This window comes from Metopolophium dirhodum, chromosome 1, assembly GCF_019925205.1.
Source record: "Metopolophium dirhodum isolate CAU chromosome 1, ASM1992520v1, whole genome shotgun sequence".
Classification (NCBI taxonomy): Eukaryota; Metazoa; Arthropoda; class Insecta; order Hemiptera; family Aphididae; genus Metopolophium; species Metopolophium dirhodum.
In genome coordinates, this window is record NC_083560.1 from 104,569,051 (window position 1) to 104,641,139 (window position 72,089).

At 31.8% G+C, this 72,089-nt stretch overlaps 1 protein-coding gene across 2 annotated transcripts; it reads left to right on the plus strand.

The window, feature by feature from the left end:
• The first annotated feature begins 20,078 nt into the window (after positions 1-20,078).
• Positions 20,079-55,332, plus strand: LOC132933472 (uncharacterized). Of its 2 annotated transcripts, XM_060999744.1 has the most exons (8): positions 20,079-20,502; positions 21,712-22,979; positions 27,414-27,644; positions 36,181-36,269; positions 39,803-39,888; positions 41,838-42,112; positions 52,590-52,747; positions 54,451-55,332. In XM_060999744.1, exons 1-8 carry the CDS (start codon positions 20,468-20,470, stop codon positions 54,616-54,618), a joined length of 2,310 nt encoding a protein of 769 aa, XP_060855727.1. In that variant the 5' UTR covers positions 20,079-20,467; the 3' UTR covers positions 54,619-55,332. The 2 variants fall into 2 exon arrangements, with proteins under 2 accessions (XP_060855727.1, XP_060855728.1); XM_060999745.1 differs by lacking the exon at positions 27,414-27,644 and having other exon boundaries at positions 20,082-20,502.
• Positions 55,333-72,089: the final 16,757 nt, after the last annotated feature.

A 72,089-nucleotide genomic window follows, 5' to 3' on the forward strand; every position in this document is an offset into this window, starting at 1 on the left:
ATCAAGCATCATTGTTATGCGTGTGCGTGTGGAAAGGAAAAAAAAATAAAAACAATATGAATTCACGGCCGCAGAGTGAGCGTCTCGAGAGTTGGGCGGGGAAAGGAGAAATTATTACGGAAGACGCAACGTGTCGCGTTTTCGTTTCGGCATAAATTACACACGAGCTGAGCGTATAAATAAATATAAAAGTATGTAACACAACAACGTAACAGTTTCTCGAAATCGTCAAGTATTACCCATAGGCAATATTATGATCGATACTGCGGCGTGTGCCGTCGCCCATCGACTTGCGTCGGGTGATATTATTGGGTTTGTGCGTGGTAATTTCTATACGTTTATAACTGAGAAATGGAGTACAACACGATCGGATAATCGCATCAGTAAACGCGATATAGTTTTGCCGGCAATTAATATACCTAAAAATATTATCAGTGGTAAATTAAACTGTGCCATAACCTGTATATATATATATATATATGGCTATATCTATTATAGATAAGGCGTGCTTGACTATAGGGTATAGTCGGATAGCCCCTCCCCCTCCACGATGTTTAACTATTTCTTGGGCTAGATGAAAAGGTTTTGTATACTATTTTACCGTTTATAGTATCGCTTGCATTAATTTTATTGAGACCATTGCCCCCCACCCCTTCATAGATTTTCGACGTTGATTTACGCTTAACATAATATCTCAGGTAAGTAACACAGAAAAAGTAACCTATTTCAGTCAGGTTAATTTTATTTCTGATATTTTTATACTCAGTTTAAGCGATATTATTATTATATTATAATTTATAAAATGATTTATACTTAATTGAATTTAACGTGCCCGTACTGGGAATTTTTTTCGTAGTGTGGGTTTTTTTTTCCAAGGCTATTTTTTCCCAACTATTAATAACCTAAGTTGGGAAGTTAAATCATCGGGAGTTTGTAATTTCCTTTTTTACCCTTCCAAAAAAGGGTACACGTCAATTCCACCAGAAATCGCAGGTAAAAAAAAATTATGGAATTCAGAAAGGTAATACATCAAATTGCGACGGACGATAATGAAGTACCAAAAATGTTATACCTCATTTAATTAAGTGTTAAAGTTGGCAAATGAACGATATTTTTGAAGTTACAAAACGTATCCAAGTGCAAACATTTATTAAAATTAATAGTATTCAAAATTTAAAATATCAAAGAAAATAGTAAATATTAAAAACAAAAATAAACATTGAAGATAATATTTCAAGCTATATAAACAGCAAGTACTATCAATATTATGTTTCAATTTGTGAAGTCAGTAGGATACCATTACAAAAAATAAAACTATTTAATAAACGTATTGAACTTACAATTTGAACATATTCATCTCAAGACATATGTTAGATTTTAGATTAATTATTTTCGATACTAATTCTCAATAATGTATTTAAACTAAGGTAATTTAGTATTTTTATTTTTTACACTTTAACAAGACATATTATATTGAACACATTTAAGAATTTATTTTATTTGTAATTTTTACAATTATTTAGTTGGACTAACTTTTAACATCAACACATTTTGCTTACCTATTTAATTAAAATATCTAAAAATATTAAAGTGAATTATAGTGAATATTTTCGTTTTAATATTTTCTTGGCACAATCGATGTGTACCTTTTTGATTTGTGATAAATCCATTGGCACAAAACATGTATATATATTATATATATTTCAGACAATCTAGAAAAATCACCAATCCAAAATAGTGTTTGTAAATTACACCAAAATGAGTATCTATGTATTCGATTATTTCGTCGGTACCGACCCTGACTGCCGTCGACGGACTCGAATGACAATAATATTTTTTTTCAGGATTTTTAACTATCTGCCGCGTCTCCATCTATTGGTAATAATTACTAAGTTTGACGTTCGATCGTCGCGATAATCGCGTTGTTAGTTGTTACACAGTATAATAGAAGTACTTATAAAGTCTATTAATTTTAAACATACAAAATGCATAAATGCATTTATTATTTATATTATTAATTATTATAATATTATATATTATGTTTTTCGTAGTAAAATATATTAATATTGTTATTAGTTATTACCTAGGTAGCTTTAAAGTCAATATTGACGTATCGTAGAACGGTATTTGTGTGAATAGGTTAGTGAAAAAGAAATCAAAATAGAATCGTCTGTGGGATTACTTATTAGTAAGAGTATAAATGTCAATAAGTAGATGTCAATAGTAATAAGTTATTACTATTGACATATATTTTATACTCTACAACTATCAAGACGTGTACATACAACCAAAAGAATACTCTATTTGAATTTTGGTGCAAATTAGAATTCATATTGTTTATTACACGTGATAGTGCTTATTATACATATTATCTTTAATATGGTGCAAACTACAAACGCGTTTAAAAAATTATAGTGCATATTGCACATGTAACATGTTGTATATATTTTATGTCAGTGTTTGGGTATGTGAAGTATTTATTCCACAAGTACCTACACATTATAATGTTATTAATTCAAAATCGTCTGTTATTTTTGGAAAACAAGAGTGTTTATGTCTACGTAAATTACGTTTTACAGAATACACGAGGGAAAAATGTCCACGGCCGGGGTGTAGTTTATCGTCTTCCATCTCAAAGTATTATTATGTACCTACATGAACGTTAAAACTCAAATGTTGTGTGATTCACTCGAACAGTTTTATGGTTTATGAATAATTATGATCAAAAATATATTTTAGTGTACGCACTCATCTATAACCTGCTATAACTGATGCAGCAATATTTGGTCTTACTCGCGTTATCTTAAATAAACGAATTGACGACGTCATTTTCAACGCCTCACACAAACATTTTCTTGCAATAGTATCGATCGTGATTCGTGTTTGTGGCCGGTAAAACATTTTACGTACCTAGGTACACATTACGTGAACGCTACACTTAATATTGTACCTAAATATATTATACAGTAATACTGCTGTCTTTACATGAACAAGAATAGTATACCGAGAGACGGTTTCAACCACAGTGACGTAGTTAACCAATAATGTATAAAATATACATCAATCACGTCACACGAATTTATCGGTATTTACAGTTATTACGGAGTATGTTGTAATAAACAAATTACCCTATGGGTTTCAATAGGTAACCTGCATATTATAGTCAGAATGACTATTATATTATAGTTGTGTCGGTGCGTCATCGGTGCGTAATCGGACATAATATCACTGACACAGTGACACTAAAACAGCTTAAATCGTCCAAAAACCTGATCCACTGTAAACGAAACACCAAGGTTCGAATTGATTAACCAGGAATTCGACCACAAATGACAGGTATATATTGCTAGTTGCCATCTTAGGGCATTAAAAAGCTTTTTAATTCGATAGCTATTTTTTACTAACCACTAACCAGGGATTTATTGGCTCACGAAAAAAGAATATTTTTTTTATTTTATATAGAATTGTCAATTGCCATTAGTTAGATATAAATATATATTTATATAAAAAAATCCATACAGGATCACCTACAGTTGAAAATATAATATCAACTAGTTATATAAAATAATAGGCCTAAAGCGGATGACCTTCATACAAATCTACGGTTTTTGAAAGGTTTTCATAAAATGTTCGTCAGTAAATTTAGCTAGACCTGTATAAGTGTCATGGGCTACAATTTACTTTTCAGCACATTAATGTTGAATATAGTTGACTCCAAAAAACTATTGTTTTTTTTTTATTTATACATTTTTGCCATTGGTTACAGAAAATTAAATTAATATTATCTTATTGTTATTATGATTGGATATAATTTTAGATCTGTATTTTATATTTGGTCAAAACAATCCAAATAACTGTGTTATAAAATTCGTAGAGTTTCAGAAGTGGTAAATCTACGGACATTTAATTTGTCACGTGCCATGTCGTATAATATCAGTTAGTATATTATATAGGTACTAGGTACCTACTATCAGTGGCATATCCAGAGGAGGGTGGGTAGAAATTTTCATCATAAAATTATTTTCAAATAAAATTTGTCAACAATTAATTTTCAACCCCCCTCCCCAAAAAAAAAAATTCTGGACACTACAGCTTACTATAGTTGGAATCAAAATTAAATTGTGTGTTATAACACTTGTTGTTATAAACTGTTCCAACACTTCAACCGTCATCAAAAGCTTAAGTTTCGGTGCAGCCGTGACAACAATTATATTGCTTAGGTATTTTAATACTTGTACCATTGATTTTTTCATTTTGTTTTTTTTCCTTAGTATTTTTTTTTATTATTTACCGATAATGCTTAGTGAGTTATTATTCTGTATAGAAATATGATGACTGATGAGTGTCGTGTACTATTGTTGTATCATTGAGTGTAAATGAAGTGTCTTATATGTACTCTAGTGCCTTTGTGTTTGTCTTATGACCAAAAATTATCTGTATTTTGTTTATGTGTAGGTACCGTTACCTTATAAGTTATGTAATTAACGTACACGACGACTACAACTGTATACGTCATAATATCCAAAAAGAAATTATTTTTATAACAAATTCGTGGTTCTAAAAATAATAAAGATAGCACGAGAAGATGATTTTTACATTTATATTAATGTTAAAACGAATTATCCCCCACCACCATTTAAAACATAATATGCTATACTTTTTATACCTAGATATCTAATTAGTAGTTAAAATAACATACATTTTTTGTGAGCATAATATTTTTATGAAATAATTTTGGACATGCACCATTACGTCATACCTACTTAATTTTTCCCGTGCCTTACCCAAACTTCTCAGTTCTCTTACATGACTTGTATTTATTTATTGACAATAATAGTCAAAACCGTTTTACTTTTGTTTTCTCCCTTCGACTATTAAAACAGGCAATAGCATACAGCAATGTCTGTAATTTGATAAGGTAGAGTAGTTTTTACTGTTACGGCCCAGTGGTGGACCGGTTTTATTTTCAAAATTTCATTATAGTTAAGTACGCTTTTTTCCTCTCTGTTATTCAACACAAAAAACAAATGTTATACTCAAGTAACACACGCAAGTGTTTTGTATTTTTATAAATGTCTCCTTGATTTATTTTTTAAAAAAAATGAGACATCAAAAACCTATTTATATGATATAAATTATTGTATTATAATACGGGTTTTTTCATATTAGGTAATAGGTACCGAATAAATACATTTTTTATCATATACCGTCCACACATTATGCTGAATACTACGACCCGATAACATTTACAAATATTGTTCAATATTAATTACGTTTTGCGATTTCTAATATTGCTTTAGAACCGCATACAAATACAGAAAATATTCAAATAAACATTAATTTGGTTTTATAAGTAAGTATAGATTGTAAGGCAAAAAATATATTTAAATATATTCATCGAACTTTTATGAAATAAAATTTTACTATTGAGAACTTAATTACGCTCATTATAAAAAAAACCACACAATATTATACTAAGTTTAACTATTTGTTGAAAACCTTTGTCAGTTTGGACAATATAATTTAGTACATAAAAGTTTTCACTGCGTGTCCATCGATATTTTGTGCTGTGTGTAAATATTTATTCAGACGAGCATTGTAAATTTATTTGCGACCACCAATTTACCACATTTCCATTAGGTAGGTACTAGAAAGTATTATAATATTTTCATTGTAAGTACCAGAAATTGTTGTATAGAACTTCGTGTTATACGTCTGAATAGATAAGTGTTTTGTTTGGATTTCTCATTTTTCCGTAATTCTTTTCTGCTTAGTAGGCCACTGGACGAGAATTTAAATGTAACTGCTAACTGCTGTAATGAGAGTTAAGATTATTTTGAACAATAAATATAACTAGAAATTTATGTAAATAAATCGTTATAATTTTTATTATACTTGTGCATCATAAATTGCATGTTATACGATTAATTATATTTAAACATCGTATAACATTTAATTTAAAAAATAAAAAGATTGGCAAGTGGGTACCGTTATTGGCTGTACATTAGGTGTCGTGTGGGCCACTGTAATGGATGTGTTAAATTTAAATTTAATTATATAAAATCATTATTGTACTTATAGGAAACCTTGCTTAATATTTTTATCCTTAGCTATAAAATTTGAACATTTTATAAAATATGTTTAACCATAAAATAATGAGTGATTTTGGTTAATTTTTTCAACATTTGAAATTTAAATGCTTATGAAAAAAAATTGTGCTTAAGTATCTTTAATAATTTTTAACTGAAATTATAACAACTAATGAAGAACCTCGTCACTTTTTATTATATTCGCATAATTTTTGGTACCAATGCGAACAAGTTTTTATTATCTACAGTCATTTTAAAAAATTTAATAAAAATCAAAAATTTATCATGACTATAAATAGCTCAAGACAAGTTAAAATATTTTGTGAAGTGTTATACATTGTTATGTGTATAGAAAACGATAAATTCAATATTTGGTGTAAATTCTAAGAATCTAAGGTTATTTGATTTTTAATTACAGTAATATAAGAAAATTGTTTGATGAGAAATCGTTAATTTACGAGATAATATCCACTGTCAATATTTATTTATTTTTTTTTGTTTAAGATTGAAAAACGGTTAATGTTACTTATATTAAATTTTTAAACTATAGATGTAAAAATACAATTTTTATAAATTTCTAACTCGTCATAAGTTCTATATTTTTTTGAATTTGACGAATTTTGTCAAAATTCTAGCTTCAGATGCTTACAAAAAACAAATGTGAATTTACGCTCATTTTTTTTTATTATGCTAATAAAACTTTCGAGGAACCTTGTATTAAATTTCCAAGTGTTTTTCCCGAGCAAAAAATTATTTATCGACAATAACAGTAAAAATATTTTAAAAAAAAAATCGAAAAACTGTCGTGCCTATAAATTGCTAAAAATAAACAAATTATCGTGAGTAAAATATTCTAATATAAACGTTAATTTATGAAAATGACGGCATGTATCAACAGTGATTCGTTTTTAAGTTACAAGAACCAAATGCCTTTTATCAAAAACTGGTTCTGCGTAAAAACTTTTTCTTAATTTTTTATTTGATTTTCCAACGCTTTTGAAAACTACTGGAAATATTTTACTTTACCAACTAGATTCACTTTACTAGCATAAGTTGAAGTTAAAAATCAATGCATTTTTACTAAGGTGATGAGTGATGACAGACGGAAAAAAATTAATACACATAATTTATTGTAAAATCAATGCATTTTTCGCTGCACAATCAGAATCTAAAATAATGATAATCATAATTTATCTATTAACTTTTTTATTTAAAAAAAAAGTTATTTTGAAATTATAATTAAATTACTTTAACAAAACCATTCTAATGCATATTAAAAATATCTTACTTGAATTTGCCCAATATCAAATACGTCTACTTTACAGTTTTAACTTGTATAGTTGTTTCTTTCTATGCATACTTTGTTGGTATCTATTTAAATTTCGAAATATATATATTTTTTGAAATTATGAACGTTTCCTAACCCAACCGAAAAATACATTCTAAATAATATATATATATTTTTAGTACTTATTCGAATACGTATAATCTTCTGACTGTATACTTTTTAGTTTTTTTTTTACTTTCCAAAATGTTCTATTAAAGACACCACGAAAACACACATCCGTTAAATATAATCTGCGTGTTTATATTTTCTATGTACCCACTCTGTCAGCAAGACTTCCGGTGCCTATTGTAAATATCTAATTTAAGTAATTGAACATATTGTTGTAAATTTTTATAAGTAAAAACTAAAAAAAAAAAAAATAGGATAAAATATACATTAAAAATAAAATAAATAAAAACGACATTATTAAAGGATGAAAAAGGGGTGGGCATGCTTATTAAATCACCCAGCACAATATTTGGTGCATTATACATGTATACACTCATAAATTAAATTGTATAAACTGTATGCCTCTACCATTATACTTTTACATAATAGCTCATCAAACAAGCTGTTATCGTAATCATATGGCAAGAATATAATCGAAGTTTCAATTATTACTTTCATTTTGTTATCGGCCACATGAACAACACGTAAACTATTCGTCATACAACTGAATTTATAGTTATTATGAATTATTTATATTCACATGTTGTAAAATATAATATAGTTTAATAATATAAGTGTAATAATATTATCGTATTTTCGGACTTAACTATAAAGGGTTATAACATAACGTATATAATACGCAACAATCTAGTCCGCATCGCTAAATTTCGGATTTTTTTTTTTCATAAAATGCATAAATTATAACTTAAAATGTTCTCAGACAATTCGCACAAATACATATATACTTATGACTTTATATTTTTTAGTATAAGAGAAAACCTTGCTATTTTTGATAGTTTTTTTTTCGGAATTAAAGGGGAGAGAGAGGGGTAACTTTTTTTGTACCTAATTGCTTTTTTTGCTTTTTTTACTTATTTTAATGATATTAAGTCCCAAACCCTGACCATAACGCATAATATCAAAAGCTTCAAAATATCTCAATTTTTCAAATATGACCTATGTTCTACATCTTTAATAAAAATTACGTTATTTGCAACAACAAAGTATACAATATAGAAATAACTTATCAAATAAAACTTATGTTGAAAACTCATCCAATATGTATAATGTATATATATTATATTTGAATGTGGATGAACTATATATACCTAGGTAGATCTTTGACCTATCGATGCGTTATTAGAACGTCCAAATACCGCTCATTTTATACCGCCGCGAGGGTAAGTCAACGTTAAATAGAATGTACCTATTGCTTGCTTTTTTATTATTTTAAATTGCACATATTTCACAAATATTTAGTCCATAAAGTGTACGATTGTCAAAAAGTATTTTAGCGCATTGCATTCACTTAAGTGCTGGTCACCGTAGTCTATATCGTCATTTGAGTGTCGTTCGGGATCCATATTCCTATATAATATTATAGTCACACAAGAATTTTACTTATTTTTAATATTATTATCTACTTTACCTACGATGCGTTCATAACAATATGCAATAAGATAGGATTCTATGTCAATTATTTTTTTTTTCATGACATAATAGACAAGTACCTGTAATATGAGAAGAAGACGATTATTTTCAAATTATTACGAAAGCTGGAGAACCGATGTTGGTGCTCTGCGGAGTCAGTCAGCTGCAGTGGCCAATGACTCAGCCGGTGCCGATAACGCGTCACCGATGTGAATTTTCTCACTAGCATCACATAATAATAACATGCTGCTGAACGTATCGGTGCCGTTCATTACGTAACAAACGTCGGGTATAGCGAAGCTTTAAAGTGGAATTTTGAAAACAAATGGCAATTCCACCATAGTAATAATATGACGTATAATATGTGTGCACACCTGTAATACTTATATACTCCAACTTATGAAACCAGCCGGATGGCGCGTGTATATTATAGTTGCTGTCAAGTTGACTAGAAAGTGTGTGCGCTGGACAAACGTTAATTGTTTATAAGATATTATATAAATTATATTTTGTATAAACAATAATATATAATAATATGTGGATGTAAGCGTATACCGTTTGTCGGTAAACGTTTGCTGATATTACCCACGTCTTATACTCCGGTTTATACCTGAGTACCGGGTCCACCAGACTCAACGGTGTCATCGATATCATTTTAACATTGTGGTGTATAATATTGAAAAAAAAAACAATAATATTAAAGTGCCAAAAATATTACATACCTATTTGGGTGAAATAGTTTGAAAATAATATTGAGATTATTAAAATACCTAAAAAATACAATTTAGCCCTATTATTATTATTGGTCAAGGTGAAGTATTTTTTAAAGGAATAAATTCTTTGAACAATATGTGGCCCTTTCCAAAATCCTAGCCATGATCGCTGGTTTCTTCAGGAACAGTAAGAACACTATGTACTCCTGTAAGTTTACTATATAGTGTCAGATATATTTTGTAAATTATATCTTATAGTAGGTATTTTAATCTTATAACTTAAGAACGTCTGGAGTCCACGCCCAAGCGATATTTTTTAAATTAAGTATCTATATTAAATTTCTAACTAATCAATTGATCAAAATCACTAATACATTAACAGTGATATAATTTAGGTAATAATAATTGATATTATTTCTGAATAGCTAAAAATATTGTGTACAATATGATCAACCTCGGATTATCTGATATAGTGAAATATATTGCGTTTTATATATTGGTTATTTTTTTGATCACGTAGAGTGAGTTTTAATATAATACATTGTATAATATTATTTTTTTTGAAATAATAATTTAAAATAATTTCAACTGTAGTTCTGTCAAAAGATCTTACTCATAATATTGAAAATAATAATTGTTATTTAATTATGTGGAGAAAAAAAGCAAAACGTTATTGTAATTACAATATCTGCATAATATATAGTATTGCTATACTATAAAATAAAAGTATTCTAATAATAGTAATAATAATAATTGTTATTATGTACCTTTTTATTAATGCTACTGTAGGTAGTTATCGAAGATGTACCTAAATTACAAAATGTAATAATTACATACATGTATTTTTATTTTGTAACTAGAAGTAGGTAGTTATTATTTCATCACGGGCGAAGAAAGGAAGACAGCCATTTAACGTTAATAAGTAATAACTGTACATATTATATATTATAAGACATATATTATTATACGTTACAGTAAATTATTATGCTACACAAAAACGGATTTTTTTTTCTGATTCTTATCGAAGAGAACTGTCTAGAGCGTCCGCTGCTCACTTTTTACTTTTCTTCTAAATCATATTATTATTAATTCTAGTAGCCATATTCTAAGACTAATCATTTCACTTAATATTAGGCTTACGTAATTCGACAATAATCAGAGATATATCTATACTCTATAAAAGGTATACCTATATTGAACAAATCGTAAAAAATAATAATATTAAATGTGCTATAATATATTCTTAAAAGTTAAAGTAAAACATTATCATGATCCATATCTAACAAAATATTATATTTTTTTTTTTTTTTGGTAACCCGCGGCAACATAGGCCATTGGGTGTGGGGGAGGGCACTGTAGGTTTTTATATTGGGTAGGTTGGTACACGTGTGTGTTGTGTTTTGGCAGAATTTCTAATGGGGTACCCGTAGGTTTCTGCCGTGCCCCGGGTGGGGGGATGGCGGCACTTGTTCTCCGGACACCGTGACTTGCACGGAGAAAAATGCCACCCGGTGGTCGAGGATCGAACTCGGACCGGCTGTGCCGAATCCGTCGCGTTAGACCGCTCGTCCACCTCTCCCCCTATTATATTTTTATTTATTACTACAGCACGAAGCTACCCAATAAACACAAATCAATTGAAATAATATTTTCAATCACACAATAATATTAATAAAATATGGAAATGCAAATGTATTCATCATTTAAATTAAATGTGTTTGTTAGTTAAGATAACTGATTAGGTATGTACACATTGTAAATTTATATAATTTATTGAAAATATATATCATACCACATTGATAAAAATTAAAAACAACTATTTCGAGCTATAAGTACAGTCTACTGAGAATTTGAATGTTTAAAAAATTGTGATAGTATTATACAATTAAAATTAACCATTGACATTATATAGTGAAATTATATTATTTCCTGATCAGAGTTAGTTTTTTTTTCAATGCCGTCCTCGTTCCCATGCGTTAAACATAAATTATTTGTTTGCTATAACATCCATCACCAGTCTATAATAATGGTATGATTAAAAATTAAAGTAAATAGAAATCGAATGATAAAGTCCATTTTTATCAATCATTAGAATATTATTTGGAAAATTACCTTTTGAAATTGTCGTAAACTGCAAATAATAATTATAATGTTATCATGCGAATTATGTTTGCTCCTTATTGGAAGTACCTACAATATTATTATGTACATCGTAGTAAAATTCGAAATTCATTACAATACCAAGATTGCTTACACTTGTGGTTGATTATTATTTTTTGGTTTATATTAATGTGTAAACGACAATGGCAATTCCATCCAGATGATGATGATATCCTGAATATTTCAATATTATTATCAACACATTTTGGACAAGGTAATTTTAAATATTTTTACCACGGAACTCGGGATCGGGATCCCCAGAGATTCACGCACACACACCACAATATTGCAAGTGTGCGTGCGAATTATTACTGTTGTTGAGTAGGTATAAAAGTATATAATAATATTAAGGCAAATACCTGCACATGAGGTTATTTTTTTTTTTTTATGATTCTCTCGATTTTTCTTCTTTATTATGCGCGACGGGAATAGGACACAACGATATAATATTACGCGTGTACGTACAATTTAAACCGCTATTTTACATAGCCGTTCGGCGAATTTAACCGTTTTTGTTTTTCAATTCAGTAAGCATGCATACGATTTTGATCGAATGTTCTTCTCTGCAATCGTCGACACATTACTTAATTTTCGAGCGGTTCACGCTTTCTTATTTATTTTTTTTCTCAATCCGTCCACACATTTTTTCACACGAACAGAGTTTAGTTCACGCGCGCGCGCCGAGATTTAAAGAAAATAATAAAAAAAACGATGCTTTGTGTGTTCTCGTCGTGCCCGCTAAGTGCAATTCATTATATTATTCAATTCGTCCCTAAGACGACAAACGGCGCTCTTTATAATGATAGGTATCTATAGTAGGTACCTAACATGATAATTATTATGTATACATCATGCGGTGCAGACGGTGCAGTTTGCGATAGTATGTAATATTTAAAAACTTGAAAAAAAAACAACATTACCTTTGCAATAATAGCCAGTTTCCCACGGGTATATTATAATATGCTGCACGTGGGCAGACATAAAAAAAATTTGAGACATTTTGAAAATAAAAATATCTGAGATTTGATTTGTGCGTCGAAGGCAATAAATATAATATTATTCCGCAGATTTTGTAAGACGGTAATACTATATGATAAAATGATTGTAATTATCATTATACTTAAGACTCAACATTTATCGGATTGCAAATACAATATAATATTATACTATCGTCGCGAATATAATGCCTATATATAGACGTTTCCACGTTGTAACATAATAATATTATATAGAATGTGTTATTGTATTGCAAGTCCAACAAATTTAATGTACTATTGTCAATTTATTATTGTTGCATCATGCATAATGTTGTAGGTACCGGATAATACAAAAGTGTGCCAACGATTGACGATATAATATTATATATCAGTTGATACGTCTTATTCGTATATGAAAACAATAATAATAATTATAGTGCCTAAGTCGAATAAAATAATATTATAAGGGCCCTTCTTACAATGTCCGGTAAAGTGTCGGTTAACGCTAACAGACTGATTACAGATTTTATTACCGGCAGAATTCGGCCGGTTAATTAATGACTGTTAACTTTAACCGGACACTGTGAGAACGGCCCTAAAAATACGATGGAGTTCAACGGTTTGAAATCTATGGACCCTTGTTTTCTTACTGTTAGTCCTAGTGCTATTTTTTTTTTTTTTGAGCCACAACTGCTAGGGTTATTGGCTTGAAATATTTACAACAAATATACATTTACATTATGAGATTATTTACCGGTAAAAATACAAGACGTGTGGATCTAAGACCGTTTAAACGCCATAGTTTGATAAACAAATTCGTACGTAGGTATACCTAAATAATGTATAATATTTTATCGGAAAATTATACTATTATTACTATTATTATCATCATCATCATAGCGGTGTTACATGCAGTTTACATACGATCGGAGTTATTACCTATGTACCCGTGTGTTATGCATTATATACAAAAATAGTGTTTAGCACAACACGCGTGGGCGCCTCGTCGATTTGCCGCAACAGTCTATATTATGGTACAAACAGTGTATATTATTATGACTTTCTACCGCCGTAAAACGACGTCTGTTGCACTGCAGCACACGCTATAATAATAATATATAATATTACTATAAACTTTCATTATTCCCCGGCGACGGGAGACGGTCAACCGTGGTTCCTCGTGGCGATAAACACTTATGCACATTATTACACATACACACACACGGGCATTGTTTAGGTATACACGTGGTGTGGACGAGTGACGAATTTAACAATTTGGCAGGTAGGTGGGCATAGGTGTTAAAACCAGTGACGTGGTTCTGGCTATATGTTAACTGGTTAATTCAACGTATTGGTATTTGGTTCTTATAACTCCTTGGAAAAAATAATATATACCTACACGAACAGCTCAATTTCATTTTTTTTAAATACACTCGTCGATTTTGTTTTGAAGGTGCAAAAACTGAAGATGAGATTTTGTGCCAATTTTAGTAGGTACTCGTAATTTGTACCAACAATAACTACATTTAAGTGCACATATTATATGTAATTTCCTCTACAGTATATATAACAGCATGTAGTTAGCGCCACATCTAATCACTAATTTTGGTAATCTTCGCTACGGTAGAAAACGAAATGGCATGTTATGTAATCTGTGCCACCACTTTCAATTTTAATTAATGCAATATACCTTATAAATTTACTGAGCGAGACAGTGAGCTCACATCAGTTACAGCACATAACACGGAAATAAAATATATCATGAATTATTGATAACATTAACAATAATTAAACAATAATTTATAATAATATTCTTATAGGCGTGGGCACTGGGCGAACCCTAGGCTCGACCGGAAATTTTTTAGGGACATGGCAAGATTTGTGTATACGTTTTATTATAAATTATAATGCATATATTATTATGATAATATTATATGTTCGTGGAGATCATGGAAATTTTATTTGTCCTGATAGTGTAATGAAATTAAAAACATTTGCGCGTACCACTAAACCAATTTTATTCATCTGACAAAAGCATTGTGTACAATAACTATATACAGACATTAATAAGTTAATACATCTACGAATTATATGTTTTTTATAAGTCACTGTCAAATGAAAGATCGCGAACTGCTCTTCAATAAATGTTAACTGTTTACGCAACACATATAAATTTATGTCTTTATTTATTTTATAGAATTAAATATTTTATTTTTAACTTAAAAAATATATGTTTACAAATGACCACATTATTGCAGTGTGTACATACAACTTGACCCAATGTACCTACTGCCTACTTATAAATATTACACAGTTTTTAATTTACAAAAATGTAGGTGTAAAAAAATTTAGAAGCACTGTCCAAATATGCGGGGGCACTAATATTGTTCCAGGCATCGCCAGAAATTTAAGTCAGCGCAAGCGTATGAATATTCCTGATTTTCACATATTTTTTTATCAACTGAAATTTTATTACTAATTTATACACAATACGTATATCTTGCAATATTACAATTAGATTGTATTTTTTTTTTATTTTACTTTTGGTGAGTCTAGTCTTATGTGGCGCCAATTGCATCAATAAAAAATGGCACAAATTGCCAAAATTAATTTTTATGTGTGATATAAATTACATTTTTTATTTTTTTGGTTATTTTTGGCGCCAGTCGCAAATTTCATACGCTTGCAAAAACTGACAAAATAGGTGTAGGTTACTTATACATAGTTTGACGGCAACATTTACTCCTCCTATCGTTGAAAATCCTAATTTGCAATGTTATAACTTATAACCAATACGCCATCCTTTTCAATGTATAAATTCACTATACAACCTTTTGTATTAGGTACCTTTTGAAATAGGCTATGATATTCTTAAGGCAAATTAAATAACTATGTTTGGATTGCAGCGTCATACGTGTGATGGCGAATACAAACAAACTATCAAAGTATGATGGATATTTTAAAGAACAATACAAATAAGAAAGAAACAAAGATAAAAAAATAATTCAAAGCTACCACTATAGGTATAATGCTTGGTAATAACACTATTTTTATTATAATTTATTGTAATAATATTAGGCAATTAAGGTGAGGATGTTTATGATTATGACCTTAAAACTTCTAAAAATGCATTGCAATAGTATTGTATTATTAATTTTTTGTTCAAAATATTATATTTTTAACAATCAGTAACTATAATAATTTAATTATATTATAATATTATATATAATAAGTTGTTGATAAAATAATACTAATATAATCTTTAATAAAATTATTGGTTTTTAATTTTTTATAATAGGTAAGTAGGTAGGTAATATTAAACTTTTCATGATTTTAATTTAAATTTTTTCATAATGTTACAATACATATATTATATTATGTGACTTACAATGTTTACAATTTGTGGCGCGGTCCGTACACTCAATTACAGAAACCCTCTGAGTATTTCTAGCTCCCGGATGGGTGACCACCCGGGATTTTTTGTAACAAATCATTGCCACACATACAAACGTGTTTCAACCAACATTTCCTCCCCCCCTACAAACAACCTACAAGCGAAAAAAAAGCCAATGGCCATAGTTCCCGGGCTCAAGCTCAAAAAAAAATAAAATAATTTACATTTTACAATAAATTACCTAATACATAGTATATACATATTATAATATATAATATGTATACCTAATAAAAAAATTCGTTTATAAAAAAAAAAATCGTCAAAAACAAAAAGATGCATTTTTGTATTAACTATAATTTGTTGATGTAAGTTAAAATGAACAACTGTTGCTACATCATACCAAACGGATTTATAATTTTATCTGCAATATTACGTGTGCAGGACTAAAAGGAAACATAACGTGTGGTGAACATCATCCTAACCCAACTATTATAATGATACCTACTCACTACCAACTGCAGATATTGGGAGATTGCCTGAGGAAAACCAATAACATAACAATAACGAGTATGACTTGTGGTCTGCAGAAAAGCGACGGTCGTGTAATTTGCGATGATGATGCGGGCAGGCAGGACAATAACCGCGTGAAAAGTCAATTTTTGGTTTTTGGTTTCTTTTTTTGTACGTGTGGTTTACGTAAAAACAAAAAAAAACCATAGGTTTCAATTTTTTTTTCAACCGCCATATAATAGTATTATTGTAACAATGTTGTTTTGTAACTATCAAATATGCGATTTTTTTTTTCGTTTCATAATAATTCATACCTAATAATGATATGGCGTCTGATTACCATTATTATTATACATTATAATACGTTATTGTCTTGTTATATATCATACACATTGTAATATTATATTATAGTCGTGATGCGTCGACCCGGTTGATCGCGTTTTTCCCGGCCAGTCCCCCCGTGACATAAAATACGGCCTATATCCATATTATATTATATTTTAATTACATATCATTATTGTATCAACAAATCGGCTGCAGACGTCCTTAAACCTCCTTCCTTTTGCAACCAATGCAGGTCTCTTCCTGTTAAGTATACATACACGCACGTGATGGGTTTATTATGTGTATATCGAAGAATGGATAGGCCACGGCCCATAATATAATAACTGCAAAATAGAGGTCGATTCGCGTGCCCTAATGGGGAAGAGAGAAACTGTTTTTTATCAATGTCTCTCATTCTGACATAGGGACTCCTTATTATATACTGTTAACTATTTGTACTATTGACTCTCTATGGTATAGCCTCAAGATATTTTCATGTTCTTTCCGTATGATGAGCTGAAATGGACTATTCATTATTTCTTAATGCCTATATGTGGATGGAGACGGATCCTGGGAGGGGCAAAAGGCCAAGTCTTCACATGTACTCTATCCCACATTTTTTTTAAAGAAATATTTGATTATATATATTTAGTTATAGGTAGAGGCGGAATTATAATATCGTAAAAAACATCAAAAAAATCGCATAAAAAAACACTATAAAAATGTATTTATTGATACTAATAAAAAAAAACATGATACTTATATTAAAAAAAAGTTTTTTATTCAAGCAAGTAGTTTCTGTAGTTGATCTGGTTTAAATTACCGGTGACGTAATTCTTGTATATGAGTTTATCTCGTGAAACACGTTGTACTATATAATAAATTAATAACTGATTAGTGATTAATGATTTTATAACTCACGTTCGTTAATACCTGGACATAGGTAGTAGAAGAAAATTAATATTTTGTGAAAATACTCTAGAACTTCAAAAATGTCGTAAAAAACATAAAAAATGCCTAAAATGTGTTAAATTTGTCAAAAACTCCTAAATAAAACTAGGTATTTATAGGTTGATTATTTTAACATTAAAATAATATTAGTATCACCTAAAACTCATTATACACATACAAATGTAGGCACTGTAACCTAACCTTAAATATTATAATGAAATATTATTATTATTATTATTATTATTATTATTATTACTACAACAATACTACCAAGGTATATTTTAAGACATCAGAAATCATCAGACATCGCATCAAAATCCCAGCCCTAGTTAAAGGTTATTAAATAAATTTAAAAATGTAAGTTAAAATAATAATTATTAATAAATAAAGTATAATATATAAAAATAAGAACAATGTAAAATACGTATAGTAACTTTAATTTATTATTTTTTTTGTTTTCTTGTTTTGTTTATTGTGTATGTAGATTATAGGTAAGTATATAATATAATACAACATATCTAAATGATAGTTAAACAATAAGCGCAAGTAATAGATGCTTGATTAATGCGATTATACTCATATTATACGATGAAATATAACGTACTTAGGTCATACAAGATACATTTTTGTGTTGCGTATTATATCTAAAGGAATGACACCCCTACCAGATTTTCGCTCTGACGTCCTGTTATGAGGGTGTGTTTCACGCTATTTCTCATGGTTGCAGTATTGAAACCGATTAATAATATATAATTTGCGAGTTGTACCTATTGATTATTATTTATTATTATTGATCCACGTCGTATAATACAATACGATACACGTAATTGTTGATAATAATTATGTCGTCCCGTGTGCACATCCTATGAGCCAATAACTCGATTATTACAAGAGACCTTTGCAGCTACTACCAAGTCCTCCCGCATGTATCGTAATCCGCCGCATCACAAAGTTCGTCCCGCAGTCCATCTCATTTATAAGTCTTTTATATCTGCCGCTTGCAAATTTATGATCTGCGCATCATCCCATTCAGCCCGCCATAACTACATACTGTTTTAATAAACGCAGCACCACTGACAGCAATTCATTCTAGCCACCCGGACCGATTTGAAAACCATCGGACGTTGCTATAGGTGTACAACATTTCTATAGATACCTGCATTTTTTTTTTCGTTCATACAAAGAAAGTGACAATTCTTATACCCTTTAGGGATGGTCTATCCATAAGTCCGATCAATGTGGTCTGCACGACAATATTATACTATATGTACCTATATAATATTATATCATGCATTCGGCGTGCCGCGTGCGCATATTATCATCATTACAATATACAACGCGTATCACATTATATTATTATATTATATACTCACACAGTGAAAGTGTTTACGAAAATCGTATGTTCGTGTTGTGTGCACACACATTAAGACAGAGGTACACACACACACACACACACACACACACACATACCTAAACAACAGCCGGTCTGGTGTGTGTCGTAACAGACGGCGGCGGCGATGAGTATAATAATATTATTATTATTATAAGCCAGCAGAGTTGTAGCGTAAAGTAATAGGTAGGTATATACAATAACATACGCGTTACCGGAGTAGGGTTGTCGGTGAGTGAGGGGGCGGGGGAGGGGGGGGGTCGGATTTTCAATGCCGGTCCTCGGTTGACCTTGCAAAAGAAAGTTTATAACAAATGAAAGTGGTTTTCACTTGTGTGTGCGAGTGCGCGCGCGTTCTCTTCTTCTTCTCTTCTTATATTCCTCTTCTTTCTTCTCTCCTTCTCCTTCTCCTCCTCCTCCTCCTCCTCCTCTTTCTTCTCATTCTTCTTCCTCTCGTTCCTTCCGTTCCCGGTGCAGCAGCTGTATTTCTACTATTATAGCTGTAATATATGGGCCCGGTGATTTTTTTCCCTTTTCCCTCATTATTCATATTTTTTTTTGTCGCCACTGCCGTCGCCACCGCCGTCGGCACTGCGCTCCCGCGACGGCGGCGGTGGTGGGAGTTTGGTCCCGACGACGCGACGGTCCGCGGCCAACAGCAGCACCAAGTCCGATTCCGAACGCATCAGTCCGATCTGTCCGCTCGTGCCGACATGCCGGCCCGAGAACACATCACTAGTTCTACGTCGTCTTCCGGTCCGCAACCGTCTTCTGTAGCAGTTCGCGAATAACGATCAAATCGACGTAATCATTTTCCTATAGTAAATTAGTGTCCGAGGAATCGTGTTTCTATTTAAAAAAAAAAAATCTTTACATTTTTCTATCGATCGAGCTTTATAAAATAATTTTATTTCCAAATTAATTTTCACGTAACCAATTACATAATATCGCATAGGTATTATATTTAATTTTCACATAAATAAATGGCTGGAGCGTTCTCGCGTTGACACCGGTCATTCGTAATATTCGCGCCATGTTCGCCATGTCACCGAGATGCAACCGTCTGAGGTAACTATAGTAAATTAATATTATAATATACCTTCCTCCGATATATTATTATTGTCATGATTTCCGAGTGCACAGTGTATTATTATAGCGTATCAGGCACCTGCAGTGGACGACTTTAATTTACCTCTGATGCGGCGTTTGTATGCACTAACATTTATAAGGACCCGGATTTAACTTTGACTTGTCATAAATAAGACGGTGATATCCACACAAATAATATTATTATTACGGATAATGGAACATTTTTATAATACAAGTACCTACATAAAAAAATTCGCCTTTTCAAATTTGAACAAAAACATTATCGATTTTCGACGTACTATTTTAATGTATAAAAATGTTGGTACGGTGTGGGGAGGGGGTGGTTAGATTTTTATACAACCGTGTACGAGACTGACTATGTAGAAATAGAAAATATTATTCTAAATTATGGCGTTACAGTATATTTAAGAAAAATAAATAAAATAATACGAAAATCCACACCGTGGTCTGGGTGTAGGAAAACTCTATAGATGATACAGCGTTGATATTAAAAAACTGATGATGACAGTAATAATAACAAATAACGTTATAAATAGGCACAAAATCGATTTGTCTGCGCATCTGATGCAGGCGGGTGTGTTTTTCGTATCTTTTTCTAATATTATATTCGCAATAATAAGTAACAAATGTTTCACGAGTAAAGAATTTAGTTTTTAGGTATCTTGATGTCATTGTATGCACAATGCACATGCATATCACCTCCAGCGCTAATTTTTGTTTGTACCTTGTAGGCAAATATTGGCAATAACTAATGACCAATCGCACACCAATTTATTTCTCACGATCAAAACCCTAAAATACCTATATATTATAGTTTACGGATTACTTAATGTATGAATTTATTTAAATGAAAAATACAAATATGTTATAATGCATTGTTGTTTTGGTCGGATGTCTCTTATAACATGGTATGATATTATGTGTGACCAACAGATTTATTTTATTTAAAGTTTTATTTAAGTTGAAAAACTCAAAAACAACGGATTTTATAACGATGAAATAACTTTTTTTGCTAAAGAGCAACAGGTTCTTTTTTGCGTGAAACGGTTTTAAAAAAATATATCGTTTGCATGACTTGTGACGTAATACATTTTTACCTAATTTCTTTACATTTTGTACCTACAACATAATGTATCGGTCGTTAAATCTGTTAAATCATTTTTACAGGTGTTTGTTAGTGTTTTTACCCACCCTGGCCGCGGTTATGCTGTTGGCCGATCGATGTCTCGGGTCCGACAATAACAACAATAACAACGGCACGACAACAACGACAGTCATGTCCACTTCTGAACTGTCGTCGTCGTCGTCCCCATCATCGTGGATCGCCGCCACTGCTGATTACCCGACGCAATCGCCACTGACGAATGGCGGCAACGAGACGGCCGGGCAGTCGGCGGTCGGCAAACCCAGCAAGTTCGATGAACACGTGGAGGACTGGCAGTACGTGGACGACCCGCTGAAGAACGTGACGACGCTTACCGAACCAGTTCCCATGATTGCCGGTAACTCGACCGCGTGCAAGATGTGCTCGATCGACAAGTCCAAGATCCGGCGGAACAAGCGCAATCACGACAACCGGTTGTTTAAGATGGCCGTCAAGTCGTCGCGACACCGAGACCTGTATGCCCAGCTAATGGCCTCGGTGGCGTCCAAACAGTCGTACCGGCGGAAGCGGTTCCGTCGTACTCCAGCCCCTTCAACAGCCGAGTCATCCACGTACAAGCAGTTGTTCCGGTACAAGCGGTACCGACGCTCCGTTGCTGTCACCGCGGACACGGCTGCAGACATCGCGAACACGGCTGAAGATACCACGGACACAGCTGCAGACACCGCGGACACGGCTGTAGACTTTTCAGTGGCACGTTTGTCGGCATCCAAACAGCTGTACCGGCGTAAGCGTTTCCGGCGTTCCGCGGTGGCTGCATACCCGAACGGAATGATCCGACCGTACAACTATATCAATAATAACAACCACCGATATCAGCAGCAACAGTACGGGCCCTCGCTGGCCGCCGACCTGCAGCAACAGCAAAACCGCCGTCGGCGTTACCGGTACGCCGCGGACCCGTACCACCACAAGCGGAACGGCGCGGCGGCCACCGCATGGGACCGTTCCGCCGAGTTCCGGCGCCGGTACCTCAGGTTCCCGCCCACGCACGACGCACCGCCACCCGCATACAACAACATCATCAACAACAACAACAACCCGTGGTCGCCAGCCGCCGTGCCACCAGGCCTTCTATCACAGCAACAGCAACAGCCTTTCAGCTACTTACCCCAGTACCCGGTCCAACAACCACCACCGTCCATGGGGCCCAGGAGTCCCCGGCTCGTGTTCCGGGATCCCATTGACCAGGGAACGCTCCAGGCGCCGTTCGGCGGTGGGCCCAACGGACTCCAAGACCTGTTGGTCTCGCAGCCCGAAGACGTCAAAGGTTAGTGTCCGCGCCCTTATAGATGGGTGGGCCATGTGGGTGTGGAAGGGAGGGGGGTGGTAGTTGTGGGTGCGGGTGATGTACGTGTCCTATTATACTATTGATAATATATATTATAATGATAATAACGACGTTCAAACAAACGCCGTTATGCCACTAGGATATAATAATATATTATAAAGTGACGTAAATAATAATAATAATAATAATAATGTCATAAGTGATGACAATTTTTATTACGATACGAAAGGGGAAAAACGTGTTTTCTTGCGCAAACCGTAAGGTATTACACGGAGAGAAACGATAATAATATTCGTAAAGGTAGGCACGAAACTACAACAATAATAATATGAAAGCAGCGAGTAGTCTGGTCGAGCGGCTCCGCGTTGCTTACCGGTTTGTCCCGTTAACGGCGCGCGCGTTGTGTACCTACACTGCACCGGGCGGGTTTTTCGCAGCGCCGTATTACACACACACACACACACCCGTTCCGGTCCTGATTGCGTTACACAACTGAATAATAATAATGGTAAATAATCTCGTCCGATAACCGCAGCAGAGAGTGTCTATATGACTATATTATATACCCAACATACCGACATTTATACCGCGGTATAGTGCCGCGGGTGTGCTCCGAACGCGTTATTCACGTAATCTTCCTACCGGACGTGTTACGCACGCACCCGATATTTACGATGACGCGATGACGGCTCGTTAAAGTCAAAGTTAAGATCGTGACGGCCGTTAAAAATAAAAAAAACACTTCTAATAATAATATATAAGGTATAGATATAGAGGTATATAATACTATTGGCAAAACGATAAATAAACAGTTAACGGCGAATAAACACGCGGCGTTCGATTTCCCACCGGCGGGCCGTCATCGTACGCTTTCGCTTTTTCCCGTAAACCGACTCGACAGCGCACATTAGGTACTATCGATTTCCGGACACGACGATTCCCCTCCCCGGCCGAGATCATCGTCGCACTGGCGGCGGATTGCGAGTTGCACACGACAGACGATCGCGGTAAAGTATAATAATATTATAATACTATTTCATATGATATATATACGTTGAAAGTCTGTCACGACGAGCGACCACCATCTTCGGCGTCCCGACCGCGGATATATACTGGAAAAGTTCCCCCTTGGACCGCGGTCCGGGATGTCCGTGTATGTATAGAAATGAAAATATTATTTTACTTCATTTTAATCGTCACTTACATAATATTATACTTAAAATTTTTATTTTTTATCCGTCGATATATATAATATTAGTTAAAAACATTATTAGCATTATATAGTAATATTATGTTATTATTATACGGTTAAGTCGTCTGCAAGACGAGCACCAGTGATTGCGTATTATACATAGAGCTGATTATGAGCTGATGCTGCGACGACGGTCGGGATTTTTGACCCCAGAAACCAGCTGCGGTGCCTTGACCTCGGGCAGGATCTTGACCTCGAGATTCTCGATCCTTAATCTATTGTGGTGTCAACGATCGTCACAACAACCGCCCCTCCCCCCAACTCCGCGCAGCAAGACCCACCCCCCCCCCCCGCAACACGACAATACTGTATAATAATATATTATTCAAAACCTCTCGCGGGACCTCCCCACCCGCGCTACCTGATGACCGATGAACGCAGACGGACAAGGGTTATTATATATTACGACGATTCCACGTCGTAACGTACCCTTAGAGCCCGTTTCGTAGCTTTCATATATACAGGGTGAATCACCGAGCACGTTCAAGCCCATTCTCCTCACTCTTTAATAATGTCCATTTATTCAAATTCTTATTTTTGGGAATTTGTGTAAGTATACATAACCGAGGACCGTTAGTACTTGAGTATTTTATGCTCTATTTAATGACCCGTATCATCCCGAAGCGATACAATATATCAACTTCTTTATTTCTAATGAGCATTATCCGTAGGTAAACTCGTACATTCAAAAGCTGTGGATGCCTTTTCAGAAAATGTCCATGTACCAGGTAGGAACGACATATCTATCTAAATCGAAATTTGAACTAGTAGTTTATGAGTTACTTGCGTGTAGGTAAACTGAGAATAATAGGTAACACGTGTGTCGTGTATATGTTTGGATGCTAATATGAAGGCTATGATCAATTAAAATGATGGCAATTAATAATATTCATCAGCATTTCATAATTTTTAAAAACTGTCTGGGTATGATAAAGAGCAGACCCAATTTTACATCTATATTACATTTTTGTAAGACCATTTTCAAGGACTATTATCCTTATAGTGAATACATTCCAATACCTAACTCTCGTTTAAATTTTGATTTTGATATAGTTACCTAATTTTTTTTTTTTTTTGAATCATCGGTTTAACATTTTACGGTGAAAAGGTCCGTTATGATTTGAAAAAAAGTCGGGTTGAGCATGCTCGGCGAATCACCCTGTATATAATATTATAATCGGGTGTGTGTGATTCTGGTTACGACAATATTATTATTGTTATACCGTCTGGAGACGAGTTCGTGTTATGTTGTTGTACGGCATAATATAACAATAAGGCGTGACGACCAAAACTTTAGCCCCGGACAAACGTAATACTATTATTATTATTATTATTATTATCATTATTATTATTATCATTATCGTGGCGTGCATCCTCTACAAATATTATATATTATCCCATCATGCGTATTATAATGGGATACGGCACACATCACTCGTGTTCAAATCTCCACCGAGACAAATGTTACAGGTGTGTGTGTACAATCGGATAGCGATAACACGCCGTTCGAATACATATATTATACATTATGGATATACGTCTAACACATATAGCGCCGAGAAAGGAGAGATTAAAACAATATGTTTCCTCTTTGGGGCTTACATAATTAATAATATACGAATTTTATTGTGTAGTACCTGTGCGTCCCGTGTGGGTTAGGCATGTAATCGGTGTTCCCTATAATTTCCTATAAATATAATATATTTTAACTGTGAGTAGCGAGTACCTAGGTAATGTGTTTGGAGCATTTAAATCCGGTATTTTTGTGCATGATTAATTTAGAAATCAACTAATAAGTCGTGTCACGAAGGACAAATAATACGCTGTGGGAAAAAAGTGAATCGGGTCAGATTGATCTGCAGTTGCAGCCGATCGTTCACGAAACTCCAATATTATTCCAATATAATATATTATAAATTGTAATATTATGATTTATGAATATTGTATTAAATACGAAACAATTAATTGTGTTTGTTGTCAAGAGCACGACGAGCCCGCATATGTTGTCTCCGTCTTACAGACCTATATTATAGTATAGTAGTAAATGTGCGTTCAATGGAACTAATTTTATGTTGTGGCTTTAATATTCAAGTGAATTGACTAATTTTCAAATTTAAAGGTAAGAATATTATTTTAGATGTCTCATAAGCTTATTGATGATATTTACATTTTAAAATCGTACTATATTTTACATAATATAGTTATAACTCCCATTTAAATTTAAAATATCAATAAAAGCCTATGATATGCCATATGCACTAGATAATATTCTTGCCTTTAAGTTTGACACTAGATCGATTCCCTCCAATATTTAAGGTGAAAATACAAAAACGATTGTGTTGTACGAAAATTTTCAATGTTGTACGTTTTAAGACGGAAACAACAAATGGTCCTCTCAATTTTTAAAATTGTAAACCTATCTATAACTTTTAAATTAACACATAAAACTAATTTTATGTACGTTTGTTGACCACTCACTTTTCTATAGTTTTCTCACATAAATATATTGGTATTGAGTGAGCATCACTCATCACTAAAATATGTGGGGAGGTTCTAGGTATGCATATCAATAATATTTTGATTAATTAATTATTAATTATTGATAATAATATTTAGATTAAAATATAATATTATAGTTGCATGGTTAACACTATTATATAGCTTCCAGACATGAGTATGAGTATATTATAACACCGAGAATTCGTTGACACTAAACACACCAATAAAATTATTAACATATTATTATACCTACCTATACCGAGTGAGTGATGACATCAATAATGTTAACAACTATTGTATTCTAAACACGTATACAATAATAATATAAGACTAATTATTAATAATAATAGTTTGGTAGGACACGGACTCTGTATAAAACGACTTATTTTCACCGACAACCCCGAAAGACTGTATAAAATATTATATTAAACGAGTACGACATTAATATAATATAATAATAATAAAACAATAACAACTCGACCATAATAATATTATGATATATTATATACGATTACATCCGACCATATCGGCCACGAGCACATTTTCGGCGTATATACCTATGTGACGACGTGTAGAGCGAGAGAGCGAGCTATACCTCGGGAACGGTTGTTCCAAATGTAAAAAAAAAATGATCAGGTGAAGACGGTGGATGATGTTCGCAGATGAATGGACCGACTTGGACGTAGACAGCAAACGCAATAGTTTGTGCAATACAGGAAGCTGTGAATTTTTGTTAACTTGCTGGATGGCTTCCGGTTACATTGAGAGCACCTGTGGTGGCTTCCTGTACGTCTGTTGCGACCGAAATTCCGCCAAAACGAACGAAAATATTGCTATCAATACTAACAGAGCGTCGGTGCCGGTCGACTATGGCCCAGTGACTAACGATCCCAGTAAGTCACCGCCGGTCCGCGGTTTTATTGCCTATTACACCTTGTACATCACTTTACTTTATACTGTTTTTTTTTCTTTCATTCTTCGTTTCCTGTCTAACGATAACGCTACAAACTGTAAAATAACAATGATACATAATATATTTATACTATATATTACGACCTGCTTCTGTAAAAACTTCACAAACCGTCGCCCGAAGACGCGACACGTACTTACGACATAATAAACAGAATGATTTTGGTTTTTTCGACGTTAGACACACATCTCTGCAAAACAATTAACATTAATCATTTTTTTTTACAAAAAGTCGTTTAAAATAGGTATCATATAAAAAAATGTTTGGTTTTAATTTTTTGATGAAAATACATAATACTATGTATACATGTAGGTATACCTACATTTTTAATTTCATATTTCTAATCAGAATATTTTTCGTAGTATTTCGATACTTACATAGAAATCGAATTATGAATGAGTGCTTTATTATTAGCTATATAAGTATTTAAATCTTAGGTGAGCGGATTAGTGGACCAACATTTTGCGGGGTACTCCTGTACCACTCCATTCCGCTCATCTAAACTTAAATTACTTAAAAGTTATAACAACCTAACTATAATTATATGGTCTCATTCAATATTCAGTTTTTATACATCATTTTCAGAAAAATATTCTGCATCTGAATTTGAAATTAAAAAAGTCAAAATTATAATTGTAAATATTGATAAAATATGTAAATGTGTATGAAAAAGGGTTAATGTTTTAACCATTACAAATCATGCGAAAAAAATAATTTAAAAAATATTAATAGTTTTAAAAATAATGAATGTCTTACTCAGATTTAACGTCTCTAAAATCATTCTGTTAATAAATTATACATTAAACTAACACTAAACAAGTCATAACTCTTACAATACAGCTTTACACAAATACACAATAAACCACGCTAAAATCAAACATATAATATGAATCTTAATAACATGCTTTGTATATCAAAAGAAACGTCACATTTCTAATCATTAGGTAAATCATTTCATCCAATCTGTAGGTTATATCGTCGTCGATAAACCGGTAACGCGGTAACACGATTTAATATTATATTAAATTATTTACAGTCTATAGTCGAAGATAATCTTGGCGTATTTGCGTGTTAGGGGTCGAAGAAATTTAGAATATTTTAAGGGGCCAGCACGTGACCGTTATTTTGCTCAAAAACATGTCTTACAGGAAAAATGCTCATGCCTCGTATAGTGATCCGATTTCGATAGCTTTTTTTTTGCTTTGAAAGAGAAACACTTTGTGCAGGTCTCCTTGGACTTGGATTTTCACAATTCTATTACTGAACCATATTATACCAACATACCATATTATGGCCAATTTTCACAAGCTTTTGCTATTTTTATTATGTTTGTTTTAAGCAAAGAGATTAAAAATCGAAGCCCGATGCGCCCTGTAGAAAGTTATATTCTTTGTAACAAACAAAAACATAAATAATGAAATCAGACCACTCTACGACGCGTGAGAGTTTTTCCCGTAGAGCGTGTTTTGAGCAAAAAATCATGTTTTTTATTTTCGGTTGGCGGTGCCGCTGTTGACATTCAGTGCGTGCATAGATAGCCGCTACAATCACACTCACACTAATCGTCATTGGCGACCAACGCAAATTTCATGGGCAACGAAATTGCGTATTGCCTAAATATTGCCCCTTGGACACACGAGCAGTGAAAAAAAAAATTGTGTGACGGAATCGATGAAATCCAAAGATCGGCGTTACGAAATCATTACCTAGGTATTGTTATTATTACGGTTCGGATTTCCGTCGTCGCGTCTAGTCTGTCCGAGACTGTGACAAAAAGCAAAACCGGTGAAATCGTGTGCGGTTTTCACGACGTTTCGTCTGTAATATAATAATAATATCGGCCGCTCGTGATTTTCGCGGGGAAATCGTCACCGCGGTCACTGCGTCGGTAATCGGTTGGTATATTATTATACCTATCATAATACCTGTGCACTATAATATCGTTGTTGTACTATTATAATATTATATTAGTAGGTAAATCGCGGAGAATTTCCGGATTACGACTATGGGCACTGTCATATCGTATTATATTATGAACGCGGCCGACGTGTATATTATTATTATTATCGTATTATTATGACGCGCGGACAAGCGGTTTCTCGACTGACGACAGACAGGCAAGTCGAAACGGTTTGATCGAATTAAAAAAAAAAAAAAAAACCGATATTAACAATAATATTTTAACGACGCGATAATAACGTCATAATGTGTATATTCTTTTACATCCGACGGATGTCGTCGGAGGGTAGGTGGCGGAGGGGATGATTTTTTTCCACCGATCGATTATTTTATTATAATAATATATTATGAAAACGTTATATACGGCTTTCTATGTCATCGCCGTCGTCATTATTTTTATTATAATAATAGTAATATTATATTGTATTTTTATTATAATATTACGACAAACGCGTGCGGCCGTTTAACAACAATATCGCATTCACGCCGTGTCGTCAATGTCAACCGGCATAATATAATAATAATAAATTAATATATTAATGTGTAGGTACGCCTATGTAATATAATAATATTATATAAAAGTATAATGCATTTATATTGATATTGCGACGATTAGCCTACAAATATTAATATTAATTTATTGTTCGTTATTGTTGGCCGGTTACAGGTATAATAACTATAAATGTATTATTACATTTTATGTACGCATATTCACGCTGTATATTATAGACGGCGAGTGCATTAAATAATAAATAGTATATACCCGACAATAACAATAATAATCTACTCGACAGTGGTTAAGTATCCCTCTGTTTGTGTGATTTTATACCACGGTATATAGCATCTATTATTGCCTTCACGTAACCACCATCGACTATATTCTTATTTTTTACTTACTCGGCTAGAGTTGTGTTCTCGACGAAGACTTCAGGAGCCATTTACATAAATAAACTCTCTGCACAGTGCACACACGTCTTCATGATCGTTAGGTATGCCCGCAGGTTAGGTTATGATTTGGACTGTGCATTTGCAGGAAACTTATTTTTACCTTAACTCAAAACATAGATTTTCTCAACACAAAGATGGAACTGTATAATATAATATTCGGTAGCCACCAACAAATTCGATTTAAAACCTTTTTTTTAAGTATTTTTTTGGTACTTTTCATAATTTCCATTAATTAAAAATTTTTACTCACATTTTAGGAAATATTTTTCTATTTTTTCTTTCTTATGATTTTTGAAAACTCATTGAAATGATTAAAATATAGTTTTTTTTTCATTTCATTTTGATATATTTGTATAAATACTTTCCAAAATTTGGATTTCAGTGCATTTGACAAGGTATTTTATTGAGATTTTAGTGCAATTTTTAAGGTTTCAAAATGCATTTTTTGTTATTTTAAATTAAACTTTTAATTAACAGCTTGTTTATACAGTTAGTTTTGCTTGGTGTGATCACTGATTAGTAAGATCAACCGTTTATTGAAATAAAAAAATAATAATCGAAACCAAAATTCCTATTTTAAATGTTAAAATGAACCTTATATTGGAAACACTGTGATTGAACCACTTTATGAAAACTAGTATAGTCTTTCAATAACAGTCAAAATCGTATTAATAAGTTATTTGTGCAACATCGATAAACGTATGCACTTATTATATAGTCCTTCTGTGCATTCTTGTTCTAATTTTTTACTGATAAATGTGGGGAAAACGAAAAGATTATAAAAATAACATACATTTACTTATTTGTTTTGATAAGTTGGAAAAATGTTCGGAAAGTGAAGCTTAGGATTAATTAAAAAAATATCCCATCCTATAATATTTCATACAAAGTTTAAAAACATTCTGAGCAAATTGAGGAATATCGAGAACAAAATTTTACTTTTTCTTGAAACCTAATGGACAAAATGTCGACGTAGAACAATAACTATTACGATGTTTTCAGCTAGAAATTTACCTGTCGGTAATTCTACTTTGTAGAAGAGAAAGCTTTAAATTTAGCTTTGCAGTTATTATAGGCGTTGACAAATTTAATCCAACGATTATGGGTGGTGGATGCGCTTTATTATTAACCACAGTGTTTTGTTTTTATTTTGTATTGAACAAATATATTAATAAAGGATAATTAAAAAAAATAATCTATTATATGGAATCGATCGGTTAGTATAATCAAAATGACTTGCACCGACGACGTGATCGCATTAAGCGGAACTCTGCGCTCCATTATTATTATTATTATTATTATTGTGTAGAAAGCGAATTTTTTTTTCCGTTTGTTCCGAGCGACGACAATTTTTGTTCGAAGGACGCATGCAGTGGCCTTTCGTATAACGGCGATAATGTGATAATAATATACAATACATCGACGGCGGTTCGTAGTTTATTATTATCGTAGTTGATCTCCGACTATAATATTATCCCATCCGGCCGAACCGTTCGTGACAATGTCGTAATTTTGTTCACATTTTTGGTATTATACATTTTTGTGTGATATAATGGATACTTACGCTCCCCCCCCCCCCCACCATTTTATCCCACAATGGCCTAGATTTTTTTTTCTAATTTGAATCCAATAATCATGTCTTTAGATGAAAAACAAATTATCATATACTATAATATAAAAATATAAGTCTTATAGGTACTATTTTTACAATGGACAATATACATTATTTTAATTTTATTTTTTTTATCTAAATCAGAATTATGACTAGGTATAATAAAATGTTAGCACAAATAGAAGTTTTTATCATTTGGGTTTCAAAAATGAAATGTCCCTTTTAAAAAATAACCCCTTTTAAATGATTTTAGATTAATATACTTCAATATTTTATATCGTTTCAGTTATATATAAATAATTGTTCTCCGTGAGAAAATTACTGTAACATGAAATCCAGATTAACCTGTAGGTATTAATATTTTTTAACGGTATGGTATATTTATATTTTAATAAAAATCGAATTTAAAAGAGTTCTCACCCAGTACCTAATCAATTCATTTTATATATATTTTTGTTATTGTTGTCTCAAGTTCTAAAACCATCGGTTCACACGATTCACACGATTGGTACTCGTAGGTAGGTACAGTAAGTTTTCGACGTGATTTGTTATGATAAATATCAAATTTATATAATAACTCTACCTACCAAATTAATTTCAGAACTTTTACACTGTTCAAAATGAAAATGAAAATACGAAATGTCTTTCCACGCTCTCTTTCTATTATTACATCATATATAAATTTATCTTAAATACTAACTTAAATATTGTAGTGTTGATGTGTTACTTGTTAATCGTTATGTGCTTCACGAAGCATGCTCGCCATCCTATTATAAAATATTCCAATTTTTGAAATTTTAAAAAACAGAAACTACTATAATTTACTGAAATATAATATTAGATTTTTTACCTTTTAAAGAGTGTTCTGTGGTGGTACAAACTTCTTTTATTTAAATGAGAACCACACTTTTTTTTTGCAAATAATTACTAATCCGATGATTTTTTCAAAAATTTTGTTTCGTCTTAAACAAAAGTTGAATGAGTTGTATGGATTTATGAATATTTATGTAATAAGGATAATAGTCTTTAATAATTGTTTTACATTAAATATTTTAAATACTTTGATGTAATATAATTTAATCTAGCTAGTATACAAATTACACTTGGACTACTTTTCTAAATAATACATTTTTAATTGACTAATATATAATTTTCAAATATTTCTAGCCCTTTAATTTTCTTAACCTATTATTACGGAGTATTCTTAGTACTTATGTATTTAGAGATTAACAATTATGCAACTATGACTGTTAAGAATTTCGAAAAAAAAATGTTCGATGGATGTTTCGTCCCGTTGTTGAAATATTGATTAACACTTCACGTTTTATTTTGGCTTGTGCATTTTATGAAGTTCATAATAATGTTATAATATTAATACATCATAATATTATATTATGTAAGACTCGGACACGTTTATAGATACCTAACCTACCTATACGATATATTGTTACACGCACGTGACACTTTCAAATCGAACCGACTTCGAAAATAATGTTACTGTAAACTGTGTTTATAGATTTCCAGTCGTATATTATAGACGGGCAGATATTATACGTAACGCCTTTCTGGCTGTAATCGCTCAGTCTTATATTATTTGATTAAGAAAAAAGTAAAAATTTCTCGAAACAACTTTCGACAATGACAAATATCGTGAGCAATTTACTATTATTAGTGTTACGTTCTTACGTATGAATATTTAATTAAAAATAATATATCTTCGTATTACGCAATAGCTATTGATATGATTATCGTGCGATCAGTGATTGGAAGTACGCCAGTAAAATATATAAAATATTATTGTTATCTTCGATTATAGAGCCTATATCGATATTATATTATATTATATTATTATATTATGATATCATTAGGTACTACACCTAACCATATATTATGATTTAAACATGAGCTTAAAATGTATATTTTACCTATACGAAAATACGCACCACAGTGAAAGTAAAAATACCAAAACGCTTCCTAACGTTATGACTTATAAAATATATCACATCAACAAGTAGTAACTATTCATAACTATAATACCAAATGAACTTTTAACCGAACAAAAACTGTTATTGTTGTAGTCTAACCATATTATAGTTATCATCATCATAATCATTAAAACTAATGTCCGCTTCAACTATGGGAATAATAACATAATCATAATATACCTAACACGGCGTATTAAAGTAATACCTATGTTGTTTTCACCGCGGTAGGCCATCAAAACGCGTTCCTACCTGCCTAAATAAATTGGATTCATAATAATAATAATAATAGTTATAATAAAAATTACAATTTACAATATTTGCAACGAGTCTAATGTATAAAATAAGTATCATATATTGGGTATTGATTGGTTTACAATGATGTTTACAATGATTAATAACGCCTGTGCGTATTACACAGAATATTGGAATAATGTACTATAATACTAACGGTATTATATTTTGGTGTCCGCACACTAAACGGAGACTTCCGGCGAATGTTGACTGTGGTTGTAAAAACGAGTTGTTGTGTGATAAAATAATAATAATAATAATAACATACCAAAATAATATTATATTATATATAATAAATATAAATATACCTATTCAACATAAAAAGTATAACGATTTTTAATGCGTCAATAAAAATCATGCCCTTTTGACCGGGTCAGCTGATATTATACGTAACAAAAATGCGTTTTGGGCTATAAATTAAAAAAAACCAAAATACAAGGTCGATTTTGTAGCCCCAAACCAATAATGAGCATATACGTATAGTATACACGTGATACATAATATTTAATATACCTACATATAGTATATAATATTTTATGTTTGTATGGTAGTACAAGTATTTAGAAAGTGGTTTTGGTGCACTACACGATCGTCATAATATTATGTAGACGAATATATATCATTGTAAATACTACATCATTTTGGCTCTATCGTTATATTATACAAAAATGCATAAACACATACATATCATAATAATGTTTACCTATATATACCAGACTTATGATTCATAATATTATACACACACTTATATTCAACGCAAGGCAGGGAATTCAATAAGTTAAAGTCAAATTATAACTTTTAAACAAAATGAGTTATTCATAAAAATATTATTTTTTTTTTATCGAATTATCTTTTTGCCTCACTATTTTACGAATCTCAGTTACTAGGTATCTATAGTAACTTTTACACATTTTGTCACCGCCGAAAATCATTTTGTTTTCCGATCTAGGTAAAATCGCGAGAAAACCAAATCAATATACCTACTATCGAGCTAATAAATTCATTTCATAATTCATTTTCAAAAGTTCAAAATTGACATTTATTCTGACTTTCCCAGCCTTGCTTTTACGATAAATAATATTATATACATATTTAATATTTATAAAATGTGGCAAAAAAGCACATCCATATCAGACTAATCATAATATATAAAAGGTGATTCATTAAATGTCTACATAGATTTATTATTTCGAAAAATGACAACTTTTTTTTCAATTAATAGTCATGAATTTAAAGTTTAGATGTGTGTTGTAATGGCACAGGGGTACCCCGCTAAAATGTTGGTCCACTATAACTGCTCATCTAAGCTTGAAATGACTAACTATTATTAACTACTCTTCGAAATTCAAGTTTTATGTTTCTGAAAAATATTCTACTTAGGAATAAGTATATATTTAAATATTAAATTAAAAATATATGCTGTCAAACAACAGAGATAAATATTAAAAAATCAGAAAAAGATAAAAAATAATTGAATTTTTTCAAAAATTATATTTTGCAATGGCATTATGTACATATAATATTTTCAAAAAAGTTAAAACTTTTCGAAATAATGAGTGTAGATACTTGAATGGACCACCTTGTATAGATACATATAAACTTGGTGGATGGTATATGAAATCAACAAGCAATTTATTTGATCAAAACGTATGCGTATTATCTAGGTTGTGGTGTTTCGGTGGCCAAGCAACAAGGAGCGCAAAGAAGAATTGTCGGAGGTGACGAAGCTGGGTTCGGCAGCTTTCCATGGCAGGTAAAAAATAACAGCCACAACAATACCTATATCATAATATATTATGTTAAGATAATAATATCATAAAAACAACGATAATAATACCTATTTAGTATAAATATAATAATATAATATTTGTTACATTGTAATATATAACAATAATAAACAATAATAACACCATACTACCGTAGAGTTTACGGTAATTTATTGTATACTTCGCATGCATAATATTGCTCCAGTCGCGATTCCATAATGATAATACAACCGCGGTCTTGTCGTTCGCCTTATTAAATTAACGGTAATTCACCGTGAGTTTTCCCGAATAGAATAAAAAAAGTCACCGCCATTGCCGTAATATCATAACAATAACAGAATAATAACAATACATGACGTATCAGCCAATATAATATTGTAATTATATGTATTGATTTACGACCTCCCGTTGTCGTCGTCGCCGAAAACAACGAATTTTAATCATAATTAGGGTTATAGGATTTATATTATGCAATAGAAAATAGAAAAGTATGCATTTAATTCTGTTAAAATATTCTAAAATATGCAATCATAATACACAGATATTATAAAATATACCTATATAGAATTTACCTTTATGTTCTAATGAGATTATCTACGTGATATAATCTTACGAAAAAGCATCTCATAATATTAAAACAAATTGAACAAAGTTACTTTTCATGTTAACTACTTAAATAATTTTTGTTGCACTTACTTTTAAATAAATCTACCCAGTATTTTCAGTACATTTAACATTATTTTCTTCAAAGACAAAATTACCGATATTTCGAAATTAAATTAGGAGCTGATTAGTTGTATAAGTTATGTGGCTTTTAGCATTTTACTAGGTAGATACTTTAGACACTTTCGTCTAAATAAAACATATTACAATATGCATTTTTCACGTATGTATTTAAAACACTATGCAACAAAAAAAAATAGTTCATAAAATTGTGTATAAATACGAGGTGGTTCGTGGATATTATACTGACCAAATTTGTGAAAGGAAGTTGCAAAAATAAAACTTACCTATGCATATTAAACCTAGTCCTATTATCATAATATTATGTTATGCGGTGTTGTATTTCTTCTCGATCCCGTTTCTTGACTGGATGCATACTTTTACCACGTATAAGTCTGGATCAATATATGGGTGTTTATGCAGACCGTTATCATGTGGGTGGATAGTTGGATTTATCCCCGAGGACTACCACGGATGCGGGGGGACCCATATACTTAAGTGGACAGCTTTAAATCGTATCAGGTAGTTTATATGGGTAATGTTTTTATTAGATACAAAATATGTCACTATATGATCATATACATACGAATTATTTTTGAAAACTAAAATAAAATCAGAATCCCTTCTTATTTAACTCCGTTATTTCCAGTTGTCACTTTAAATTTATTTCGTTCCTGGGATTTATGCTATTATTGTAATATTTTGTTTTTTGGTAACATTTATTACTATATTTTTCAATATTTTATACCTACTTAAAATCCGATTTCAATGTTTACATATGTATATACATTAACAGTGGGTAATTATAAATTTAAGCATACGCCGATAATGTCAAAAATTATGTGTTAAAATCTTTTACCTATACAAAAACACTGAAAAAAACAATTTTTTTTCATACGATTTCGGGGCCCACTGCTACCTACAATCAAAATTATTGGCCCCTTCTCGTCTTCCATATAATATTATAGAACCGGACTTGCTCGCACATTTTCACGGTCCGAACACCATCGAATGCCCATCGCATTGTGTCGCCGAATGGTTTTCATCCGTCCGCACTACGAAAACATCATAAAACGCATTATTACCATCGACGCGTGTCATTACCGCAATAATCGTTTTCGAACGCGACCACCGCCGCCACCGCCACCGCCGCCACCACCACCGCCTCCGTCTGATTTCTAAAAACACGACGACGATACCTACCCATAATTTATACGGCAATATTTTACGCGTTTGAAATACTGTGACGTTCATTATACAGTCGCGTCGCATTATAATATTATTAAATTATTAATAACATCGATCCGGACGACGGAAGGTGAAACGGATCCGAGCAATCTGCAGCGGCGCCGGTCCGGGTTTCGTACAACGGGTGAGTCCGCCGGCGACTGTGGCGAATATTATTATGATGCGTACCACGCGCACAACATCGCCTAATACATATTATTATTAATAATGTATACGTCGTAATATAATTAATGTGTGTAATTAATAACTGTAATATAATATAGCGAAACGATTTTCGGCAACACAAATCAAACGGACACGTCGCTGCAGTATAAACAGCACGTACGCGCCAAAATTATAACGTACGTACGTACCTACGTTTTAATATTTGTGATTTTTATGATTTTTTACGCACCTACCTATTAGATGCTTTAACATAACAACATATTATACATCAAACGTGAACTCATAGTCGTCCATGTTAACTGGAGGCTCCGCACACATTTTCCTAGCAAATTTTTGTATTTTTGGTAAAACAATTTTCATATTATGGGTACCTATATTGTATAGCTTGATAAGTAACGTAACCACAACATTTTCACCATATACCTAAATAAGTATCTATAATTTATAATAATTATTGTTTTGTATAGATGTTTTATTTCTTAATAGTTACGCACTTACGCTGACGTTTATGAATAACCCCCTCCCTTACTGAAATTTTTTTTCTAAAATTACATTCCATATTTTTGTCAGAAAAGATCAGTCAATTTCTATATTTAACCCCTCCCCCTTAAAGTCTGAGTGACCACTGATTAATCAATATTTTATTTTCATACCTGATAGCGAAATACTATAAATGCTATAAATGTTGATGTCTGATATTGAATAAACAAGTTATCCGAGCACGGCTAAGCTCTCCGAGCTGCCTGGCAGACATACACTTACTAATGAACGCTAAGGAAAGTCTTCCAGGTAGCGATGAGGGCGTGTCCACCAGACGCTATTGGCGATGGCATAATTAACTTTTTGAAACAATAAACGATGGGGCTCGGAGGGGAAATAATACCGTAAGAAGTTCTTCTTCCCGTCCTAGATATCACAAAAAAAAAGATATCGCAGAACAAATAGTTTTTTTATTACTAAACATTTAAAGTTTTGAAGAACGAGCACAACTTGTAAGGGACTATCTTTTTTAATTTTACCAGCTCTTATATGAACTTTGAATTCACATATTAATTAGATAACCTAAGAATCTCTATCATAAATAATTTGTAATAAAAAATTGTGATAATGGTAGGTAATTCAAACTATATAGACAAATGTTTTCACTAACACTGATTCAGAACATTAGTGAGGACAGAGTTAATGTATCCATTTAACGTCTTTGTCTCTGTCAATGTTAACATCATAATAGGTATAATATTTATAATTATTTTTTTTAACCAGTGATATCAATCAATATTATTATCACTTATAAGACAAATCTCGATTACACCTATGTTGGTACAATTAAAACGTATAAAATATAAATCAATTATGTGTATAATGTGTACCTATATGATTCCAGGCTTATATTCGCATCGGATCCAGTCGGTGTGGTGGTTCGTTGGTGAACAGGTATCACGTAGTAACAGCCGGTCACTGTGTCGCCAGGTAAGTCGATTATTATTCGTTATGATATTGACTATTGTTATTTCGGATTTGACCAAAAACTAAAAAAAGAGTTTAATTTAAATTAGTGCATTTGTTACGCTGTTTACGGCTTTACGCTCGCATTCCAAAGGTCTGTAATGTTCATGTTTTTTCCTTAACATTTGGTACGATGTAATAATATAATGAACTTATCAATCAAATGTATTAATAATAACTATTATCATATGTTTAGAAAGTGATTTTTTTCAAATTCAACATTACCGAGCATAATATAATACCTAATTCTCAAATTATTCATTCTATAGTATATTTGATATAAAATCGACAATGTCACGAAAACCTTTTTGATAATATATCAACCGTTGTAAATAAATCTAATATAGTTCTGAAAGTTCATATAAGCTCGTGAAATGGACTTCAAATGATACACGAATGATTAATTACGTGGTTAATTTAACTCTAACGCATTTTGTCTTAGTAGCTAGATATGAACTCAATACCTATATATCAAAATATATCATTGTATACGCAGACATTTCATAGATTAAAATTAAATATGAAAATATAATGTCCACGGACGTGATACGGTCGATTTTAACTGCCATTAACATAATATGATAAGTAGATATAATAGTTTCATTTTTACACGGACATTTTATGGTAACTTTTTGTTTTTTGATTGAGAAAAGAAGTTTTACTTTTACTTGATACGAAAAAAAAAAAATTTCCTGTGCCACTTCACAATTATTTTTAAATACGTCCCTGGTCAGTGACATAACCATGGCTGCATACAATAATAAATTCTCATAGTCGGTCAGGCGGTGGATAACAGTTTAATAGGTATTATATAGTGTCCAGGCAATGAAACCTAATAATACCTATATTATTGACAATAATTAATAACCGAACGAACATAAATCGGAGCTTATTTTATTTCCCGTTACGTCGATCGCAGCCGTTACACTTATATGTACGACAACACAACTGTAGTGTAGACTAAATAGTACTTAGTCGTAGTTCGTAAAATTTCCGATTTAGGTTAGTCAATTAAATTTCGATTTGGTAATCGTCTTTTATTGCGGAACGGCCGAGTAAAGTACAGCAATGACTACGTAATGGTCACCGATTAATTATTACGGATCTGAAGTCGGCACCCTATCGCCAATACGCGAATTTAACATTTATACTATTGGGTTTCACAATTTACAGCCTATTACATGAAATCCAGAATTATTACGGGCGTCCAACCGATACAGTTAAAATAAAATGAGGAATGATCGGTGATCCCCTCGAAAATCCCAACTGTGTGCAAAACACTTCACAAAATAAAATTGTACTCTTACAGTCCTACTAATTAATACGTGACAGAAAGGACATTTTTTATGTTGCAAAAAAAACGGATTGTAAGTAAAATTTAAAGATAGGCACTATAACACTGTTATAGGTAGTTAAAATGTAGTTCAAGCAATGTTAATAAGACAATTTTTTTTAAATTTTCAACGTAAATCGTTGGTTAGTTTTCTAATTAACTTAATTACTTAACTAATTATAAAGTATCCATTTTAGTAAAATGTATTTTCCATTTATTTTGAAAAATGATACGTAAATTATGTTCATACGCATATAATATTATATGTATAATTAATTACCTACCTTCACTAAAATGTTTTGAAATAAATTTCATAAAAAATAATCGCGGGGATAAAATATTTTTCGAGGACAAAGCGTCCGTAAACTTTGAGCTAAGAAGCAAAAGTTCAAAATTTTCGAACCAATTATGTACTTATTAACGTTTCAAAATATTTTCAATTTGCAAACTGCCCTATAGCACAAACGTATCTGCCTATAATACCTATAGTATACTTTTGTATCGTGTCGAAGCGTTTGGGAACGACTAAACTGCAGTAAACAATTAGTGCGACCGTCTTATGCGTTTTCTCTGTCATCAGGGCGTCGGCGCGACAGGTGCAGGTGACTCTTGGAGATTACGTCATCAACTCGGCGGTGGAACCGTTGCCGGCTTACACGTTCGGCGTCCGCAAGATCAGCGTGCACCCCTTCTTCAAGTTCACCCCCCAAGCTGACCGGTTCGACGTGGCTGTGCTCAGGCTGGACAGACCGGTGCAGTACATGCCGCACATAGCACCCATCTGCTTGCCGGACAAGGGCGAAGATTTTTTGGGACACTACGGATGGGCGGCCGGATGGGGAGCTTTGCAAGCCGGTAAATATACTATTATACACTACATAGTTACTATCGATATTATTAATGAATGACGAAATCCGAAAATTCAGCGACAACCCATGTAGTAAGTATCATATTGGGCATAATTATTATCCCACCGTGCGAAATCCAGTTCCAGTAATATTCCACGGATAATGATAATAACATGTGTGTTGAGGAGAATATGAGCGATGAGTTATAGAGCTGCATATTGCAGATTAGGGATGTGCCGAATTTAAGTGTCCATGAACTCTAAGTTATGTTAGCTTAAACCAGTTTTCAAACTTGAATCTTATTTTAACTTTTTATAAATTTTGAAAATTTAACCACAACAAATTCTAAAATATACCTATAATAGTAGCAAAATAAACTTTTAAGTTTAAACAGCTTAACAGTGATTACAAAAACAAATTATCCGCCGCCATATATACTTTGACATATTGAACTGTTTAAGATATTATGTTCGAATCGAATTAATAATTTATATTATTGTATTAAGAGTTACGACGCATATCAATATTATAGCGTCAATTTGTACCTCATATTTTACACCGTGTGGAGACTTAAACGCATTGTGTAGAGAGAAGGAAAGCGGCGGGCGTTTTACCTTTAAAGCTGTTTACATGTTTTTGTTCACTTTATCATAATATTGACCATTTACCATTCAGAACATATAATAACAATCCATTACCAAATATATTTCTATAACAGTAAAAATCAAAAACGCTTTGAACATTTTAAAGTACAGTGTCTTCCCGGAATAGACGGGCCAAACAGAAGATAAAACTGTTGGCAATAAAACATAATCTAATTCCAAAGTAATAAAAATCGTTTAATTAATATCGCAAGCTTTTTGGGGGGGGGGGGGGGGGGGGTTTGGTAATCATAACCATTTAGATGAATTAATTCCCGCCTTATGCATCCCGTCCTCAAATATTGCCCATATTTAACTTGTTGAAAAGTTATTTTTTTTTAATTTTTTAACCTAACTAGTTAATTATTTTGGTTTTTAACTTATTAACTTAATCAATTGAAATTGTTATTGTTGTGACTTAACTTTTCATAGTTAATTATCATTGCCATGCAGTTAAGTTATTTTCTTTTCGTGTCGTGCGGAACCAACTAGACAATACTGATTCGATGACTCTTTTTCGATTATGGGAACATTTTTTTTTCTTAGCTTTTAATTTAACTGAAGACAATTTAATTGAATTAACTAAACTTGCCACAGTTAATTATTTTCATTAACTTGTCCACATTTGCCCGTCCATCACCAGCACCAACGCCTGCTTTGTCTCTGGCGTTCTTCGCCGCGAAAATGGACCATCGACGTTTGTCGTCATCGTTGCGATCACAACGAAGAGTCTACCCGCGGACCATAGAGTGACAATAACAATAATATTAATATACTTACTATATAAAATATTATACTACACCAGGGAAACGCGTATTTTATAATAGGTTGGGATCGAGAAATCAATTGTTTTCAAACGTCGTCGGTTATAGGTAATACATTGTGCGTATTTTAGTATTTATAGCGCTGCGTCATCTGAAAAGATTTATACGATGGACCACACAGTGTTTCAATATGCGCATATAAGCACAATATTCAAATGTATGTATGTATGCGTTTCAAACCTATGTGCAAATATACAATAATATTATAACGTCTGGTCGCCGGACCGACTTTTCCAATAAATCACATACCCGCTGCGTACAACATACTTGAACATATAGTAATAATATTCAGTATACCTACGCGTATTATAACAATATCACATCGTCCACACCATCAGTCTGCCGGACGGATTGTTTGCCGCCTTGCAGACAAGCTCCGGAGAGAGAGTGTGTATGGCGAGACAGCAGCTATATTATTATTATTCGTAAGTCGAACGGAAAGCGGATATTTTTATATTGCTGTTTTTACGTGGGTGCCGCCCCCACGTACCTATTATAATGCAGTTGCCTGCAGTTATTATATTAATAATATATGTATGATAATACGATGCGTATAAAGCAGCTCAATTTGAGCATAGGTGATAAGCCCTCCAAATATATTATATTGGATAATGATATGTCACGTAAAATGTTTCCTTCGACGAGTCAAAAGATTGACTACAGATGGCAAGTATAATATGTTTCAGTCTTGCAGAACTGTTTCTCAAATTTGGGTATATTCTCCGTAAGAGATGTATACATTTATTAAAAATGTGTGATCAATCGGAAGTATAAGACAATTTAAAAGACAACAAATTTGTGTTTGAATAAAATTTAAAATTTTTGATTGAATAATATATGCTTACTTACAAGGTATAAATATATAAATATTAATTTTTTTTAAGCCACTTATAAATACAAACTTAATGAGGGAGGGGAGATTTTTTCACACACATTACAGAAGAAAAAATATGAAGGGTATGAGCTACAAACCCCCCCCAAAAAAAAAAAATGTTTAATCCTATAGTTGCTCCTATATAATGAGCTTAAACGTCATATATTTCAGACTTGATCAATAATCGTACGTAGCCTCTAGGAAAAAAATGTTTATTAAGCATTGATAGTTGGTATTCACCTCATAGTATTTCACTGGTAGAGCTGTTGCAGTGACGAATCCAACAGTTAGTTGAAAACCGTATTTTCCTGGTTGATCGGTGGTTATTAGTTAGTATCCAAACACTTGGGGGCGTACGCTCGCCCACAAATACATCCACTGATCCGTGTACGTTTAACACGACGTGTACATATAAATAATAGCCCCCGCGACCACCGTTATCCTATCTTTCCGACCGGTTTTATAAATATTTTTTTTTACCATACCTAATAATTATTAATATTATACACCATTGTCCGCCGTGCCTTTCCGACGCATCACTTAATTTTCTTCGGACAAGGACAACAATAACAGTATAATAACGTTAAAACGAGTCAGTCTCATCATACAGTAAATATGACTCTTCACATAATATTATATTATTATATTCAATTTCGTTTAGGTATAATATATGTACCTCGTTACCTCCGTCGCGTAAATCTATTTAATGGGATGGTTTACTCGGAGGAGACTATCATAAAAACCATGTTTGTACATCCATCATCGTATGTGCGACGTGCGTCCACCCAGGAGCTAAATTCGAACAGGTCCGTTTTTATTACGGCTACTAATTGTTTTCGTTTTTTTTTTCAATCTAAGCGGTCAAAAACAATAAAAAATAATATAAGTCATTTTACAGAATCAAAGGGAGTATTCATAATATTCATGCTCTGGTTTTGGTAATAATAATAAATTACAATATTAATCAAACATTCAAACTAGAACATTTCAAAATATTATGAATTTTCAGAATACACGTTCGTATAGATTTTCATTAGTCATATATTAATTATTATAGCCCACGCAATATATTATTACCATAAATTGTTTGTTATTTCTGTATTGTTTCAATCTTTTTTTACAATATTTAAACGCGCTATAAATTTTGTAAAATTCTCGAACAGGGTTGGCACTTTTAAGCACAATTAAATCAGGACTGCAACTTCTAAAGGTTTTTTTTAAGACTGACTGTAAAGCCACCCGGAATGATTTAACAAACTCTAAAATCATTTTTTTTTTTTTAAATAATAATAATTCACAAGCGGAGTGGGGTGATATAAAGATGACACTATATTATTATTTTATGTTTAAGCTTATCGTTATTCAACAAATACAGTATAAAGGGTTACATTATATCTTAAATCTGTCATTATATTTATCAGGAATAATATTATACTATTATTTAGTTTTCGATCTGTGCAGTACATTTGATTAGTCAGTACTAAACTATAATTATTTTAGGCCCCACGATTTGTTATGTTATTACGGCTTAATAAGTTATAAGAAAACATTTTAATTGGATTTTTTTGGTGAATATTTTAGGCAAAAACCTGATAAGACTTGGCAAATCTTGAAAAACCCATCGGGCATAATGTTTTGTTGAAAAAAACCAACAAAACTCTCATGGGTTAGGTTTATACACTCAAACCCCGGTTTTCGTCTACCCTGTTCTCGCGGCTGTTAAGGGTTGTCCCTAAATCATATTTCAATATTATATATTACACTAGTACGAATATTACTCAAATCAAATCCAACTTTAAAATACGATTATAAATGCGGTAGATAATGAGCATAATAGAGACAGAGAGGGGAGAGAAAGAGAGAGTACGAGAGAGAGAGCGCGAGAGGGGAGAGAAATCGGTAAATATTACATACGAATATACCGTTAGAGTAGTGTCATCCGTATTATAATTAACGTGTACTTTTTTATGAGCCTAGTGATCTATAAAATCGCGGAACTACAGTAATCGTAGCTGTGTGTTATACATATCTATAATTAGGTTTATGCGTTTCGTCGGTCGCAGAAAAAAAACAAATGTAGGTACCTACCTGGGTATAAATATATGTGTTTCGTGCATCGACCTCGATTACGGTTACGCGAGCGGTGCAATAATTCGTTACCCTTTTGTTTGGGTCTCTGTGTTATATTGGCGGACAGGAGATGACAACACGCGTTTGCTAAAATATTCGTATTTTTAGTATTATTGGTTACCTATGCGTTCCGGGGCACTTGTACAATGCCAGCACAAAACATCGCGCTAATTACCATAATATGGCGAACCTATATAATAATATAACGTCACAACAATAATAAATAATAATTATATTAACCAATGTTATACCGTTAACGACCATAGTTCATTATAATAGATACCTATAATAATAGCAAGTATAACAGCCTCACGCAGGTGCGCGAAAATCGATTGTTTCACAATAATTTTACTGCGAGACCATTCCGCGTGGAATACAAAATAAATACACATTTTTGCGTGCAGTTTGATTAGCGCCGAAAAAAACATTCGTCACTCATGTTACATTGTCGAAACGAATCATTGGTCAGTTAAAATTGAAAAAATAAATAAATACATAAAAGTAAAAGGGAACCTCCAGCAGACATCTGTCCGGAAAGAACTATAACGGATGTCGCACCAATAATTAAAATTACACAGAGTGTAAACAATTGTGAATTCAACCTAAACGGAACAGGTAGGTATATAAAACACCCGTACTACGATGAATGGGATGGAAAAAAAACGACCAACTAGTACTAATACGGTACGGTGACATTTCATTCAGCCAGTGCAATTTTGAGAAATTATGTTTTATTAAATTATTTTGTTAACGACGTCTTCTGAAAATTTCGAAAACCGACAGCTGTATAGAATTAAGTTATTATAATATTATACATAATAATGACACGATATCCTTTGTACAAAAACCGTATAAGTTCTTCTTATCTATATTACACCGTTCGATTCAGAAATGAACATAAATAAGTAAATAATAAAAACCTTCAGAAAAATATATACATGTATTAAAAAAATATATGAAATCTCTAAAACAGATTAGGTATTGAAAACAATCGGGTCTCGACACCGTCTATAAAAATTATATTTGGATATTATGCTGCATAATAAATACCTTGTAAAAAATAACCATCGCTGCAGTGAAACTAATGAAAATTATATTTTTCTCTAGTTATTTTCGGAACTACCCATAATAATTAACTATATAATTGAGCTATCAAAATTGGTGAAAAATCAAAAATCCATGTATTTACTGTAAATAATAAATTTCCAGAATATCAATTATTACCAATTATTTATTGATTATTCTCCACGCACTTTATTCAATCAAACTAAATGTGATTTTCCTGATACGCGGAAATTAAAAAACATGAATTTATTTTCGGAATCCATACATTTCACATCAATGTATGTAATATTGTTGGGTGGGAATTTTTCTTCATTTTATTCCAATAGAATATTTTTTTCTTAAACAATTTCGTGTAGAAAGTACTATGAAGTAGCAATTCTCAAATAATTGTTGTAGGTAATTTTTCAAATAAAATGTACCTACAGATTTGTTCTTTCAAACAAAATGTAATAGGAATTCCGTGATAGTATATAAGTAACAACACACGCATTTAGTATGCTATTTGAAAATCGAGTTCCGTACAATACTTAATTATCGTTTAAAATACGGTCGAACGTGCACAAAATGTCTTGGACTTTGACTTAATATTAATAGAGTATATGCAGCGTGCAATTTATTTGTGAACCTCGGGCGGTCATAATCGTGCGGACAACTAACTATATAATAATAAAAATAATACAAATGGAGGTAATGAGACCGTGGGGTGGAATAAGATAGGTAGAGAGAGAGTGACTGAGATCATTATAGCGAAGAATCTGAAAATCGAATGCGGACAAGACCACATAATATTATACAAGCTGATTCACCAAGCATGACCAACACCATCTTTTCTTGTAATAAATAATTTGTTAAGTTCCAATTTTTGGAATTTTAATGTAAACTGAAGCATAATGAGTGTTCTTTATTCCTGTGGTGATCCAAACTTATTAACTTTCAAAAGTAAACAGCTCTTTTTTCTGCAAGTTGTTAAGCAAAAGACTTTTTAAAATTTCAATGCTTCAAAATCGAAATTCAAGTGAGTAGTTTTTGAGTTACTTAACTTTGTGTTCTAAGGGTAATAGGTCTATGTTAGTTAGTAAGTTTGGTAGATATTGCAAGGACTATGATGGTATGACAATTTTATAGTAATTAATATTTATCAACATAGGTAATTAGGTACTTATTAACATATTATAATTTGTGAAAATTGTCCGATTATAATATATTGAACTAGACTAAATATATTTCATTAATTTTATATTTTTGTAAAATCATTTTCAAGAACTATTAAATAGTTGAGACGAAGACTTATACATAATATACATATATATTTTAATAATTTGGAAACTAGATTGGTACTCTTTGATTTTGATTTATCAACATTTTAAAAGAAATCATCTGCTTAACAATTGACAGTAAATAATGTTGGTTGTCTTAGAAAAAAATTAGCTTGTATCACTCCTAAAATATTATAAAAAATCTAGGTATTTTTGAAAATATGGTCCATATAAGTACCTATACTTGAAAATTCAAAAATACAGAATTAAAATGAATTGATTATTAAAGGGAAAACATTTTTCTGAACCCTGTATAATATAGCGGATAGGTATCTGTCGGCGGGATAGAATGAAAATAATAATATCAACCGAACGTTTTAATCTCCGTTCAGGCCAAAGTCCATTAATAATAATAATAATAATAATAATAACAACAATAAATAATAATGATAAAAAGTAGGCAATGACAACAACGTATCGGCCACCATCGGCTGTAATAGTATAGGTGGCCAACAGCTATAATAATAATAATACGAGCGGAAAATCACGCGCGCGCGCCCGCCCGCTTTCGAATCTCGTCAGCGGCGCGAAGACAGTGACGGATATACGAAAACACAAAGATATTGATAACATATTTCGGTTGACAGCTCCCTCCGCGCTATAGCCGCGAGTTGTACCTACATAGCTATAATATTATCGTCCACGCAAGAGTCAGGTTGTATTAATAATATTATTATTATTATTATTATCATTATCCTGGTAGTGGTTGTCGCTCGAGGATTGAAATCTTTATGATAATAATGATAATAATATGTTTAGTCGGCTCGCAGTCGACAATAGTACAATAATAATATTATATTGTTATTAATGATGTGCAGTGTTCGAATGACAGCACACGCGAGCGCGTTACAACGGTCGGAACAACGTCATCGTACACCATAATGTACGTTTAATGTGTATCGTTTATTATTATTATTAAGGCTTGTTAGTTAAAACCGATAAAATATGCACGTAAAAATCTAAGATACAGTGAAAAAAAATTATAACTTTTTTATTATTATAGTTACGGGAAATTACCCGTTTCTGCCAAAATTGAAATGAAAACTAGCTGGCCATAATAATACGTCATCGTAGCATATCTATTAGGTACCTGCACTTACCCCATAATAAAAACATAACTATTAAAAAGTTTTGTTATATAGTGGAAACATTTGATTTTTGCTAATTTGTATAAATGAAAAAGAAAAATCCTATAATTGAGCATAAAAAATAGATAAGGTCATAAAATACATTTTTAGAACGCCTTTATGTGAGTACCTACATAAAAATATTAAAAAGTATGCACTTTTCCCCTAAACTGACTAAATATGCATTGTAAATTGTCGTTTTCAATCTCGGTTATCGTTATTGGTTTTTAGCTCTGTCCGCTATAAACATAATAATATAGACAAATATGCAACTCTTGGTTCCTATAACTTCCATGCCCTAATTATTATTATGATTTCGAGAAAAGAGACGGATATTTGGGATCATTGCGTTTCGTGGCGAAAGTTCGAAAGATTGCACTCGTACAAGAACGCACAAGAAAAATATGAACGCTCCCGTTTGATTGTGAATCAGTAAAGCTGCACGTTTTAGCATCAGGAGATCCATCTCCCAAGAGATGGCAGGCATCTGCCTTGTCGTAGATATAATAATATAAAACAAAATATTACCATCGTCGTCGAGAAAACGGTGTGACCGCAATCGTACTAATGATGCGGTAACCACCTGCACACTCAATAATAATATTACCAGTGTTTTTCTTCGTCATTACCGAAGTCCGGGCCGGCGACACGTCGGCCATTCGGGCAGTTCTCCCGGGTAGACGCGTCGAACTTGTAAACAATTCAAACGACAGCCAGCTTAATGTTATGGTTTGTTCAGTGTACCGAGCGATATAGTATCGTAGGCTGGACGTGTTTTACATAATACAATAATAATAATAATATACACCGAAACGGAAATATTATAGGGCCGACGTTCGGTCGGAGGACGCGCGCGTGTCCAGACTCCGGATCGCCGCAAACGTACCGACATGGAATAATATAGTTAACAATATCGCGATAAATCGTTATTATGCGCTCTTTGTGTATAATTTATACAAATGTTTATAATATACGTTCTTGTTACAGCTATTATTATAACGTATAGCGTGGGCGACGACGGACGATGCGCGCGCATCGAAACACGCCGATTTCGCCGCGCGTTGTAGGACTGGTAAAAAACACACACACACACACACACACACTAAACAATAAAGGAAATGCGTCCGCCACGCGTGTCACGAGCGTGGAAACGAGTTTCTAAAAAAGTCTTTGTGCGCAATGCCGTCTATCACACTACAGTTGTCGCCACTGCCGCCGCCGCAACAGTGGCGTCTCTCATCGTACGCACGTCTCCCGGGCCAGCCGAATCTTTTCTGTTATTGCTTTCGTCGAAATTCGTTTGGTCTTTACCCGCTCGTGAAGACCAAACTAATTTTGGAAAAAACCCGGTGGAATACCTAAGAGGTTCACGGCGACGCATTTATTGGTAGAAATAGACCGCAATGAACACTGTTGCGTTGCGTGAATCCAATTTCGTATATTATATTAATATCGAGTACAGGGTATCGAAGTAGACACGTTTCAAGTACAAAAATATAGTTCAAAACCAATTTTAATCGAAAAAAAGACGCAGCTTTTATATGCAGCATGGACTCTGATTTTTAAAACTGTTTTCAAATAAACGTCTATATTATATTGTATCATATATGACACATTTTTGAATATTTAAAATACATTTTTCTGGATTTGTTTAAAATTAATTAAAATATCAGGGTCCAGTGCAAACCAATTAAAGTTTTTCCCGTTCACAAAAATAAAAAAAACAAAAACCTATATTATACTCGTCTCTACGTTGTTGATCTTTAAAATGGTTTGGTTTTATTTTTCCAAACTACCTATTGGTACGAAAACCCCAACTGGGCAGCTACGAATAAATACAATAAAATAACTTTACCTCGTGAGCTTTGAGAACGAAAAAATCACAGAATTCGTACTAATAATTATTATAAGTACATACCTATAATATTATTGAGATGGCGACGAAAAAGACAGTAGATATCCGTGATGGATACCGTCTTACCGATAACTATATCCACCCTTCGCCCTTACGCCCCCACGTCTTTATCCGAAGCATAATACTATCAATCATGTTTATCCGATGCTTCAATAAGACAGCCACACGGTGCCCGCATATCCCTATCGTGCAGCAGTTACAACCCAGCGGTGGACACGCGTTTCCCCGTCGGCAAAGTCGTTACGGACATGCCAATATTATGATATTTGAAACGTGTTAGGATACATTTTCATAATACTCTACCGTCTCGATCCTTGTCGACATGTTGATACAATGATTATATCTCTGATATATTATTTACCTTCGCCCAAACGACCATCGCCCGTTACGGGCACCTTTGCCTACATTGTGGCGTGCCGTGCGTGTGCCAGCTCGTGATGTCCGGACGACCGCGCACCCGCGGAGACGGACTGATCGCACGCCGATCGGCATTTAAAAATATTATGTAAAATGTTTATAAAAAAAATAATATATTATTTGTCGATAGTATACATTGTTCTGTTGTTGTTTTTGCGTGTTTTTCGCTACACAGGTTCTAGACTGAGGCCGAAGACGCTCCAGGCCGTCGACGTACCAATCATTGACAACAGACAGTGCGAGAGGTGGCACAAGTCCAACGGCATAAACGTTATAATCTACGACGAGATGATGTGCGCCGGTTACCGGGAAGGATCCAAGGATTCGTGCCAAGTGAGTAGCCGGGTTCAGATTTTACGCCGACGGGTTTTTCTTCGATCACTTCGCAATTCTCGTTTCGTATTGCCTCCGCGCGACTGCACCGGTTCAAATATCATAATAATAATATAATTATATTAATTCCGATCTGTCCTCCGGACCCGACTTAACGCTTTCTTCACGCTAGAATTTAATTTTGTGCAAAAAAAAAAATTATTATAATTCATTTTTCCCGAAATCCTCGTAATCGGTATAATGAAATAATTGACATTTGATAGATAATAATAATAATAATAATTATTATTATTATTATTTGATCAAATAAAAGTCGATCGAATTCTATGAAAAAAAAATAAACATAATATCTGGCGCTAATAAAATGTTATCGTCATGTTGACTTATGATATTTTGACGTACAATATTCATCGCGCACAACTGTTATGAAAGCAAACGTCACGTATGATATACCCACTCGACGAGTGTCGAGATCTTTCCGGATGGGTGACTAACGCATTCGGCGATTTTAACGAAGCGGCTTTCTTCCGACACGCTCAATGGAAGTCGTACGTTAACAATTTTCTTCGAAGAAAATCAGGAAAATAATAATAATAATAATATGATACAACATTTATCGTTAGGAAAACAAACCGTGAAAAAAAGATAATATCCACAACTATAATATCGAATATGTTCCTATGATATTATACGTACCTAAATATTATATATTATTCAAACACGCAATCGTTCTTATACCAACAATACATTTCTTGAGGGTGGTTTTATAATATTAATATACATTTCTGTTTTGTATGCCTACTTGTATTCTTGTAGTTTTCTTGTCATATATTATTATTATTATTATTATTATTATTATTACAAATTTGAAATTATCGCTTGATGTGAATAATCAAATATGGCTCAACAGGAGGTTTTCAGACCCCTTAGACCTGTGGATGAATACAAAATAATAGTATACAAGGTGATCCATTTCAGTGTCTACACTCATTTTTTCGTACAACTTGAACAATTTTTTAAGTTTTTAAATTTTTGAACGACAAGATACATTTTTAATTTCATATTCCAAATCAGAAAATTGACCATAGCGTTTCGATGTATAAGTGTTTAAAAATATGGAAGTAGAGTGATACTGAGGTACATCTACCTATCCCGTGAAAGGTTAGTTCCACTACTTCACCCATCTAAACTTTAAATATTTATTGGTTATACCTAATTAACTAGTCATTCGAAATTTTATTTTCAAGTACGTTTAAATGTATAGGTACCTACTTCAAAAAATATACTGATTAGGAATTTGAAATTAAAAGTGTATAATATCGTAGTTGAAAAGAGTAACATTGTAAAGAATATCATTTTATTTCAACAATGTCGTTTTGCATTGACATCAATAATATATTATGAAAAAATAATGTTTTCGAAATTACACTAGTGTTTACACTTGAATGAATCGCTTTGTAGACGCCTTGTTGTGTTATACACCGTAATAATAATAATATATCAACCTAGCTAACTATATCTCGTATATCAGCTACTGAGCTACCTTATATAATATAATCAACCCGTATACCGAATATATCTATATAGATCGCCATTGTCCGATATACGCGAGACAAAATGCTTTCTTCCGACCGCGTGCGACAAGTCATATTAATATCCGACGCAACTTCGACTTACATTGTCGTTTTTTTCGATTTTCACAGGGCGATTCGGGCGGACCACTGATGCTGGAGAAGACGGGTCGATGGTACCTAATCGGAATCGTGTCGGCCGGTTACTCGTGCGCACAACGCGGTCAGCCCGGCATCTATCACAGGGTGGCGTTGACGGTCGACTGGATATCCTACATAATCAATTCGTCGCAACAATAACAACAAAGGAAATAATACGAATAACAGTGTAGGTACAACATGTAGTACCTTACCTACACCATACGCTGTGCGTACCTAAGTCCCCCGACGGACACATTGTATATAATAATATTATTGTAAACGGACAAACGGTGCGTACCGATTTTCTGATATCCAAACTATTCATATTTATAGCGATAATAATTTATAATACATATATTATGATATATTCATATTATATGCGACGTACGTTTAGGTACGTTCGTATATCATATAATATATTATATATATTATACATATTATTTTATTTTATTTTATTTTACACTATTTATAGATATTTAAGTTATTTTATTTTATTTTATTGGTATAGTTTTAATAACGAACCGTCTTGTCCGCAGTGCGCGTGATATACCCCGGTCGCGGTGATATATTATGTTTTAAAATTTATCATAATAATATATTATTATCCGCGACGGTACGAGATCGTTAGCGAGTAGCGACCAAGTCTTCTGGCATTTGATCGCTCTCAAACGCCTCGCCGTTCGCAGCTGCGATCACCGCGCATCGCCACCGTGCAGGACTCGATGTATTGTTATTATATTATATTATTGTACATATAAAAACGTGTATAGTGATGAATAATTTTACGTGTATAAACTCACAATGTGGCTGTAATAATAGTGTAATTAATTTAATAACAATAATAGAAGGATAAGAGAACACAAAAACCAAAAACCGTATTGTTTTCTTGCATTCTTAATCGGTGCAGTGTAATACTATGCCCATACAATTTTTTTTTTCGAAACTCCTTGTTCCTCGGCTCTTCGTCAATCTCTCCCTTTCTCTCACTGTATAGGTTTCTCATCTCTCTACAGACCGCAACGATGACGACGACGTAATCGCGTTGCTGCTGCTGTTAAAGAAAAAAAACATCGAAATAATACCAAAAAAAATAAACAAAAAAACCCGTCTACGATATGGGAGTGGTGCCGTATATAATGCTGCTGGAAACAATAACGATCGCGAGTTACACTATACTACAACGATTGGAACATGGTCTTGTGAATTAATAGATAATAACATCATGTGAAGTCTACAATCCCAGCTAGTATGTGTGCATAGCGCAATCGTTTTTGAGATCAATTTCAATGAGATTTTAAGGAAAATTAAAATTTACTTAAATATAATATTATCAAAGTGATTAAAAGAGGTTTCGTTATGAGACGCCATAACTAGTAATGTGCCACTAGAAATATTCCCCTAATCTCTACCCCTTGAGAAAATTCGTTAAAAACAAAAAATATATTTTTACTTTCATACGACCGTTCTTATTGAAAAAACTGTATTTTATTTCACTTACATTTAAAATCTAATCTTTGCACTAACGACTGACATTTAAGTATATAATTTGAGTTAGACTTGTGTGCTTTATATACATTTGAAATAACCAACAATTATTGTAATTATTATGTAATATTTTTGCGCATAATAGATATATTTTGTCATTATAAAAATGTTTTACTATGACAAAATAAATCAAATATTGAAACATTTAAACATAACAATATGTACCTATACAGATTGCAATTTTTCCAATAAAATTTTCCCGGGAATTTTCACATCAAGGTGAGACGAATAAAACAAAACAGACTGCAGATGATGACTGATTTTTCAGAAAATGCGAATTTTAGGTCTTTGAAAAAAGAATCCGTCTACTGTTATTCCTAAAGTATTGTAGTATTGTGTAAAAGTATACATAATAATATGTAAGACTTGTAAGAGTATGTATACGGTAATGGTATTATTATAATTCTATACGCATACACCTCTGGACCAGCAGAGCTCACGTGAAAGGTGTCTTATTATCATTGTTTATTTTGTATGTGTTCAATGAATGCGAGCGACTTGGAAATGTTTCGTGTGCGACTATCCGAGCACAATTAAACCCGTCCGATTGTCTAATTGGATATCAGAGAAAGTGAATCGTTTTTCTCCTTCTTTTCCTCGTTTTCCAGAACGACGGCGGCACGGCGACGTTTGGGGCTGGGTGGGGGATGATAGCACGTAAAATAATATACGGTAAAATAAAATAATGTAATATATTGTGTAGCATAACACACAAAATTAATGTTAAAGAAACTTTTTTCATACTTTTCCGCGGTGTATTTTTTTTTCACCCGCACGCATTGTTCTCGACTTGATAACGTGTGATTTTTGTGTTTTTAATTGTTGGGTAAACAATTCGTTCAAATATATAAAAAAAAAAATGTATAAAATAATTTTAAGTAAAACAACAGGACTCTGATCGAGTGTGATAAAAATTAAAAAAAAACCGGCCATCGTGGCATTGAAAAGGCAATAGCGACGGAACATGCACAGGCGTGGTTTAGTCAAATATTTAAATTTTAAAATAACAACGATAGCTGAAAAGAGTAGGTACCTGAATGAGACATGTCATTATTTTCATAAGGTACCTATGTAATTGTATTTATAATAATAAAATATTAAATAGTATCAAGTTTTAATAATTCATGAGAATCTAATGTTTAGATTTTATCTATATATTAAATGTTAGATGATATATTATTATGTACCTACCTAATATGATATGATTTTCGCTACGATATAAGAAAAAAAGAACTGACAGATGAAACAATTTAGATACAGTCGAATAATAGATGACTATAACACATAGAACGACAATTTTATCAAATAAACGTGTCAAATGTAATCATTATAACTACACAATATATTATGTTGGAGAAATAGAGAATATTATTATTCAATTATTGTAATAAATATTATTTGATACAATGTTAAAATTTTCAAATTATACACATTAATAATATTTAATAATTATGCTGAATACCTAATGACTGTCCAAAGTACAGTTTTTGTTAATTAATCATTCTATAAATTATAACTAATTGGTAAGTATTAAGTATATTATAGCAGGCAATTTTTTTTGTCATCTAAACTGCATGGTAAATATTACAATCATTTATAATTATAATAATTACAAAAAAATAAAATTACATTAAAGTTAGATAATTTACAGGTACATTATAGGTACCTGCAGGTTAACCTAACCTAACTTATATATTATATTAAAATTTTTACTTCTTCAAATAAGTAACTTAAATAATAACTTACAGAATTGGTACTTGGTTATCCATTTTTAAATATTTATCGTATTTCCCGGGAAGATTAGTGATCCGATTGACAGTTTATACATTGGCTGTAGTATTGAGTAATTTTAGAGTAAAAAATTACGAAAAATACCCATTACAAAAATTGTGGAAAATATTTTTTTCGAGGGCAAGCCATACAGATTTGTCTAAATATTGTCTAAAAACAATTAAATATTTATATATTTAATATTAACACAATATTTTTAAAGTCTAATATAAAACATTATTATAAAATATAAAAATATAAAATCGATTTGTTAAACCCTCAAAAAAACTATCCTCTATATTTTTTGAAGTATGTTACTTTAGTTTTACTCTGAGACTAAAAAAAAAAAAAAAAAAAAAAAACGATTTTACGAGAGTGCTTTTCATCTATGTTTTGTGTGGGTCTGAGGGAGAAACAAAATATTGCGTTGACATCTTCTTACTGCTTGTTTTCCATGACGTCCATGACATGGACACAATAATGTAGTGCAGGAGTTACCAATTAATATTTTTGGATGGCCACATTACGAATTTAAAAAATTTTCCGGGCCCATCAAAATTCAAAGCAATATTTTTTCTATATTATATTATGATGCAAAAGTAACATACTGATTAGTGGCCTAGTGGTATTAACAATAATAAATAAAATAAAGTACAAATTTATATTTATTATAAAAGAAATAGAAAATTGGGTTAAAATTAGAGGGAAAAATGGGAAGTCAATGCTCTCTACTAACTGTTTGAAATTTGGCGTATGGTTCGTGCACTTTATATTTTATATGCAAGTTCTCAATTTTTTATTTACGAAGTTCACTACTTACTGAACATTTTTTAGCAAAATATGATTTATGTGAAGTCTCATATTGACGTTTAATATTAAAACTTCAAAAACAGCTACTAGCCCCTGAGCTTACCTATGTATTTTATTATCGGTTTTTACTTTTATTCTTTGACTGCGGGCCGGATAAAATTTTTCCGTCGGCCGTCATTTCGTTACCACTGGTGTAATACCTCAACCAGTAGTGTACCCAAGTAGGGGGGTCCTATACCATTATATATAATATTCTGTGCCTATACTTCGTTTGATGTGCCAAAATGTTGCGAAATGTACTTCATAGTCGTGTTATCACTTATCATTGTGCAAACTGTCAAAAATCGTTATTAGTTGATATCCATACTACATAATAAATATTATTTTAGAATACAAATATAAGCTTAATAAATTATTTTTTACTGCACGGAGGCCCTCACCTCTCCACTTCCCCGGTTGCGCTACTGACCTCGACATTCTTCGACGTTAGGTTAAACGTCAAAGGAAGTAAAAAATGAAATAAATTAAAACGGCAGACCGAAAACCACGACGATACATATAAATATCTAGGTATAATATATTATATAAATATTACTGTTTGGTGAAAGTCACGTGCCATTGCCGCAAAGTTTTGATACTCTGATAATCAGATTCGAAAACTGTACCTTCCCCCCAAAAGACATTTTGTCAAATCGTTGTTTTCTTTCGTTTTTAACGCGTTTTGCAGATACTGTTTTTAGAACCTAAACGACGACGAAGAAAGTGTACTGCCCATATTTTGTCCACCGCTCACCACAGTCTCTTATAATTTTGGCTTTGTTGGACGCGTTTGCAGACGACGTTTATTCGCTCGGTGAAAAAATATGTAATAATGACCAAATAATGAGGCGGACTCTGGCGGAGTGATGATTTCCAGATGAAAATAATAAATATTATCATTTTCATCTTTTGTGACCCAGTTCCTCGCCGACAACAACTCGGGCTATTCGTCGCCGTAATTATTCGAATTCGCTTTTAAATTCACAAGCTACAACGCTCAAAAAATGTAAAATATTAAATGCATATAATTTTTACACGGGTATTAGGAAATGAGGAACAACCCATTACGAAACGATAAATACCATTATTGTCGTAAAACAATGAAATATACTATCATATTGTAATTTCACTTTGGTCCCAGTTTGTGAGCTGCAAGTACTCATTTATTTTTCCTCTGGAATTCTATAACTTGAAAAGTGTCATTACGATCATATTATTATCTATATAACATTTCCCTTAATGGTATAAAATCTTATCAACTTGATCCACAGAGTACCTAAATTAATATACAAATTATTAGATCATACAATGTGTGTAAATAATAAACATCAAATAATAATTACAACAATTTAAAAATCAATAGATTAAAAATAAAACACATAATTACATTATATGTTATAACATAAAATTAGCTCCACTCTTTGTATAGAACTGACATTAATTTTATCCACATAAACGATACCTACCTATACCTTTCATTAAGTTACATTTTTTGATAGTACTTTTGGTGAACCCAAAATATAATTAACTTAAAAGAACACTCACTTGTGTTGTCTACGTCTTACGAACGTACAACATACCAAATTTGTATTTGTAATTTGTTTTAGTTCATTCTCATTGGTTTTTCAATATTTTAATTTTAAAATTAGTTATGAATATAGGTACTTACATAACAATATTTAATATGTTGTGATACAATTAAAAAATGCTCATAATTAAAATATTGAAAAAAATTCAAGTACAAATACAAATTATGTGGTTACTTAAAACTTTGAAGTTCAATTCACATCTCAGTCCAAAGTTAACAACACAAAATTGGTTCCGCTAAACGTAAATTAGTGTTGTCTCCATCCTACATAACATGTCAACTTTTACGTTCAGAATAATCCATTTAACTCTGTTACAGTGAATTGATGTATCATAAAATGTAAAGGTTAGATTATTAGGGTCTTATTTGGATTATTTGGGCCCACAATGTAGGGTTTTAATAGAAGCAAGTTACAATCGTTTAAAATTCCCAAGAATAAATTGCTTCAAAATTGTAAATTTATCTATACCAGGAACCCATTTATTATAATATGCTTAACTTGAAATTCGATAAAGGTCACCCTTAACATTAAAAATAACAAAGTAAAATGGATTATTTTTTAACTTAAAATTTTCTGTAAAAGTAACAATACAATATACAGGAGGGTTTTAGAATCTCAACGTATATATTTAACCTATATTGATATTGCGGTCATTATTTCAACGGTCTATTGACTCCATTCACGCTGACGTTTTGTATTTAAACTAATTTGATTACTATTGTAATGACGGACACTCTCGGTAAGTGGTCACATTTATACTGGTTCGATGCCATCGATTTTCTATGTACTTAAGTCCAAAAGATTAAAACCACGATGGGAATACCTGATACTTATGCTATACTGGAATGTGCTTGTTCTTGACCCTTAAGGACTATACGTCGAATTCGTACTTTTTAATTTACAGTTAATAAAACATTGGCATAGACTGGAGAGAGCTGTTTATTCTACCATTATATTATACAAGTTATACAATTAGGTACCAATGAATTCGTTAATTTAAACTATATGATGCTAAAGTTCAAACCTCGCGGAACCAACAAAAAAATATCCGCTCCTAAACAATTTTACCTTATTTTCAAAATGGTTGGATTTGTTTATTATAGACCAGAGGTGGCCACAACGAGGCTCGCGAGCCACATGTGGCTCTTAAATCAGTTTTGTTTGGCTCTTGAAACCAAGCTTAGAGTAAAATTATAAATATAATTCAGTTAGAAACGTTAGATAGTGTTTTTATGACCTGGTTACTTTGAAGAATAACTACTTGGGGTTGTGCCATTAAAGAAGCTCTGGATGGGGTTTTACAGAAAACGCAGTGCCAATCGGTAGTATTGTCAGCATTGCTAACGATATATGACTGACACGAAATGTGGCTTGCCTTGAATTGTAAATTTATAAATTTCTGTCTGGCCATGACCCTGCACACAGTATGGCACCATGAAATGTGGGTCTAAATTAATGCTGCTGTGGTGTCACATAAGCATGTAATGTATTGTAATAATCAGGAAAACGTATTTAGGCCTTAAAGGGGGTTGCAACAGGGGCTGTTTTTTTGAGTGGCTATAATTTATTTAAAATATCTAATGTCTTAACCCTCTATACGAATTCATAACTCTATTCAAGGATTTCCTATAACTAATATTATATTTTTACATTTTGCTGTATTTTGCTATATTTCAGCTGTGAGCACAACTTGGTGAAATTTCTTTTCATGGTTTTTGATATATTTATTACGTGTTGATTTTATAATATTTATATTATACTTTCTCTTACATGATATTCTTACTTATTTTTACAATCACCTATTTACTATCATAAAAAGTGGCATAGTATTATAGTGCGTATTGATTGTTACAAGGTAGCAAATTTTGTAGTGTCATGTTAACCCTTTTTATCATACAATTTTTAAATCTCAAATTGTCTATTTAAACAGACTAATAGAAAGTCAACAAAACATTTTTTTTAACATGATGACATTTAAAGAAGTTTTAGTCTATTTTACGAAAAAAAATGTTACATATATGGTGATTATACAATTATAAATAATATTATACAATATACTTTTCAATCAACAGACACTATTAATTATATCTGAAATTCTATTACGGTTCACATTTATTAAATACAAAACAACCCCAATCATTAGCGATTGTATTGCACAAAAATAGAAGAATATCACTATTATTTATTTTAGTTATTTTCAATATAATAATTGTCTTGTTTACTATCGTCAGACAAACGGATTTTTATATGAATACATTTTTGAAAATAAGGTTATCAAAATAAAATTTAACGTCATGAGTCATAACATATGAGATAAAATAACATGTCATATATAAACGTTCAACTGTAGTACTGTACATAATATTTACGTATTTTATTATTCATAAAAAAACCAACAAACTCAATATTTTTCGATAGTTATTTTTATAGGACTATTAGGACACATTATATTATTATATATTGCAAAAAACAGAATATCAGTCAATCACTCAATCGTCATAATATCAATTTGTGTAAGACACTAAGATATAGGTATAGAAAATATTATCTGACAGTACGACTATTGATAATATATAGTCAACAAAATGATGTCTATGATATATTATAGGCACCTAAATTGTATCAGTTACAGCTTACAAGTCGTTACATTATATCTACACGTGTCGGACATTTTTCTGATTACAATAATAGTTTGTATTTTCAAACGGTGCGAACGGACCTTATTATTACTATACTCGTATATTATATATGTTATAGGTACTCCTACGGCCATTAACGGCACACATTTTGACGTGAGAATAAAATAAAACAAACAGATAATAGACCCAAAAAGCACTAAACGATCCATTCTGATGTAACATCCTTACGTTGTATTTAGGTCATTGTTGTATAATAGTAGACAAAAAAAAATCATTTAAAATTTTTTTTTCAACTTTCGGTTTCTTTGCAGAGTCTGTCGTGTACAATATTATTATTGTTAGTGTTTTTCCCAAGGTTTCATACGTCAAAAAAGGCTTGATTACATTATTTTGGAGACTTATTAGTAGGTAAGTTATTCCCTATACATAAGTATAGGTAAATAATTTACCTATACATAAGTATAGGTAAATAATTTAAATTAATTTTATGTATATATTATCCTGCAGCTATTCATACAATATTATTATATTCAGTGCAACTTGTTTACGATAGAATGATGCTATGTAATATTATAATATATTATACGCAATACACATAAAACGATGTATACGTCTCTTACGTCTCGTGTATGTAATGGGTACATCTCCAATACAAAAAATAACCATAAGCACCTTATTTAGGGTTCTCTATTCTATTTTTACGAGCAGTCACTACGTTGTTGGGCATATAATTTCAAGAACAATTATCGCCGATGAATATTATAACATTATAACATTTTATACTGTTATGCGTTTTACAGACGTGTTATTTCGAATAAACAACTTACTAATATTTATAACTTCGTGAAGCGTTCGTTAATTTTCTCGGCATCGTGAGATATTCTAGATGGTTACTGGTTGATAGCATCTATTATAATAGGTACTGCAATATAAAATATATTACACTGACAAATATGTCATTAACAAACTCGTAAAATAAAAAGCACTAATCGACCCATTAAAAAAAAAACGTCCGAGTAAAACCTGAGGTAGACCAAAACAGATGTGTTATTTAAAATTTTAAGCGCTTATAAATGTTGTCCTTTCAATTTCATGGGTTTTAACTAAGTGCCTGAAGGCGAAACTGCGAAATTCATAGGTAAACGCTGTAAATCGATCTCGGAAATTGCAACAATTCCGAAGACCGTCTGGTTTTGCACCAGTTAATATAATTACAATGATTGTAGCCAACGTATTTTTTCTTAATTAATCAGTGTAAATTTTTCTCATACATCCCTTCTACTTACCTTCTAAATTTTGTAACCTATGTAAGTTATTTTGTTATAAATTTAATAAATCTAAATTCAAAATAATATGTATGTATAGGTTAAGTATAATATGATATAATATAATATGTACCTAGGGTAATTCACCAAGCATGCTCACCCCTTTTTTCTTCAATAAGTTATTCCCAATCTGACTTTTTGAATTTTTAAATATACTTTAAGATCCTATTTTCAAACTCTTGAAATTATTTGTGCTATATTTAAAAAGCGTTTTGTGGTCGTGCAAACTTCTGTTTTATGAGAAAACCCCTATTATACTATAAATATGAAGTAGATAATTTTTCTGAATTTTTTGACGTATCAATATCAAAATTCGAGTAGTTTTTGATTTATTTAACTTTGTGTTCTAAGGATAAAAGATCCGTAGTAATAGGTTTATAAGATATGGGACCTATGGTGATTTTGAAAATTATAGTCGTTAATATTAATCTATCAATATTAATAATTTGTAAAAAGTATAAACTAACCTAATCTAACCTAACCTACATTTTATAAAATAGTTTCCAACTTTCAGACAATCTTGGTTTTTTGATAAATAGATTCCATCTCTTCCAATATTGAACTGCAATTGCCAAATTTAATAAGTACAGGCTTTGCAGCATCATCTTTAGCCAATCTTTTATATGCTTAATTTAAGAAATATTTTTCGTGTCTTATCCAATAATATAATATATTTTGGAGAGGTATGAAAATATTTGGAGGCCATATTCTCAACTAGATGTGGCTGTATGATTAGTTGGATAGGTAAGATGTACATACTTGAAGTTGGTACGTGTTTGTAATATTATAGTATTATTATATATAAAAGGTCAAAATATGCTGTCAAATGCTAGGAAATCTGTCAATACGTTTGATCCGAATACGATTCACGTGCCGTAAGAAATCATAAATCAGTGGCGTGCCCATCCTGAAATTTCAAGAAAATTAAAAAATGCTTACAGTGTTTTATCAACATATACATAAGCCAACTATGACGTGTTAACATTTTTATTTTTATTAATGTTATTAAGGTTGCAATTGCTGCAAGAGCCTAAAACGTTTTATCTACTCACTGCATCATCAGCATACTAAACTTATGAGGAATCCCAGTTAAGCCTTCCCTAAATGACATATTATCACCCCTCACCACTAAAGCAAAATTCTGGCCACGTCACAGGTACAAAATAAAGGTACCTATACCTATATAACAAACGAACCTGTTTCTTAAGGTATAAGTTAAAAGTGCCTTCACACCGCATCGTGCTGTTCAAGATAAAATTATATATTGAACTGTTAGGTAAAAAAAAACCGTATTTAGCGGGGTATGTTACCACGAGTTGCTGATTTTGATGGGCCGGCAATGTTTTTTTTTTTAATGTTCATTATTGTTTTAATCCTCTCATAACACCTTTGACAATCCACAAACAGTCATTCACACTTATTTCCTTCAATAAATATTATAAGTTATATTATTACATTATTAATATTTGTGATTTGTTACCATAGGTAGTTTATAATATTATCATATTAGCATATAAATACTTTAGTTATATTAACTATTGAATATGGAAATTCAAAAGTGATCTATCCTCTACCGCGCCAAATAAAATAGTATAAACAAAGAGCTTTCTGAGTCCCAATCCAGGAAGAAGATGTAAATATTTTGATTGTCATTTATTATAAAAATTGTTTCTTAAAAGTAATAGGTATATGTATATATTAGGGAGAAAAATTCCTAATTTATACGGACCGAAAGGTAACATCGTATTATCGAGTTTGCACAGAAAGCCACGACGAAACGATTCAGTGTGAAGGCACCTTTATAATATGGACTTAACTAGCTAGTAGCTTAGTTAACTAGTCCACGCGGTCCGCCGAGTGAAAAAGAAAAACCTATTAACAAAATCGCTATAATGTTAAACGCCCGTTTCACGGAATTCGACGAAATCGTGCGCCGCCGCCACTATCAATCAGGCGGTACCTATAATATTATAGTGGTTAGAATAAAACACAATAATATAATATAATATGTTATATATTTATGTGAGACGATTTCTAGGCTGCAGCGTGGCATTAACATTTAACTACCATACGTGACTCGAGAATAACACCGACTATAGCATCACGGTTGCTGTCGGATCGAAAATCCGTTGGATGGTGATGGCGACAATTACCGTTGTTTTTGACTCCATCAGTCTACTCCCTCACCCCCACTATAGTTGCTTTCTTATATTTTATAATACTCATGTGGACAGCTGATATTTCGCCTAAATATACGTACACGATCGGAAAATCGACGGATTATATTAATATTATTAGGTATGGTCCACATATAGAAACTATCCCGCCTTCAGCATTCCAATTCGATTATGGAGGTACATACCAGATTTTAAAATTCTTTATTACAATATTATCGCAATAGGTACTCTATGTATTAATTATTTTCAGATAATTATTATTGTTCACTTCAATAAGCTCTAATCATTTATCAACTAGGTAGTCGTATAATAGTTTTATAAAAAAAACACCAATAATGAACTTTGGATTTTCGTCAACTCAATAATTATTTGTCTCGTAAGAAGTCGGATTAAGTAACACTTTATTTTTAATATCAATCAACTTTAGTTTATTCTGCACAAATACCATTTTTGTTTTCAAAAATTATTTGAACCACTTGTATTTATTATAATATTTATTTATTAATAAAAACTTTAAATTAAAAGGCTCGTTATTTCCCTTTTGATTAAATGTATATTTGTTAAGGTAACATCTATTGAATTGATATTATTTATTTAAATTCCAGTACAATATAAAATTTTAAAAAGTAAAGTTTATAAGTATACACACAACATTTCAATTTTTATTTTAAATGTTATTAATAATGTAGTAAAAGTTTAATTTGATTCTTCGGAACTAGAATAACAATTTTTAATACGATTAATATCGTTATAAAAATAATAAAATCATATAAGATTTCACAACAACCAAACTATAAATATCGAATGAAATAAATTACAAGTTGAAAGGAATGACAATATATTTTGTTTAAAATAATTTATTTAAGTTTTTACAGATTTAATTTTTTGCTATTTTTACTCTATCAAACAATATACCTAAATACCAACAATCTTTTATAAATTCAAATTTTCAAATTATTATATCTACTACATTAATGGGCACCTATAAAATAACATAATATATTATTTAAATCTACAGTGGCGAAGCGTCATAGAAGATAATGTATTAATGTGACAACGTCCATCCACTAAAATACGGACGAATAATAATTGAGTTTGTTACATTTGAATAAAATAAAATTTATTAATTATATAGTTTATTATTATATACATTTAAATACTTATTTTTATTTTTATTATAGTATTCTTAGAATAGACTAGTTGCGGGACGAGAACGATATAGCTGGTCAATCCAATAAATATCCAAATCCGTTATAAAATGTGAGATATTGTCGAATTTGTCTCAATCTGCCAAGCGAAGTGTGCACTGGGATTTGTAATACAGGTGTGGGTTATCGTTACGCATTGCGACATAGTCCCGTCCTTAGTCGGGACGTCACACCCACATGACGTGTTGTCAATTGTCACCATCTTAAAAATGTACTTGTTTTGCGTGAGACAATTTTACTAACTCTGTATTATAGTAGAATTACCAAAATTTTACAACACACAAGAAGAGCTTTATCTTCGTCGTAGTGTTTTCATTTTGTTGATAACACTAAGTCACTAACCAATCATTTTTAATAGTTAAATTAAAAAAAACCTAATGTTCTCAAACGTATAACTTTAAATGTATTAATGTTATCCAAATAATAAAAACACCACGACACAGATAAAGGAATTTTGGAAATTCTACTATTGATACAGAGTTAGTAAAATTGTCCCACCCAAAACAGTTTTTTCTATGATGTAATTTACATATTTTGTAAAACAGAGATATCTTCCACGCATGGTGTGACGTCCTCTTAATAGTTATTGACTCAATTATCAACGTCACGTCATCGACCGCCGAAAACTCGTTGCCTAAATAATATGAGTAGTAAATATCAATAATAATTAATATTGTCATTGTGCCTGATTTATTTATTAATTTTTAGTTTTATTAGTTTCCCGATCTGGAGACTCAAGGCTCGCCATTGAATAAAATCAATAATTGATGAAAAAAAAATTTGTTGATATTCGTTTACTGAACTTTGACATCTAGTCCACCAGTAACGCCAACTCGTCACACTCGAAGATTGCATAGTGAATGCTTGTATATGCGTGGCTATATTGAAAACCCAAAATCTGAGAAATATGTATATTTTTTGGTTGATATGATTAGAAAACTTAGTAATAACAATTGTAGACATAAGAAAAAAAAAACCTTATAATTCATATTAGACGAATCGTGTCTTAAATTGATTACTTTGGATTGGAAAGAAAAGAAACATAATATCTATACTTAGGAGGTTGTAATTTGTTTAATTATTCTATACGAGAATTAATCAGATATTTCCAATTATTATTGTAGATCAAATTATTACAGGTAATACTGTATAGTGTATGTCATGTGTATATCACACTGTATGATATTATTATTATTTAGTATAATAAAGACAATAATGTACGTTTGCTTGCCTACACAAAAATAAATACGGTGTGGTACAAGGAATAAGCAATACTAGCTAATAATAATGATGTGCGCATTCACGACGGAAACAAATATTATGACATGACGTCTGCCTTTATATTATTGAGATTAGAGACCTAAACAGTGTGTTCCATTGTTAAAATGATACCAAAAATGTACTTTTTATTTATCCTGTGAATGGTTCAAATTACGAAATAAATACGGCAGACATAACATTTGAGATATTACACTCTAGGAAAAGTGCACACTCAAGCCCATGTGACATGTCATTGCATTTATTAAAATAAAATATTTTGTTATGATGAGAAATTTATTTAAATCAATTTAGACCAAAAACCTGACAAAATTATTCCTACTTAAAATGACTGAATTATATCACCCTGTATAGAAATTTAATTAAACATTTATGAACAATTATAATAAATTAGTGTAAATTAATCGAAATAGTTAGGTACCTGACCAATTCCAGTGAATGGCATGATTGTATTTTATTCAAACTCATGCTAGCTTCCCAAGTTCCGACTGACGTGGAACCAACATACAACAAGAATAGATGTTTTATGACCACCGCTAGCAGATTTCTATTATAATGTGTAATGTGTATAATAAGTGAAATCACAACAAACGCTAAAATTTTGATTTCCATTTATTTTAATCTTACCAGTAAAATATTAAATTTAATCAAACTAAAATAACATAAACTTAATGCAGTGTCACCAAACAAGTTTAAAAGAAAACACAATTCTTCTTCTACACATTCTACAGTATACAAATATTGTGACCATTCATAAAACTTTTTTAAATAAAATTTAAAAAAAATTATTATTTAAATCTCAATTTCATGTTTTTTTAACTAGAAAAAAATCTTTTCAAAATCGAATTAAATTTCATGTGGGTTGTACTGTTGTCTTTATTGATAAACATTATTATATACATTATTTTACCTTTAAAATAACCACGATTATAGGTGAAGCACTTGTTATTTTGTTGTAGAAACTTGTCACTTATAATGGGAGTAATAAACAACAATTTATAGAAATGTCGATTACCTATATGTTACCGCGAATTTCCGAAAGTCAGATTTCCCTAGTTAGGGAGTTATTTTATTTAATAATCACAACTTTTGTGCTATGAATATACCCTTAAACCCCATCATATAACCCCCCCCCCCCCCCCCACACACACACATTCACACCCACAAAATGCTCCTTTCTATTTCAGATATATTATTTTAAGACTTAACTAAGATAAGTAAAATTGTTAAAATAATAACCAATCCATTAACAACAGTATACCTACCTAATATGGTAAATTCAATCAACCATAAAACTATTTACTTCAATCCTACGTATCAAACATACAACTCACAAATAGGACTAGATCGTAGCATGTAGGACGTAGGTTATTGGAAACAAAAACAATTAAAAGCTAAAAAATTCTTTAAAAAAAACCAGAGAACTTGTTCTGCTACCTCGTCATTGAATAGGTGACTGTAACGGATTACGGATGTGTTGAATTTGAATTCAATGATAAATTATTATATACGAAAAATTTATTTTTAGTGAAGACTGATAATCAGTTTCTATTTCTAAAGAAATGTTGTATCATATATTTATATGACTATATGTAATTTAATTTACTATTATTAATACGGTAGGTTAAACTTGTTTTGGCCAAAAACATCACATAGTATTGTGAAATGTCAGCCTTTTAAGGGGTTTACTCCACGCCCACTCTGTGAGAGGGACACTCACAAGGTGACCTGTGCGCCGAGCAGCGTGATTCCAATGAAAGAACTCGACCGAGCTCCCAGATTTTTGTTACAACACATATTAAAATACTAATTAATCATGATTAAGGTAATGTTTGCCAGATTAAGAGGTGATGCTTCGTAAAATAATAAAGAGAGTGATTTTTGGGTAATAAATTTACAGTATATTTTGCATGGCATTATAAAAAATAAATAATAATTTTTGGGGGAGGTTTTTAAAAATTTTTTAGGCAATGAAAGATTTATAATATATAGATATATAATTAAGAGAGATAAAACAATCATACAAATTATAATATTCAATAACCCATCATAGTGATGATAATTACTTGGCAACATGGCAAATAAATAACAATATATGAATATTTAAATTATACTTTTAAACGATTATCGGAATGACTATGGGCAACATGGAAAATATTTTACAATATATATGAAGAATGGATGGGGTAGATAAATATTAAATATCTTTGGTGGATGTGGCTGGAGTCACGGCTCTGTTGGGTTCCCATCAGTGGCGTGGTGAACAATTTTAATTGAAGGAGCCAAATATATTTATTCCATCCACCCACCCATCCACCCCTCAAAACAGGTTGTATGCCAAAATTGCTCGCTTCGCTCGCAACAAATACCATGTAGAAAACATACAAATTGGATAAAATAAAAACATTTTAAGAACATTTTAAATACTATAAAGAAAATAGTATTCATTTTAATTAAATATAATTTATAACAATATTTAAACAAAAGCTTCTTTAACACGTCATCTTGTCATCTTGTGAAGAAAAAAACATTAATATAAACATTTGATTTATAATGGTAATTTCCAATTTTATCCATATTATTAGAAATAAACTTGCTGATATGTCAACTCGTGTGTTCATAATTTAGAAGCAATACATTTAATAAATCTACCACCACCGGCACCATCAGGCTTTTTTACCCAACAAATAAAATTTTATTGATATTTATAGTAAAAAAAAACTAAAAAAAATGGAAACTGAAAATGTCCGTAAACAGCTCAAAATAAGTCAAAATATTTGGAAACGTTATGGTGTATAGAAAATTCTAATATAAACATTCAGTCAAAATGTGATGTACCTACGGTTATTTGTTTTAAAGTTGCACCAAAAACCAAAATCGATTTTCTCAAAAACAGATTTTGCGTAAAAATTTCCATTTTTCTTTAATTTTTCTTTTGTTTTTCACGTCGCTTTTAAAAACTACTGAGAAATTTTTAATTTTGACCTTCCAAAGTACCAACTAGATTCACTTTCCTAGTTTCCTATAAGAAAAGATACTGTTGAAGAAAATCTAAGCATTTTTACTGTCCTAAAAGGTGATGACAGACACAAAAATAAAAAAAAAATAAAAAAAATAAAAAAAAAAATAAAAAAAAACACACATCATTGTAAAATCAATACATTCTCTGCTCCACCAAGAATCTAAGATTGTTGGGGCAAATTTAAAACATGTAGATTATTTATAAAATATTAATATATTTTATTTAATT

What these genes read in the sequence shown, in the direction of transcription:
- LOC132933472 (XM_060999744.1), top strand. Translation starts at nt 20,468, where the DNA reads ATGTTCGCCATGTCACCGAGATGCAACCGTCTGAG. An exon ending in TCGGCAGCTTTCCATGGCAG is followed by an intron (nt 36,270 to 39,802) that starts GTAAAAAATAAC and finishes ATATGATTCCAG; the next exon opens with GCTTATATTCGCATCGGATC. An exon ending in GCCGGTCACTGTGTCGCCAG is followed by an intron (nt 39,889 to 41,837) that starts GTAAGTCGATTA and finishes CTCTGTCATCAG; the next exon opens with GGCGTCGGCGCGACAGGTGC.